We start from the raw sequence: 61,142 nt of genomic DNA, 5'->3' as shown, positions 1-61,142 counted from the left end.
ATAAACCGGAGGGTTGTAGTCCGTAGGCAATCAACTCCATATACAACAATCATACCATAGGCTAGCTTCTAGGGTTTAGCCTCCTTGATCTCGTGGTAGATCTACTCTTGTACTACCTATATCATCAATATTAATCAAGCAGGACGTAGGGTTTTACCTCCATCAAGAGGGCCCGAACCTGGGTAAAACATCGTGTTCCCTGCCTCTTGTTACCATCCGGCCTAGACGCATAGTTCGGGACCCACTACCCGAGATCCGCCGGTTTTGACACCGACACCTACCCTTACGGATCAGATCATAGAGGCTCAAAAGCATGATACGGGAATCTCCTGGATCAAGAAAAATATTTCCAAGGGATTTGCTGGTTGTTTCTCTATGGATGAACGAGGTGTTGTTTAGTTTGGAAACCGTTTGGTGGTTCCCAAATGTCAACAGATGCAGCAACTAATCCTTAAGGAGGCACATGAATCTCCTCTCACGATTCATCCCGGTAGTACAAAGATGTATCAGGACCTACGCCAGAGGTTCTGGTGGACTAGGATGAAGAGAGAAATCGCTCAATATATTGCCAACTGTGACGTTTGTCGTCGCGTTAAGGCAGAGCATCAAAGACCAAGTGGAAATGGGACAAAGTTGGTATGGACTTCATCACCGGCTTTCCCAGGACCAAGAAAGGAAATAATGCTATCTTCGTAGTCATTGATCATCTTTCCAAAGTGGCTCACTTCCTACCTGTTCGAGAGAGTATCACTGCTAGTCAGCTCGCTGACTTATATATCTCCCGAATAGTGTCACTCCATGGTGTTCCACTAGAGATCAATTAAGACCGTGGCAGTTTTTTCACCTCTCATTTCTGGGAAAGTTTCCAGAATGCCATGGGAACCCATCTTTCTTTCAGTACCGCTTTCCACCCTCAGTCAAGTGGTCAGGTGGAAAGGGTCAACCAAATTCTCGAAGACATGCTTAGAGCTTGTGTTATCTCATTCGGTATGGATTGGGAGAAGTGTCTTACTTTCGCCAAGTTTGCTTATAACAATAGCTATCAATCCAGTCTTAAGAAAGCTCCTTTTGAGAGTCTCTATGGACGAAGATGTCGAACACCTTTGAACTGGTCAGAAACCGGTGAAAGACAATTCTTTGGACCGGATATGATTCAGGAAGCAGAAGAGCAAGTTCACATCATTCGTGAGAATTTGAAAACAGCCCAATCTCGTCAAAAGAGCCAGTATGACCGTCATCATAAGGAAGTGGCTTATGAAGTTGACGACAAGGCTTACCTTCGGGTTACTCATTTAAAGGGTACCCATCGTTTCGGTATCAAGGGCAAGTTGGCTCCTCGTTACATTGGCCTTTTTCACATTCTCGCTAAACGAGGAGAGGTTGCCTACCAGTTGGAACTACCCCCACATCTTTCTCGAGTTCATGATGTCTTTCACGTCTCCCAACTCAGGCGTTGCTTCTCGGATCCCATCCGCGGAGTGGACCACGAAACGCTTGACCTCCAAGATAACCTCACATATCGAGAGCACCCTGTTCGCATTCTTGATCAAGCAAAGCGTGTCACTCGACGTCATAACATCAAGTTTCTCAAGGTTCAGTGGTCTCATCATTCCGAGAGAGAAGCTACCTGGGAGCGAGAAGATCGTCTTTGACTTGAGTACCCCGCTTTCTTTCCGCCGACTCCTGAATCTCGGGACGAGATCCTTCCGAGTGGGGGCGAGTTGTCACATCCCTAGTTCTGGTATGATCTAGGCTTGCTTTGTGCATCATGTTTAAGTTTCAAATGAAATTGAAATGGGGAATGTTTCAAACCCTAGCACCAAAGCAAATTCAAATAGATTCAAATTAAAAATGGAATTTCAATGAACCCAAAATGCTTTTCAAAAATGTTCATGATCTTTGGAAAATGTTGGAAACAAATACCAGAGGTGATGCACATTTTTGCTAAACATTTTGGATTTTTGAATGAACCCATATGTATCTGAATTGGAGCTGTTTAAAATAATATAAATATTTTAAAGGCTCCAAAAATGTTGGAAATTGGTGAGGGCCTCTGGTATATTATAACTAGTGGTCACAAGGAATCCCAACATTTTTAGATTTGTGCTAGTATTATTTTAAGTCAAAAACAAATGTCGGAAATAGAAAAGAAAACAAAAAAAGGGAAAACCCCTTACCTGGTTCTTACCTGGCCCAGACTGTAGCAGCCCACTCCACCGGGCTCGTGCCAGTCATCTCCCTCCTCTCGCCAGGAGGACGAGAGGCGTGTGCCCAGCGCCTGCGGCCACGCGTGCGCCGTGGCCACCTCCTCTCTCCCTGCCTGCTTGTCCCCTTCCCGACGCCGCTGTGGACGCCACAACCCCCTGCACCTCTCCCTATCTCTCCCTCGAGCGCCCTCCCTCCTCTCTCTCTCTCATGCGCGACCAGCCGAACGCGCCTGTCGCCGCCGTTCGCTGCCCACGTGCTCCCCGCCGTCCCCTCGACCGCCCGTCATGCCCAGAAGCTCCGCCACGTCGCCGGCTATCTCTCCGTCAAGCCACGCGCCTCGGGAGGCCCTAGAGCGCCTCCATCAACGTCGTCTTCATCCCCGGCCACCGGAGATCGTCTTCGCCGCCCCGCCGTCTCCAGTGCGTCCCCGAGCTCGCCAAGACCACCGTCGACTCCGCCGTGAGCTCCTCTTCGTTTCCCCCTTTCTCCCCGCGCGTTTTGCTCTCCCTAGCCACGTCAATCGCCAGAGCCGTGAGCTTCCAGCCGCCGTCCATGCCGCCGCCGTGGCCACCGTAACCGAGCGCGCCACCGTGCTCAGCACGTTCCCAGGAGTCGACCACGACCACCCGCGGCTCCTACTGTTCCCTGCAACGTCGTTTCGCTCGACAGCTGAACTCCGGCCTCCGCACTCGTCGTCGCCGACGCCACTCCGGCCACTCCCCGGCCGCGCCACCACCATGGTTGGATGCGGACGAGCGTTCGCACCCCATAGTTGCGCTCCGCGTGCCAAATGGCGCCCTGTAGGCAAAACCCGCAGCGCACCGCCGCGTCTGGACTCGCCGGCGGCTAAACGCCGGCAACCACTGACCGTTGACCGGCATGGGTTGACCCCACTGCCCAGTTTGACCTCGCCCTCTCTCTCTCACTAACTTGCGGGCCCCGCCCGACTAATTACTCTAGTTAGCACTAATTAACTAGTTAGGTTAGTTATTACAGTCACTGACTAGTGGGCCCTGCCCAGTTAGTTAGGACTAACTAACTCAGTTGACTGGGTCACTGACCAGTGGGACCCATTGGTCAGGTTTGACCTGGTCAGCCATGTTGACTCGCTTACGTCATGCTGACGTAGTGCTGACGCAGTTATTTATTTTCTGGTATTAAAATAAATTAGGAAAATCTAGAAAATGATATAAACTTCTAAAATTCATAGAAATTCAACCGTAGCTCAGAATGAAATAATTTATATATGAAAAATGATCAGAAAAATGCAAGGAATCCATTTATGCCAGTTTCGTGCATGAAAAATCAACTTATACATGCTGTATAAGTGAAAACATAATATGGGCATGTTAAATGCTTCATTTTGAATTGCATTTGAATCTTTGATTCAAATGGGCATCAACCAACTTGGTAGCATCTTGCATTAGCCCAAACACTAGCATTTGCACATGTCATGTTCATGCATCATATTGTTGCATTTGTTTGTGTATTGATTGCCGGCACCGTTTCTTCTTGATAGGTTCCACTCCGGAAGGTGTTCCTGAGTACCTGTCAGAGGAGCAGTGCCCCTTCGTTGATCTATCAGGCAAGCAACCCCCTTGAGCATTTCGATAAAATCCCACTCTCTCGCTCCTGCTCCTTATACTGCATTAGGACAACAATGATTCAACTGCTACTTTTCTGCTGCGGTAGTTGAACCCATTCCTCTGCATGACCTGTCATTGCCACAGTAAATAGTTGAAACCCACTAGCATGAGTAGGAGTTGTTTGAGCCTTGATGTGCCTGCTCATCCATGCTTGTTTTCTTTATGCCAGCTATGCTTAGAGTTGTGTCAGGTCTGATTCATCGGGAATGAATCGGAGTGGTGAACATGTCCTACTGATAAAGGCTAAGTGTGTGAACACGTTTTGGTAAAGGTAGCGATGAGAGGCCATGTAGGAGTACATGGTGGATTGTCTCATTGGAACTGTCCCTATGCACTGAGTTCTGTGTATGTTATCCAAGTCCAGTTACTACCACACATTGGGTTCCGGTTATCCGGCCCCTCTCGGCTTATTAATCTACTTGATCTCTGTCCAGGAGTTGCAACTAGTTTCTGGCGTTTGTAGGTAGTGCTAGTTGTCTACCAGGTGGTGTCCGACGGGACGGGCTTGGGACAGACTAGGCACCATGGCACGGTGTACCAAGTGGCACCCGGATGGTGGGTTTGGGAACCCTGCACACATCGTTTGGGGCCGTACTGGAGACTTCGGCCGAAACTCCTTGCGGATGGAACTCGAATAGGCGATAAACTTGGACGAGAGACTTGTGTGGTTAGTTAGGTCGTGGCCGACACCCTCGCCCGGCTTCCGCTTGAAGGTTGCCGAGGTACATGACGTGTACATGGCGATAAGTGGCGAGAGCGTGTGTGAAGAAGTACACCCCTGCAGGGTTATCATTATCTATTGGAATAGCCGTTTTCCTCGGATATGGAAAGTGGAGGACTTATATAGTACATAGACAACTTGAAGTTGATACTCTAAAATACGCAAGATAAGCATGAGTGCTATGGATGGCCTTCTCGTAGGGAGACGGGAACGGATCCATAGTGGAGTTTTGATATGGTGAATATGTGGACTCGTGTGCGTCTTCTCACCTCAAAGAAGTTTCTGATACTCGTAGTATAGGTTAGCCACTCAGTCAAAGCTGGCTTGCTGCTGTTAAAACTCCACCACCCCCTTTGTTGATAATGTTGCATATGTAGATAGTTCTGATGTAAGACTTGCGGAGTACCTTCGTACTCACGTTTGCTTATTTATGTTTTGCAGTTGGTTACACTAGTGACTTCGACGAGTAGCTTGTATCCCAGCTACGATCTTGTACCCTTGGGAGGGTCTTATAGATAGTCAGGCTTCTCAGCCTTTTTCTTTTGTAGTTGTCTATACTCAGACATGTAATGCTTCCGTTGTTTGTATGCTCTGAATGATGGGTCATGAGACCCCTGTTTGTATTGAATGCTATGTGGCTCTTCTAGGCCTTTATCTATATGAGTTGGAGTTATGTTGTGATGCCATGTTGTACAGCACATACTTGCATGTTATGCGTACGTGTAACGTGTATTGCTATGTGTGGGATCCGACAATCTAGTTGTTTATCCTTGGTAGCCTCTCTTATGGGAAAATGTAGTCTAGTGCTTTCACTGAGCCTTGGTAGTCCGCTACAGCCCGGTTTACCAGAGTCCTGCTAGCCCAGCACTACTGCTTCGGAACACTTAGACTCGCCGGCATGTGATTCACTTCGTTCATGTGTCTGTCCCTTCGGGGAAATGTCACGCGGAGACATCCGGAGTCCTGTTAGCCTGCTACAGCCCGGGTTCCCGGAGTCCCGTTAGCCCAGTTGCTATAGCCCGGATTCATACGTTGTTGACCGACATGCTCGAGGTTGATTCATATATGCATGTCCCTGTAAGTTAGTGCCACTTTGGGTTCACGACTAGTCATGTCGCCCTGGATTCTCTGTCATATGGATGCTAGCGACACTATCATATACGTGAGCCAAAAGGCGCAAACGGTTCCGGGCCAGGTAAGGTGGCACCCGTGGGGATACCGTGCGTGAGGCCGCAAAGTGATATGATGTGTTACATGCTAGATCGGTGTGACTTAGGATCAGGGTCCCGACAGGAGAATATCAGGTGCTACGGGAGTTGCTAAGCTCGTGTGCTGCAGGGCGAGCTCAGCCGTGGATGTGAGATTCAACGGTCAAAACACAAATAAATGAATACTAACATTTTGACTTTTGCTTTTTGTGACACCATTTATGCTGATTTTTTTCCGTTTCTTCTTTCGTGTTTCAAATCTTGATTTGAATTTTTCACAATTTGTAGAGACATGTCTTGTGAACACTCATAATTTTTTTGGAATTATTTGAAACATTTAGATGTGTTTATGGAAAAGTGATAGCATGATAGCACCTAATGTGTGGTAGCACCTGATATTCCCCCAAGGAGGCTAGACGTCCACTTTTTTGGTTATGGCAAGGGAAGTATACAAGGTTGTATACCGTGTAGTATCAATAGGATACAAAACACGATGAGCACATACCTGACCTCTGCACGACTAGAATGACCACAACTAGCATTAATGGAACATAGAAAGTACTACACCGGTAAAAATAAAGTTATACATGGCTGATGGAATGCTTTGACGTGCAAAGAAAAGAGCAATGATGATCCACATCGAGCAATTACAGCTAACGGAACTACTTGTGTGATGTGTTGCTTTGGCTCTAGGGTAGATAGAGATCATTTGTTCTTTCAATTTAATTTTAGTATTAGAGCCTGGAACTACTTGCAAGTGGATTTGCAGTCAGAAGATGATATGAGGAGTATTGCTAGTTAGGCAAGGAAGGATTTCGATAACAAAAGTGCCCTTCTGGTCCCAGGCGCAAATGCACTTGCACTTGTTCGAACAGTAAATTCTGAAAAATGGCAAAAATATCACAAAAAATTGTAGACAAACATTCTTGAGTGTTCTTCCTATGTATAAATTTTCTTGAAGAGATCACATTCACAGAATTTTCAGTAGAAAAACAAAACAAGCAGCCCAAAATGCTTAAAAAACACCTTTTCATGCTACTGTTTTTTTTTCTGTTATGTGCACATGGAATGTTATTTCTTCGCGAAAATTTGCGTGGGAGTAGAACATTCCTAGATGTGTGTTGTAAAAAGAACCAGATTTTTTAAATTTATATTAGTATTGTTTAGCAATTTACTGTTCATCCAAAACTGCATATGCTCCAGGCAGCAAATATTGCATGTCCTTAAAGAACCTTTCTTTCCTGAAGTGGTTTTCCTATCTTGCTGGAATATCTGGATCGCTAGGAATGCAAAAATCTTCAGAAAAAAGAGGCCCGCTTTCTATAAGTGGAAGAGGGGATTTGTGCATGACACAACCTTGCTGGCGCATAGAATTAAGTCTAGGTTCAGGGATAATTTGTTGAAATGGGTTTCTCACCTTCCACCTTAAAGCGTCAGTTGCACTGTAGTTCTTGCTCTTATTCCTTTTTCTGATATAAAGTTGTATACTATGTACCGTTTCATGCTCTACATTAAATAAAGTTGCAAGGCTGTGAGCCTGTGAGGTTTTTGCCCTATGGTTCATAGTCACAAAAATAAATGCTGACCAGCAAAGACGATGTAAGTGCATACAATGCAAACTGAAATCGTCCGAACACCAAGCAGACAGTCCAACCACCGAGAGTCAACTTTGGAGACAAGAGCATCCGTCGACACTTGTCCATAGTTCGCATATGAATTGTCGAGAGAGCTGACCACTAAAATCACTAATTGGGAAAGCTTACGCAATCTCGTGCCTACATCGCAAATGTACGCCGGTGGTAAATCTGGACATGACAACCTAAGTGTGCCATGTTGTATGTTCATTACTTTTCCAGCATGGAAACTTGGCTCGAGTGGGTGGTGTCTAAACCCAAACGTTCCACTGAGTTGATATTAGAGTGATACAGATAATATGATTTAGTTGAATAGGCGACGACAAGCTTCATCATTTCCTTTCACTTGTTATGCCTCAAAGTGCATTAACTCAACTGCGAGTAGATCAGGGTTAGACTTCATCGGCTCATATCTAACTTTTAGGAACCTCGTTGGCGGGCAACCATTTTTGTAATTTTCATTGGAGGAAGCGAGTCGGTCCAGTTTATGAGGAAAATAACAATCTAACCTTAAAACTTAACAAAATTTGTTTGTTTTAGTAAACTTGAGCAAAAACCACCCACACACTCTCACTAATGGGTGAGGAAGGGGGGACTGACAACACAGGACGGATGGAGCAGCAAGATCCAATGTGAATCGGTTCTAGGCCTTGTCGACCCATCAAGAAAGACAGATCGCCATGAAAATGTTCGACGTTTAGCCTAGGCATGACAAGATCGTTCTCAATCTTAAAATTGAAATTGTGATTAATTATTGCACCCAAATTGGGTAAGTTTGACTTATATTCCAAAGGAAGAAAAATCACAATGGTAGAAATTTTCGGGAAATATCCTTGAGATATAGTAAAACTGTAAGGTTCACCCATGTGGGAAGCTCAAGGTAGAAGCACCAAACCGGCCAATTCACTTACACACAATCACTTCCCCCATTCACAAATATAAGATGTTTTGAATATTTTCATATATAGGCTACACACGGAATGAAATGAGTAAACGAACAGACTAAAATTATATGGATAAAATCCCGGCCGAAATCATATTGGCATATCACTAGCAACATTAGAGACGCTATAAATCCAAAAAAGCATAACAACAATTAGAGGCAAGATAATCTGTAGGTCGATTGCCATGTTGTTTTTACAGTGACAGTGCTGTTGCACAGTGTCCCTAACATGTGGTACCCAAAACCAAACAGCATTCAATCATTAAGCGAAACAAAACAAGAGGGCGCTGAAGAGCGACCCGAATAGAAGTTAAAACAAAATGTGAATCATGTTTGATTGCTTTCTTCAGATCCATGGCCTTTTCTATTCCGGTTCGAACCAAATCAAATTCATGGGCACAGCGCAGACCGGCCGAGAACAAGTACAGATTTCCCACCATCCGCGCAGCTTAATCAGCTTGCGATGGAAAGATATGGGAGGCTACAGACACCTATGCTTGGTGCCGCCTGATGATGCTGCCTTGCCTTGCCTCCGTAGCTAGTGGCTAGGCTAGAGCACCAGCCGGAGAGACGGAGACATCGATGGTTCTTCAGAATACAGATGTTGTTTCTTCAGAATTCCGATCTTGTCGATTCAAACAACACTTTCCTCGCCCACGCGCTCCGGCCAGTTAGCTTGCGACGGACACCTTCTTCCTGGAGTGCCGCTGCCCACGGTGGGATTCCGTCTCCGCCGAGAACCTCTGCAGCCTCCGGGCGGCCTGCCTGGCGCAGACGGCGTCGAGGTGCATCTCCTCGTGGCGGCACTCCTCGCTACAGTAGGGTGTGTCCCCTCTGTACATGAAGACGTCGCTGTCGCGCGCCAGCGGCTTGGCGCAGAGCGCGCACGCGTCCATCGCCGGCATGCCGGGCTCGCCGAGCTGCTCGGCGTCGAAGAAGAAGGAGCAGGCCGCTGATGCCGCCATGGTACGTGTGTGCAGGTGGCTTTCGAGCAAAAATGCTTCTTTTGGTGCTGCGGGAGAGGGAAGAATTGAGGGGAGCGAGCGAGTTGGGTGGAGAAAAGAGTGGGAGGCTCAGGTATATATGGTGCGTCGGGCAAATATCTTATCGCGCGTCGGACGGCCGTCCCGGGAGGAAAACGACGGGCAATCATCGTGCTATTTCCGGGCGAGGTCGACCAGGAGACATCGCTCTTGAAGGTCACTGTTGACGCAAGTTGTGCTATTTTCTTCCTGCAAGACATAAAAATTGTGCTATTTTCTGAAGAGTGGAAATGTAGCTGTACTTGAAAACTCTCAAAAATGCTACAATTATCAAGCTATAGAAAAGTTAGTAAATTCTAGGAGTGTTTTGTAATGTGACAGCTTGTCATTCTATAGCCGATTTGTGAACTGTCAGCTTCTACTAGACTGGCACCTTATCATACCAAAACATGATACATGCCCCGCCTTTTAGTATTCGCGTCTATAAGCATTGCAGTAGACTCCGTCGTGCATCTAGTCGGAAACTTGGGCACCAATATATTCCGGCTGTACTTGTGTGAGTAATAAGATGAAGATTAGGAAGGTGTTTGGATACTCTCTAGTCATGTGACTAGTAGTAGTCAGACTAAAAGTTTTTAGTTAGGCCCTGTTTGAAGGTGACTATTACTAGTCAGCATTAAATGTCTCAGTATTAAATTCTTCTCTCTCCCTTTCATTTATCTCTCTTCTCTTCCTTGTGCAACAGCAACTACCACTATACTCCCACGCAAGGAAGGAAAGCAGCAAAGTCCTGTTCCTTTTCTCCCTCACGCCATGCAACAGCAGCTCTCAATACCTTTTTTTTCTCTCCTCACGCAAGCAACACAAGCACCAGACTATCCCTCACGAAATTGTCCTATAAGGAAATCAAAACTGTCCACACATAAGAAAACTAAAATTGTCCCATAACGTTACATGTTGGAAACGAAATAAATAACATCAGAAATTTCTCAACGCCTGTTGAACAAACCATCAGCAATCGTATCTCTCACTCGATTCATATCCACTGAATCTAGCTCCATTTCTTCACCCCTAGTGTTACGACGCCTCCTCCTCCTTGTTTCCTCAAGGAGAGGTTGATAACTCTCATCATTGTCACACCTATCGAATTCCTTGTCCGCCAAATGACTTTCACGAATAAAATTGTGCAAGGCCATGCATGCCACAATAATTTTTGTTTGCTTGCGTAGAGGATAACTTGGTACTTTGAAAAGAATCCTCCACTTATTTTTCAAGACTCCAAAACAACGCTCAATGACATTGCGTAGTCTAGAATGAGTATAATTGAAGTGCTCCTTTTTACCTCTCGGCATGGTGCCTTGATGGAACTCTTGAAAATGATACTTTTGGCCCCTATACGGTGCAAGATAACCCTGTTTGTTGGGGTAGCCCGAGTCAACAAGATAAAATTTCCCTGTTCATGGCAATGCATTTTAGCAAATGTCAATGTAAGGCATAAAACTATTGTACTGAGTATCAAGTTTCGTACCTGAAGGTGGATGTGGAAACTTGTGATCAAACCGGCTAAGAGCATCCTTGAATGGCCTCATATCATGGACCGATCCAGGCCACCCCGCAAGCACAAAAGTGAATCTCATGTCGAAATCACACACAGCCATAACATTCTGACTACAGTAACCATGTCTGCTTAAATACTGTGGAACCTTGTTTGGTGGCACCACAACCGGCACATGAGTCCCATCTATTGCTCCAATGCAATCATTGAACCATGGGTACCACTGAGCACCTCTTAACCTTTCATGGACAACTCTAAATTCAGGATCTCGTGGCTTAATGATGTCAATGGAAAGCTTAACCATACATTCCAAAACTTTGTTAAACTTTCTACTGACTGTCTCCATGGACCTGATAAACCGATTCTCAGCATGTCTAACAGATTGGGGAGATCCAACTATATATAAAAAGAGAGCTAAACTCTCAACTGATGACATTTTTTTGGTTGACTTCAGTCCATAAGACTCCACTAGCAGATTATGTAGTTTATCAAACACCAGTGGGTACATCCTAAACATTTTGTAGCAATTTGTTCTGTTTCCTAGAGTTCTCACTACCCATTCATATCCAGACTCTTTAGCTTTTAAAATTCTCCTTTCCCCTTTAACCATGAAACGATCCATGTAGTACATACCAAACATGTGGGCGACCATACCTAGTTTGTTGAGCCTCTGCCGCCTCAATTGAAGTAGTGCTAGCACTCTATTGGTCCTTGTATATTCTTCTTCCTCATCACTAGAGTCATCATCTTCATCAGTCCTGTCCTCATCACTAGACTCATCATCTTGGTCTATACTGTCCTCATCACTAGATTCATCCTCATTCTGCAAGAAAAGCACAAACAAATAGAAATCATGAAGTCTACAGACATAATGAACATATCATCAACACATGCAAATACACAGATCGGTAGATAATAATTTTTCCAGAAACATAATGATTAAGGCCACATTAGTCCACAAATCATGTCATCCACGACTCAAGACACAAGAGGACACACATGACTCAAGACACAAGACTAGCTGACACAGATCATTCTGCCTTCATATCTCGCCATCTGCTGCATACATGTTCTTTGCCCTGCACCATCTCTTCAACCATATCAACCTAGCTTCAGGGGTCTTCATGTTCTGGAAGACAGTTCTGTTGTGTTTCTCCTTGAATAAATCACAAGCAACAAAGTACTCAACTGACTCTTCTGATGCTCCACACTCAATGGCAAGGTTCTGACAGTTTTTTACTGACTGAGCACGTTCCTCACTTCTCCTAACCTTTTCATTGCCTTGGTTCACAAGAGCCTGCAAAATAGAGTCTGTTTTTCTCACTTTCCTTCTCCAACTTAGTTTCAGTGTCCTTCATATATTTTACAAATGGACCCCGAGTTTTGCCTTGAGTACGAGGCATGTTGTCTAAAGTTTTGCTTCTCTTTGAAGGACTACTAGCTGTACTCCTTAACTCTGAGCGGCTCCCTCTCTTTTGAGTGTTGGTACTCATAGGGCTAGACACAAAGCCTTCATTGCCATCCAGGTCATCATCATTATTTAACTCCAAACAATCTTCTGTCCCAGGAACATAAGCAGATGAACCATCCACAGCGACCTCATGAAATATCTCATGTAACAGGGGCATATACTCAGGGTTACCATTTCTAAATTTCTTGAGATTTGGTATTGTCCTGAAAAGAAATAATAGAAATAAATCAGCATATATATCTTCTGTCATTGGAACATAAGCAAAAATGAACACTTGAAGGAGAGGGAGCAAGAATATAAGCAAAAATACCTTGATTTCTTTCTCCCACTAATCTGCAGTTGCCGTCACTTCGCCATCTAAGCCGCGGCCGCAGCCGGTTTGCTGCTGCAACCATACCCAATCATTGTACAAGCCCTTCAAGTTAGTTATTTTGTTCCTAAATTCCCTGCCTGGATGCCACAGCTTTGCCCTTTCCCAATATTTCTCCCTCATATTCTTGTACGCCTGAGGGCTCCAAACTCTACCAGCGTAATTGCCAGCATCTATTTCCTTACAAGCTATTTCACATAAAGTCAATGTATCTATGTCTGTCCAGTTAGCCTTGCTTTTTGGCCTCTATTAAAAAAAATATGAGAAAACAGAACAAGTACTATTTCAGATATTGTACTATTTTTGATAAATATGACGGAACAAGTAGCATGAACAAGTATTTTCTTTCATTTGTCCAAACTGAACACCTTGCTGTAGTTTCTACTTTCTACTTTCCACTTAACAAGCTGTAGTTTCTACTTTCTACTTTCCACTTAACATACATTCATTCAAGCAAACACAACAATTGGAAAAATATTGTACCTGGATATGCTGGTTCAGCATGCTGTCGTCTTCCTCTGCCTGAACATCTTCTTCAGCTGGTTCATCTTCTTCCTCAACATCTTCTACCATGATCGGTGTTGCCTGCCGCTGCCTGCCGCTGCCTGAGCGACTTGAACCAGCACCACCTCGTCCCGACGTCGCGACGACCTGCTTGGCACGACGATCTGGGGCCCTCACTGGGGGAGACCTTGGCGACGTGGACGACCCTGCCGCTGCGCCACGCCGTCCGATCTGGTCCGCTGGAGGGGCACACCATGGCCGGCCGCACTCCCGGGATGAAAAAGGTGCATGTACATGCCCATGTTGGGGTAGGAGGCGGCGACGGCGGAGTTGCCGTTGAGGTCGATGTTCTCCAACCCGATGGGAGCGCGGAGCCCCCCGGCCACCGAGCCGCGGCCGAGCCCCCCTGCCACCGAGCCGCGCTCGAGCCCCCCTGCCACCAAGCCGCGGCCGGCGGATCCCCGGAGATGAGGGGGCGTCATCCCCCACCCGTCCTCGTCGATGTGGTGCACCGCAGCACCGGAAGATGCCGTCTGCGAGAAGAAATCGAAGGGGAGTTCGCCGTCGCCGTCCATGGTACGGACGCGGGAGCGCGGCGCGGCGGAGTGCTGCGGGCGCGGCGCGGCGGAGCGCTGCGGGCGCGGCGGGAGTATGGACGCGGGAGCGGCGCGGCGGAGTGCTGCCGCGGCGGCGGAGTGCGGCGACGGCGGTGGAAAGGGAAGCGGCGGAGTGGAAAGGGGAGCGGCTGCCCCCTGCCTACGTGCGAAGGGGATGGGGCGGCAGATGCGTCGCCCGCAACAGGATGGGCCCGCCAATTAATTAGAGGAGAGACTTTAGTCACTTTTAGTTGGGGTGGGGTGACTAGGGACTAAACTAGTTTTAGTCACCCATTAGTCAGGGGTGTTTGGAGGTTTACTGACTAAAAGTGAGTACTACTAGTCTCTAGTCTCTAGTCACTAGTGATCCAAACACCCTCCTAGTTTAGTCCCTAGTCACCCCACCCCCAACTAAAAGTGACTAAAGTCTCTCCTCTAATTAATTGGCGGGCCCATCCTGTTGCAGGCGACGCCTCTGCCGCCCCATCCCCTTCGCACGCAGGCAGGGGGCAGCCGCTCCCCTTTCCACTCTGCCGCTTCCCTTTCCACCGCCGCCGCCGCACTCCGCCGCCGCGGCAGAACTCCGCCGCGCCGCTCCCGCGTCCGTACTCCCACCGCGCCCGCAGCACTCCACCGCGCCGCGCCCGCAGCACTCCGCCGCGCCACGCTCCCGCATCCATACCATGGACGGCGACGGCGAACTCCCCTTCGATTTCTTCTCGCGGACGGCGTCTTCCGGTGCTGCGGTGCACCACATCGACGAGGACGGGTGGGGGATGACGCCCCCTCGTCTCCGGGGATCCGCCGGCCGCGGCTTGGTGGCAGGGGGGCTCGAGCGCGGCTCGGTGGCAGGGGGGCTCGGCCGCGGCTCGGTGGCCGGGGGGCTCGGCCGCGGCTCGGTGGCCGGGGGGCTCCACGCTCCCATCAGGTTGGAGAACATCGACCTCAACGGCAACTCCGCCGTCGCCGCCTCCTACCCCAACATGGGCATGTACACGCACCTTTTTCATCCTGGGAGTGCGGCCGGCCATGGTGTGCCCCTCCAGCGGACCAGATCGGACGGCGTGGCGCAGCGGCAGGGTCGTCCACCTCGCCAAGGTCTCCCCCCAGTGAGGGCCCCAGATCGTCGTGCCAAGCAGGTCGTCACGACGTCGGGACGAGGTGGTGCTGGTTCAAGTCGCTCAGGCAGCGGCAGGCAGCGGCAGGCAACACCGATCATGGTAGAAGATGTTGAGGAAGAAGATGAACCAGCTGAAGAAGATGTTCAGGCAGAGGAAGACGACGAGCATGCTGAACCAGCATATCCAGGTACAATATTTGTCCAATTGTTGTGTTTGCTTGAATAAATGTATGTTAAGTGGAAAGTAGAAAGTAGAAACTGCAGCAAGGTGTTCAGTTTGGACAAATGAAAGAAAATACTTGTTCATGCTACTTGTTCTGTCATATTTATCAAAAATAGTACAGTATCTGAAATAGTACTTGTTCTGTTTTCTCATACATTTTTTTAATAGAGGCCAAAAAGCAAGGCTAACTGGACAGACAGAAATACATTGACTTTATGTGAAATAGCTTGTGAGGAAATAGATGCTGGCAATTATGCTGGTAGAGTTTGGAGCCCTCAGGCGTACAAGAATATGAGGGAGAAATATTGGGAAAGGGCAAAGCTGTGGCATCCAGGCAGGGAATTCAGGAACAAAATAACTAACTTGAAGGGCTTGTACAATGATTGGGTATGGTTGCAGCAGCAAACCGGCTGCGGCCGCGGCTTAGATGGCGAAGTGACGGCAACTGCAGATTGGTGGGAGAAAGAAATCAAGGTATTTTTGCTTATATTCTTGCTCCCTCTCCTTCAAGTGTTCATTTTTGCTTATGTTCCAATGACAGAAGATATATATGCTGATTTCTTTCTATTATTTCTTTTCAGGACAGACCAAATCTCAAGAAATTTAGAAATGGTAACCCTGAGTATATGCCCCTGTTACATGAGATATTTCATGAGGTCGCTGTGGATGGTTCATCTGCTTATGTTCCTGGGACAGAAGATTGTTTGGAGTTAAATAATGATGATGACCTGGATGGCAATGAAGGCTTTGTGTCCAGCCCTATGAGTACCAACACTCAAAAGAGAGGGAGCCGCTCAGAGTTAAGGAGTACAGCTAGTAGTCCTTCAAAGAGAAGCAAAACTTTAGACAAGATGCCTCGTACTCAAGGAAAAACTCGGGGTCCATTTGTAAAATATATGAAGGACATTGAAACTAAGTTGGAGAAGGAAAGTGAGAAAACAAACTCTATTTTGCAGGCTCTTGTGAACCAAGGCAATGAAAAGGTTAGGAGAAGTGAGGAACGTGCTCAGTCAGTAAAAAACTGTCAGAACCTTGCCATTGAGTGTGGAGCATCAGAAGAGTCAGTTGAGTACTTTGTTGCTTGTGATTTATTCAAGGAGAAACACAACAGAACTGTCTTCCAAAACATGAAGACCCCTGAAGCTAGGTTGATATGGTTGAAGAGATGGTGCAGGGCAAAGAACATGTATGCAGCAGATGGCGAGATATGAAGGCAGAATGATCTGTGTCAGCTAGTCTTGTGTCTTGAGTCATGTGTGTCCTCTTGTGTCTTGAGTCGTGGATGACATGATTTGTGGACTAATGTGGCCTTAATCATTATGTTTCTGGAAAAATTATTATCTACCGATCTGTGTATTTGCATGTGTTGATGATATGTTCATTATGTCTGTAGACTTCATGATTTCTATTTGTTTGTGCTTTTCTTGCAGAATGAGGATGAATCTAGTGATGAGGACAGTATAGACCAAGATGATGAGTCTAGTGATGAGGACAGGACTGATGAAGATGATGACTCTAGTGATGAGGAAGAAGAATATACAAGGACCAATAGAGTGCTAGCACTACTTCAATTGAGGCGGCAGAGGCTCAACAAACTAGGTATGGTCGCCCACATGTTTGGTATGTACTACATGGATCGTTTCATGGTTAAAGGGGAAAGGAGAATTTTAAAAGCTAAAGAGTCTGGATATGAATGGGTAGTGAGAACTCTAGGAAACAGAACAAATTGCTACAAAATGTTTAGGATGTACCCACTGGTGTTTGATAAACTACATAATCTGCTAGTGGAGTCTTATGGACTGAAGTCAACCAAAAAAATGTCATCAGTTGAGAGTTTAGCTCTCTTTTTATATATAGTTGGATCTCCCCAATCTGTTAGACATGCTGAGAATCGGTTTATCAGGTCCATGGAGACAGTCAGTAGAAAGTTTAACAAAGTTTTGGAATGTATGGTTAAGCTTTCCATTGACATCATTAAGCCACGAGATCCTGAATTTAGAGTTGTCCATGAAAGGTTAAGAGGTGCTCAGTGGTACCCATGGTTCAATGATTGCATTGGAGCAATAGATGGGACTCATGTGCCGGTTGTGGTGCCACCAAACAAGGTTCCACAGTATTTAAGCAGACATGGTTACTGTAGTCAGAATGTTATGGCTGTGTGTGATTTCGACATGAGATTCACTTTTGTGCTTGCGGGGTGGCCTGGATCGGTCCATGATATGAGGCCATTCAAGGATGCTCTTAGCCGGTTTGATCACAAGTTTCCACATCCACCTTCAGGTACGAAACTTGATACTCAGTACAATAGTTTTATGCCTTACATTGACATTTGCTAAAATGCATTGCCATGAACAGGGAAATTTTATCTTGTTGACTCGGGCTACCCCAACAAACAGGGTTATCTTGCACCGTATAGGGGCCAAAAGTATCATTTTCAAGAGTTCCATCAAGGCACCATGCCGAGAGGTAAAAAGGAGCACTTCAATTATACTCATTCTAGACTACGCAATGTCATTGAGCGTTGTTTTGGAGTCTTGAAAAATAAGTGGAGGATTCTTTTCAAAGTACCAAGTTATCCTCTACGCAAGCAAACAAAAATTATTGTGGCATGCATGGCCTTGCACAATTTTATTCGTGAAAGTCATTTGGCGGACAAGGAATTCGATAGGTGTGACAATGATGAGAGTTATCAACCTCTCCTTGAGGAAACAAGGAGGAGGAGGCGTCGTAACACTAGGGGTGAAGAAATGGAGCTAGATTCAGTGGATATGAATCGAGTGAGAGATACGATTGCTGATGGTTTGTTCAACAGGCGTTGAGAAATTTCTGATGTTATTTATTTCGTTTCCAACATGTAACGTTATGGGACAATTTTAGTTTTCTTATGTGTGGACAGTTTTGATTTCCTTATGGGACAATTTCGTGAGGGATAGTCTGGTGCTTGTGTTGCTTGCGTGAGGAGAGAAAAAAAAGGTATTGAGAGCTGCTGTTGCATGGCGTGAGGGAGAAAAGGAACGGGACTTTGCTGCTTTCCTTCCTTGCGCGGGAGTATAGCGGTAGTTGCTGTTGCACAAGGGAGAGAAGAGAGATAAATGGAAGGGAGAGAGAAGAATTTAATACTGAGACATTTAATGCTGACTAGTAGTAGTCACCTTCCAAACAGGGCCTAACTAAAAACTTTTAGTCTGACTACTACTCACATGACTAGAGAGTATCCAAACAACTTCTAGTTTTAGTCACCCATTAGTCAGGGGTGTTTAGAGGTTTACTGACTAAAAGTGACTACTACTAATCTCTAGTCTCTAGCGATCCAAACATCCTCTAGGTAGTGTATACGCTTAGTGCTGATAATTAGCGCGCCAGGCTTTTTGCCAACATACGAGACAGGTGCCCCACATGGTTAGCCCGCGCCAATCTCTACTATTAAAGGGGGATCGAACGTCGTGATGGTTCGACCTCGATCGATCCCCCCTCCCTTCGTCGCCCGAACTCCCACGCGCACGCAGCAGCCCACCAACTCAGCCCACGTACGAAAAATCACCAACTCACTCAGCCCACGTACGAAAAATCACCAACTCACTCAGCCCACGTACGAGGTCCACAGTTCTACACACGAACGACAAGTCTATGGAACCCCACGATCGCGCCCAGTCAATAAAATCGTGATGGTTCGACCTCGATCGATCCCCCCTCCCTTCGTCGCCCAGAACTCCCACACGCACGCAGCAGCCCACCAACTCAGCCCCACCAACTCAGCGTACGAAAAATCACCAACTCACTCAGCCCACGTACGAGGTCCACAGTTCTACACACGAACGACAAGTCCATGGAATCCCATGATCGCGCCCAGTCAATAAAACAACAGCTTCGCAACCCACGAACGAGGACGAGGTCCATCAACCAAAAATCAAACTTCTTCGACCCGCCAACGAACGCCAGTTCTTCCTGGCCGACGTCCATCGAGACGCCACGCGAGCTGTGGAGCTGCAGACCTCTGCTGATCGCCTCTTAGCTTGCCCATCTCCCTGAGCCGCCCTACCGTCTTCTTTCCTCTCCGACGGCAAAAGGACGGATACCGCCCTAGGTTTGCCATATCCTAGACTCCTGTTCAAAACTTCATAATGTTAGTATTCAGACTTCTGTTCGCCTACGGTTCCGTAATGCAAAAGACTGCAGATTTTTTAAGTAAAGAAGAACATGTGTTGAAATTGCAGTATAAGATTAGGTAACCAAGACCATGTTTAGTTTTACATCATGGGAACAAACATGCCTCGCGACAGGAATAGTGATAGAAGGAAATACTTTCATTTAAGCTCACCTCCAGAATCCTTTATATTCCAGATTGTTTTAACGCGACATAATACAGAATCCTGTATAGTCTTTTTCGCACCACGTGGAGACAGACATCTTTCTCTCCACTCCTTCCCCTCCATCTTCATTCTTGTCGCCATGTCTGAGCCCTCTTTTTAAAAAGTTGAACTTCTACAAAATCTGGCACTTTATAAACTGAAATATACAAACTTCAGCCGTCAACACATAATAGCACAATCATTTTACTTTGGAAGAAAACCATATGCGAAGAACATGTCTATGAAAATGAACAAGTGAGACCTAAAAGCCTGTTAAATGAGTCACCAGAGGTCATATCATTTTTGTAATTCAACTGCAGGTTTATTTAAGCTTCTATAGGACAGAAAGATGTCACAGGACAGAGAGCATCTCTATGATAAAGGAAAACAAGGTATGTGTATGCCAATCACATGTCTGCACATAAGGTACTCAATAAGCTTCACAACTTAACTTACATTAATCTTATCAGTTGTCGAATATGAGAGGACACCCAGATCACAACTCACCAATACACACCGACCACCATCTGGTTTTTTCATACGCGAACAAACAGGCACTACTAACTACAGTGTTTCGTCTTCCGATGATGATGACAATGTGCCCACGCAACTGCCTATGATGATTCCTATAGCCGGCAATCTCAAGGCCTTTCAGCCAGTGCCGCATGTGGAAACATCAATCGGTATCGCCCTTACACACGACTTTTTTTCAGTTTGCATTTATACATTTGTTAAACAAAATGGTTCTTCAGGAAATCATTCTCGTGAAGGCACTTACTATGATCACCATGCATCACTTCGAGGAACAGACAGAAGCATTGATCATAATATTGGTTCAGACATAGCACTTGGACTTGACACTGAAGACACTGTCCCCGAGCACATTGCTTCAAATGATATCATTAAATCAGATAGAAAACAGAAAAGGCGAGACCAATATATGGCACGGCGAAATAGATTAACACCTGAACAGATGGAGGAAATCAATGCATGTCGCAGAGAAGCTAGGAAAAAAACAGAGGAGGAGAGGACTGCCCGTCAAAGAGAAGCCAGGCAACGAATGACACCAGAGGAGAAGCAACAGAGTAACACCCTTAGAAGAGCGGCCTACCAAAATATGTCAGTCCATGAAAACCAACAGACAAACACCCGCCGAAGAACACGTCTGCAAAACAAATCACCTAAGGAGAAGCAGAACATGCTAGCTCAGCGCAAGAAGAGACTCGCGGCTAGGCGCAACACCCCTTGCGCTGAATCCATCGCAATGCCCCGCCCTGATGCAGGTACCTTAGCTACACCCAACCTGATGTCGAGCACTCATGCGTTGGCATTCAGAGAATCCGAAGCTTCAGCTCCTGCCCCTTCCCCCCGGTTTGCGAGTAAGGCTGGGAACAACTTTGAATCAGACGGTAATCCTTCCATCTTTACTCTACTTGTTCTGTACATGTGCATTGGACCAGTATTTAACGGCTCCACAACGGTGCAGGCGAGTACCTTAGTCGTACCCTGGATGATAATGATGCCCCGAGCGAACTCATAAATCCCTCGCAGCAAACCAATGATCACCAAATAGACGACCAGCAGAATCAAGCCCGGGAGCAGAGGCAGGAGAGCAGAGCACAGCGTAGGGCTTGGGAGCGAGCTCACAAACAAAGTATTACAGCAAAGAACATTCAAGGGAGTGCCTTAAAATGAACAGCGCGCGGGAAAAGCATACCAGAAGGTGAGAAGTCAGCTTTGCTAGATCGTCGTAATGCAAGCTTTCAAAAAAAGCGGAGGCCTCCAGGCCCAGATGCAAGTACCTTAGATGTGAACAGAGCAGCAACAAGCTCAGAAGCACCGCCCACAGGAGTTGCTTCACCGGCTTCCTCCCCTTCATCAAGCATGCCATCGTACACCATCGGAACCAATGGTAACCCTCTCATGTTTACTCCCCTCCTGGTGTGCACTCACAATAAAAACCATTACTTACCGGCTCAACAATGTTACAGCTGACATGGATGCCTTCCTTAGCGGCATCATGGATGATGAGTACTACCTATTTGCCGGTGAAGGTACTCCGAGGCGCCTTTCGCTACTCACCCCTCTATATTATTGGTTTATGATGTGCATCCCATCGTGACTTGTTATATCTCCACAATGCTTGCAGCATCCGACACTGATAGCACGGACCTCGATGAGCCCGTAGAATCCTCCAACACAGGATCTATCGACCTAGATCCTTTCGACTATGTCTACTCGAACATCCCAGACAACACACACATCCTGAAGCACGCTGCAAACTGCGAGCATTGCAAGGCCAAGAAGTTCCAGTACGAGACTGACGGCTTCTGCTGTCGGAACGGGGAGATTGAGCTAGCTGAACCCGAGCCTATCCCAGAGCTGATGAGGTTATGGTCTAGCACGGATGCAGACTCTTGGCATTTCCGGGAGAGCATTCGGTTCTTCAACGGGCACTTTGCCTTCACTACCCTTGGCGTCAGCCTAGACAACAACTACACAAACATGAAGTCCGGGGTGTACACGTTTCGGGCACATGGCACTATGTACCACAGGGTGCACTCGTTCGGTCCAAGATCTCGCCCTGAACATCTGCAGTTGTACTTCTACGATGACGATCCCAGCTTAAGCCATCGAAAGGAGGCCACCAAGCAATTGGACCAGCACGTTGTCAGCAAGTTAGTGGACGTCCTCAGGGAAAACCCCTACTCCCAACAGTTTAGGAGTTTGGGTGCCCACAAGGAAAACCTCGAGGAGTACCGGATAGACCTCAACATTGACCAGAAGCTAGACCAACGAAGATATAATAGACCCATGTCATCCGAGGTGGCTGCGATTTGGGTCGAGGGAAGCGATCTAGCAAACAGGTTCAACCGCAGCATTACACTCTATGGGGACAACAACGAGAAGTATAGTATACATGCCACAGATGGCTGTTATGACCCGCTCTCGTATCCCCTCTTTTTTCCAAGGGGGGAGCTTGGTTGGCATCCAAATATCCCTAAGCACAATGTCCCTTGGGAGGTTGCACAACAACCAAGAGGAAACCGTGATAACGATTCAGGTGCACCTGGTTGGTATGCTTATATGCCAGAAAAAGTTCTCTATCCTTCCATATGGTACCTAACCTTCTTCTTTCATGTCTTTCCACAGAGGGGAACAGCCGGTTGTGTGTCTCTGTCAGGGACTACTACTGTTACCGGCTACAGACGCGCCCTACGATATTCAACCCCATACTACACGGAGCACGCCTGTTTCAGCAGTGGGGTGTCGACATGTTCATCAAGATTGAGGGATGTAGGCTGAAGTGGATCAGGGACCACCAGAGAGAGATACGTGCCGATCTATACCAAGGCCTTGTGGATAGCATCGCGGTTGGGGAGATGCGAGCGAGCGCTGTTGGGAAGAGGATCGTGCTGCCAGGGACGCATCAAGGAAGCAACCGAGACATGAAGCGGAGGCAGATGGACGCCATGGCACTGGTGCAGACATATGGGAAGCCTGACATCTTTTTGACTATGACATGCAATCCTAGCTGGGAGGAGATACTGAATGAGCTGCTTCCTGGCCAGACACCCCAGGACCGACCAGATCTTGTTGCACGCGTGTTCAGGGCCAAGCTGGAGACCATGAAAGAGATGTTGTTCAAAAAGCACATCCTTGGTGTTGTGGTAGCGCATGTGTATGTCGTCGAGTTCCAGAAGAAGGGCCTCCCCCATGCACACTTCCTGCTGATCATGAATTCAAATTATAAACTCGTGGTGCCAGAGCAGTATGACCGCATCATATCTGCAGAGCTCCCGGACAGGCATAAGTATCCAGAGCTCTATGCCATGGTCGTGAAGCATATGATGCACGGCCCATGTGGCAATCTTAATCCCAAAAATGTGTGCATGCAAGACTTGAAGTGCAAGAGCAAGTACCCACGACCGTTCAACCAGAACACCTTACAGGGGAAGGATTCATACCCGGTTTATCGACGGAGGGACGATGGTCGTCAGGCTAAGGTCCGCCGTCAAATGCTGGATAACAGATGGGTCGTGCCTTACAACCCTTATTTGTTGCGGATGTTCAACTGCCACATAAATGTCGAGGACCAGCATCAAGGCCGTCAAGTACCTTTACAAATATGTATACAAGGGTCACGATCGAGCTTCATTCAGCATTGACCAGCCTGACAGCAACGGGGTTGTAGACGAGATTAAAAGGTACGTTGATGCGAGATGGGTTACTCCACCGGAGGCGATGTGGAGGATATTCGGCTTCAACCTTTCTGAGAGTTTCCCGTCGGTCCTACAGTTGCTGCTTCATCTCCCTAATATGAATAGTGTCACGTTCAAAGCAGGAGAGGACCTGATCGATGTCGTCGCCCGTGATACTGCATCTAAGTCAATGCTGACAGAGTATTTCCTCGCTAATCAGCAGCACGTGTGGGCTCGGGATATCCTGTACAAGGACTTTCCGGGAAGTTTCACATGGCAGAGACAGAAATACTGGAAGCGGAGAGAAAAGCAGCACCAAGTAGGTCGAATCGTGTCAGCCCATCCAGCCGAGGGGGAGCGGTACTTTCTGCGAGTGCTGCTTAACCACGTACCAGGCAAGACATCCTTCGAGGACCTGCGGACCGTGGACGGAGTGCTATGTGATAGCTTCCGTGAGGCTGCCGAGAGATTGGGCCTCATTGAGGCCGACAACACACTTGACGAGTGTCTTACAGAGTCAACACAGTTTGCAATGCCAGCCTCACTCAGGAGGCTCTTTGCAACTATCTTGGTATTCTGCGAGCCAGGTGACGTGCGCGGTCTATGGGATAGGCACCTAGACGCGATGTCTGATGACTACCGTCGAACACACGCGTGCTCAAAAGCAGTGGAGCAGATGGTGTTGCTTGACATCAGGGGCATGCTACAGTCCATGGGCAAAGACATAGCGTTGTTCCCTCTTCCGGACATCGACCAGACCTATGACACTACTGGAGGTGAGGCCAGAGAAGTCACCGAGGAGTCCGCCATCGAGGTTGACGTGAACGACGCTGATTTGGCGTCCTCGCTAAACCCTGAGCAGAGGCTTGCATACAATGAGATACTGGCAGCAGTTGATGCTGGTGATGGTGGTGTATTCTTTGTCGATGGCCCGGGAGGCACCGGGAAGACCTTCCTATACAGGTCACTTCTCGCAAAGGTTCGAGGCGAGGGCAAGATCGCGCTAGCTACAGCGACGTCAGGCGTCGCGGCTTCCATCATGCCTGGAGGAAGGACAGCCCACTCGAGGTTCAAGATCCCACTCAACATTGAAGATGGGGGGTCGTGCAGCTTCACGAAGCAAAGTGGGACGGCCAAGCTCCTGCACATGGCTTCACTCATCCTATGGGACGAGGCCACCATGACGAAGCGGCAAGCGGTTGAGGCACTAGACAATAGCATGCGGGACATCATGGGACGATGGGACCGACCATTCAGGGGAAAGATAGTTGTGTTCGGTGGGGACTTCAGGCAGGTGCTTCCGGTCGTCAGGAAGGGGTCACGGGGTCAGATAATTGATGCGACCCTGCGGAGTTCGTACCTTTGGAACGGCATGCGCCAGCTAAGGCTCGTCACCAACATGAGGGCGCATAACGACCCGTGGTTCGCAGATTACTTGCTACGGGTAGGTAACGGGACCGAGGAAACTGACGAGGAAGGCAACATAAGGCTCCCCGAAGATATTTGTGTGCCGCCAACAGGAGACGGCGCTGACCTAGAGAAGCTAATCGACCATGTATTTCCTGCTCTGGACGACAACATGGCTGATCCAAATTACATGACATCTCGAGCGATCCTCTCCACCAAGAACGACAACGTTGATAAGATAAATACGCGCATGATAGAGTGCTTCCAGGGCGAAGAGAAGATCTACCACAGTTTTGATAGTGCAGAGGATGATCCACACGGCTACTATGCCCCCGAATTCCTTAATAACCTGACTCCCAACGGGCTGCCTCCGCATGCACTCAAACTAAAGATAAATTGCCCTGTTATACTGTTGAGAAACATTGATCCAGCTAATGGGTTGTGTAACGGCACAAGGCTTGTGGTCCGGGGTTTTCAGAGGAACGCCATTGATGCAGAAATCGTGCTAGGACAACATGCTGGTAGGAGGGTGTTCCTTCCTCGGATACCTCTCTGCCCATCCGATGACGATATATTCCCTTTCAAGTTCAAGAGGAAGCAGTTCCCTATTAGGCTCAGCTTTGCCATGACAATCAACAAGGTGCAAGGGCAGACCATCCCAATTGTCGGGGTGTACCTACCGGACCCGGTTTTCTCTCACGGTCAGCTCTACGTCGCATTGTCTAGAGCCACAGCGAAGAGGAACATTAAGATTCTCGCCATCAAGGACAATGGCAAGGGTAAGGAAGAAAGCAAGAATTCAAAGAAGCGAAAAAGATTTGAGCCCTTATTAACGACCATGAAGAACATAGTGTACAAGGAAGTCCTTAGCACATGAAGTCACCGGATCAAATTATAGCAAGTCAAGGTAAAGTATGTTCATTTCTGCATTACAACCACATAACTATTGTAGATTTTATTAATGCACACTAACCTGAGTTTGTTGCTGTGTAGTAATCAGGCATAGTCAGTCTTCAGAAACCATGAGTATTCCTTTCGCGACATCTACCCGTCCTGTACCTGTTTAAGCTGGAAATAACAAGAGACAGCGTGAAATTTCAAACGGATGCAGGAGGAAGATGTTTCGATAGTGACTTGCTAAAGAAGAACAAAAATACTAAGGTGTCGTATTTCTTTCTAATGCATATGTTCTTTAATATGATCAAAACCTGTGGCATCTAATCTCATATATAGCAATATAAAAACTGACTTAAACTTCAATTGCATAGAATCTCTTGTTAGAAATACATGGACAAGGAACTATGTATCTGATAATTAATGAAGAACCCAAGCTGAGTGAAGCCATCAGTGATCTCCTCATATCTCTACTATCTCAACTATTAAAGGATGAGTTTTTCTAGGCGACAGATACTTCGATATGAAGTCTAGGAACATAATCCGTTGATCTGCTTTTTTCTATACCTCTGTGATAAGATTTAGCACGCAGCTGTCCTTAATTTCTAACACGTTCTTAAACATCAATTTCAGGCCTCAAAATTCAATGAAGAAGGTGATTCCAAAGTACCATGTACAGGATTAGTAACATCAACCTTAAGCTATTTGCCAAAAGATGCAGACCAAGCTTTGCATTCGATTTTTACAAATGGTACATTAGTATGACTGTCACCATTGTAGAGTACTGACTTTTATGTCAGGTTACCTTGCATAAATCTGTATGATTCTGACATTGTGTTTGGCTTTGTTTAAATGCATTGCGGGTCTGTACAATTCGAAATTTGGTCAGGATTGGCAGATCGAATCTCCAGGAAGAGGAAGCTAGCATCCTTGACCACAGTTCTTTGCCTGTTCTACTAAAACCAAGTTTTACTAATTCTGTTCCTAAAAAAACTATAATTTTGGGTACGCTAACAAATTTCATGTGGTAGCCTAAACAAGTTTATGGAAACAGAATTGGCAAAAAGTCCGTATCCAATCCAAACAACCCCAAGAAAGGTTTAATCCTCATCTCACTAAATAAACAACCTTATCCTAACCGTATACCGATACTACACATCTAGCTAGCCTTATATATATAGGAGAGATTCAATCTACCTCCAGTTTTTTGCTTCACCGGCGGTGCCAATCCAACAGACCTACCAATGCAGAACGCGGAGGGAGAAAGGGGAGTCGACCGTGACAAGGTAAGATTCGTGAGCACCTTCATCCTGATGCACAGGGAGGGGAGCAGAGCTCGGTGGCGAAGAGAAGCCGTCGACGTCGTGGTGCACCACGGAATCCACTCCTGCTCGTACTCCGCCCATCCGGGCGAGCACGGCTTGCTCAGGGTCTCCTCGAGCTGCACGGCGCGCGCCGGTCGCCGGGCGTTGCCAGCAGAAGATTCCGACCGGCGTGTCGCCGTGGGGGGGGGCAGGGGGACGCGGGGCAGGGGGCGCTGCGCGGTGGATGCCGCCGCCCAGACTGCGCGCGCGTCCGCGAGAGCCCTGCCTGGCGGATCTCGCCGGACACCAGGGAGTGATGGGAGTGGGTGTGGGATGCTCGCGAGGGCGTAGCCAGGCCGTAAGAATGGTTCGGAGGCGGGGGCATGGGAGGTTGGGCCAGGGATTGGTGCCTCGCACCGTCGCTCGCCGTGCGGATGCGCCCCATGACGCGCCGGCGGCTGCACAGGGGAGCTGGGTAGGTGGTAGCTGAAGGGAAAAGGGATAAGCGGTGAGGAGAAAGTGAGAGCGGTGAGGAGAGAGTGAGACTGAGAGTCACAGCTGCACTTCCTTGGTTCCTAAATACGAAGTATACTTTTTTATAGAGATTTTAATAAAAGATTACATACAAATGTATAAGACATACTTTAGAGTGTAGAATTACTCATTTCGCTTCGTATGTAGTCGATGTTTGAACCGAGATATTTAAGAACGGAAGGAATAGAACTAAGGTATTTAGACAGTCTGTCACTGCTATCAAATTTCTTAGATGTCTGTCTTTTTAATCTTTTATTTTGCATGTTGCATATGAATTATTATACTATTCCTAAAAATAATATGGCAGAACTATATTTAATTCATATATTTCACTATGCAGAATGTGCCGCTGACAGATATGGATATTGTTAACCATGAAAAAGAACCTATCAACAAGATCGGTGTGCAGATAGAAATAATAGCAAATTCGCGTCATAACAAACCAAGAAGAGCAAATACAAATATTACACCACAAGGTATTTACTTTCACAGTGATTATCAGCCTTATCATTTCATTGACCTTTTTTATATGTAACTAATTTGGCTTCATGTTGTCCCATGACAGATTATATTTGCACAGCGGACGATATTTCCATTATCAAATCAATCATGTCCTTACATGAAAAAACAAAATTGGTGCACATCAGTGATGCATTATTAACGAACGCTGAGATGAGATGCCTTACGCATGATGATGTGTTTTTGCATGATGATGTAAGTCAAACCACACAAACTCTCGTAATTAAACATCAGTGTCTCAAAATTTAAATGTATTATATCTTTGAAATTATAGGTAATAAATGCATACATATACTGCATAAGTGCCCAGGAGCATCTGCAAAATAGAGCGGATGGAAAGGTACACATAGCAAGCACGTTTGTGTCTTCCCTGTTTAAGAAAGATAAGATAGACCCGGCAACACATCGCCACATTGTAAAACGAGTGAATACTTTTCTGGAGCATGACATGGTCAGTCTTAACTCACTACACTTATAATATATGAAGCACATCTTTTTACCTGAAAGTGGTTACGTGATATATAATATTTATTACTTCAGGTATTCCTTCCAGTTAACATCAGAAAATGCCACTGGTATCTATCAGTAATCAATGCGAAGAAACGAGAGATACAGGTACTGGACTCGCTTGGAGTTGGAATGGGCCGCAGTGACCTCACTATGACGGTAAATGTCTGCTTCTTGTGTTTTCCTCTATACATTACATTCTCTTTGCTCTAATATGTAGTGACAATTTTCCATTTAATAGTTACAAGGACTTGACAAGCATTTAAAAATCGCATGTGATATGCCGGAGTTTAAGAGAGGTGATAGGTGGCAGGACCTCGATATTATGAATTGGACAGTCGTAGACAAGTTCCAAAAGCCAATCCAAACAGATAGGTATGATGAACACATCTCATAATCTGAACTGAATTATAGAGAAATTTATGATAGAATAGTCTTGTGAAAACATTATTGATGCAAAAATATGGTCTTATTTGTTAGCCAAAACATTGAGGTAATAGATATACATTGGACAATAAATGGAGACATGTACAATGAACATTATTACTTGTTTAAATACTTTATTTATATTGAGATGAAAGCCTAAGGAAATATTTTGATATTGTAGCGCGTCATATGGATTGTTTATGTTAAATTGTATGGAGTATTGGACTGGAGATATTTTGTCTGATAATTTCACTCAGGTATCTCTTTTTTCATAATAGCAGATTTCATCTCAATGGTGCTTTTTAACAAATTATTTTTAATTACTATATGTAGAAGGACATGAAAGAATTTCGACGAAAATTAGCTGTCATATTGTTGGAGACAGAACTTAATAAGTTAAAAGGAAGTCCAATATATTATCGGGCTGACAATGAAGAAAATGTATCTGACAATGAAGAAAATGTATCTGATTCTGATGTTGAGTTTTTGGAGGACCGAAAGCGTAAGCGGCAAGATTCCCATGATGGAGCCGAAGACAAAAGCCCCCTTCGGAACCACATCATGGCCGCGGACCCGCAAGATTTAGTTGATGAACTATGCCACCACATCATGTCAATTAATGATGCTACTTCCTTGGAGTAAGGAGCATGTCTAAGAAGTATAAAGTTTCAATATACACTATTACAATGTTACAATTATTAACTTTTATCTACAGGAAGGAGTGGGTGCGAAGTTCTAAACCCCATCCGATAGGATTAAGTCTTAGAAGGATCCAAGGTATACTCCGCAGGGACCAGCCGTTGGACATTGATTGTTTCAACATGGCTATACGTATACTTGCAAATGACGAGGCCTTACTGACAAGAGATCCTCCTGTGCGCTTTATGGATCTACAATTTTGTGTAAGTTACTGCACATCACAAATTATTATTATCATTGTCACCATCATGTTCCTTAACCATTTTTTACCCAGACGGCCGTGATTGAAGCTGCCCTCGCTTCCGCACGAGATTTAGATTCGCGGGTACAGCCAGATATTCAGGCGCTAGCATCATTGCTTCGTAGCTCGACTGAGATAGACCACACCATCTCATCATGCAATTGGGTAAGTTTGGTCTATTTTATATGGTAGTCGTGATTAACATTTATTCTAAATGAGTGTTGCTTGTAGATATTGCTTCCTCATGCATTCCTCGGCCACTTCATCTTGTTCGCAATCAACAAACATGCCCGTCAAGTATCTATTTTGGACCCACTTATTCCGTCCTTATCTTCAGAGAGATATGCATTAAAATTTCAGAGGGTTGCATTCTACCTGAATGATGCACTCGAATTAGCACAACCGGGTTGGAAGTCTGATACATTTTTCTGGCCACGTAAATCACCAATTGATGTTCCGACGAGCATAGACCGGTAAGTTACTCTGAAAATCAATATGTACATTTTATATTTATTGTCATAACCTCCCAAGATAATGATAGTGTATTCATCTACAGGAATGAATCTGGTTATTTTGTTTTCAATTTTATGCTCTCATGGCATGGTAACAAATTTGTTCGTCCAATTTGCACGGTGGGTATTCTATATTACACGTTCATAAAAAGTTTGAAGCGAAATTGCATGCTAACATCATACATTGCACATGCAGGATGGTTATGAGTTGAGAAAGAATTTGTTGATACACTTGCTCGAGTATCATGCGAATGAAGCTGAAGACAACATCCCGTATGATGTACGAGAAATTCTCAAGTGCCTCAAGTAGGAAGTTAATAAGAGATAATAAACTGGACTTGATCTCTACGCATCGGTGGTCAGACTATAGTTTTTTTATCAGAATTTATTTGTTCATCTCCATGGATTTGTTTTCCGTATTTGCCATATGTTGTGGCTATTTATTTATAAGCTTTTGCGATGCAATATGTATTGGAGGGGGAAAAGGTTAAGCTTCGTCTGAATACAGATGCACTCATTATCTTATTTTCAATTTTATGCTCTCTGGGATGGTAACAAATATATGCAAAGGCATGTAATTTTTTTCCCTCTGTTATAAAACTCTCCGACACAATATTTACTCTTTGAAAAAAAAGTCTTGGGGAATATATGCACTTAGCCTACAAATCGCCCGCAAAATGCAAAGGAAAACCGAAACAGCTTTACGCATGATACTTGTGCCCGACCTGTGCACGACAAGCAAATCCAGTTACTACTGCTGTTCTCAGTCGTGTGCGGCTGGATTCCATCGTCGTCCAGCTATCGTGTAATTTTTGTCGTGTGTAGCACCTCTAAAAAAAGGCTCGGCCTGCGAACCGATTAAAAAAAGCCCGTCTGCCGCCGCATGGCGATACGCGTCCCGGTCTGCTTCCCCGTCCGCCGCCGCAGGCCGATCTGCTTCCCCTCCGCCGCGGCCCCTCTTTCCCCGCCCACCCCCCCTCCCCTGATTTCCTCCATGGCAACTGACGGTCAGCTCGAAACTGGCAACCGCCGGTCAGCGTTGTTATGTGATCGTGGAGATCGTCGATGGTGGAGCTATGGCAGTTATCTCCCCACCCCGCATGATAAAAAGGTGCAAACCTCCCTTGTCTTGAGTTCTCCCTCATTCTCTCTTCCTTTTTACTCATCGGGCCACCGCTGCCGTCTTCACCTCGCGCCGGCATCAGCGGCGGCAGTGGAGCGGACGACGGCTTCGTGCCTGCCCTCGGTGCGTGGTGAAGGGGCGGTGGCGGTCGACGTGATTCGGCTGGGTGCGCGCGACACCGCGTGTGGCGCTGCTCCGACTCGGCGGCGCGTGGACCAGGCCAGACTCGCCGCATTCCGGTCACGACGCGCATCCAGCTCTGCTGCAACTGCCGCTTTTTATCATCCACGGTCACCTGCGACATTCCACATACAGGCCAGGTCTGAACAGAGAAGTTACCTGCCACACAACAAGGTAACATACATTCCCGCCAATCAGTTTCTTTGGATGTAATGGAAACAAATAATGCATGAGAGAGATATGGAGCTCAACTCCTTCCTTTAGCAATCTATGCATCTCCCAGTAAATCCTTGCATCTTAGAGGCTTGAACCAACGTTGCTTCATTTCTTGATAGTAGTTTTCTTTTAAATATTATACTACCTGAATGCCCGTGGTTCAGTCGTTATATTCATACTATGCATACATAAATTCAGCCATTAAAAAAATTAATCTGAGAGCCAGCATGTGCATACCTTAACAATTATTCATTGATTCTTCCTGCTAAGCTTTATTAGCTGCAAGTGAAATGGTGGGAGAGCACTTGTCGCCATGGCCGAATCTAGCGACAAAAGAACAATTTTCACTTCTCAAAGAGCAATTTTCACTTCTCAAAGATGTTCTTTTACTTTGGCAGCTGCAGGCCACATATATATTAGTAGTCCTGTTGTACAACTTTGATGAATTTTCCTTTTCCAAGTTATTGTTGGTCCAGTTATTGGCCTCTCTAAAAACATTTGTTTTCACATGTCCTTTGCTCCCAGGAAATCTGGTTCAAGCTCTACTGTTGTTTTATAGAAGAAAGTTGGAGGCGGCATTCGAAAATCCAGCAGGTTCTTCTTCTGGGTATGAAAAAAAAATGACTATAGATTTCGTGGTCTGCCATTGCTTTTCTATTTCTTTGTGTTCTTGTTGTATCGGATGGCATGATTGGCATCTATTTCAAAAAGTCCATATACTTCAGCAATTGACAGATTTTGCTATCATACAAGTCAATAACAATAGGCATCGATTGCAAACTTTAGAGGTACTATGCATGTGTGTTAGAATTTTATTGATTTGTATCTATCCTTATTGCCACTCTGTTGCTTCCAAATTTAAATGTGACATATTTTGTTAAACTGTATTAGATGGCGCCAATTAACCTTAGACGTCAGCGGACATTTGCAAACTTCACAAAAAAACCAGTTGAGCCTAGGTAAGTTTAACATGCTTTCTCATATTTGAAAGAAAAGGAAAACCCTGTTAGCTAATTTAAGCTATTTGTTATAGATTCATAGACTTCGACGACATCGAATATTCTGATACATTCAGGACTTGTAGCATCTGCGTGAGGGTAGATGTCAAATTCCCGGTTAATCCGAGTGGTGATAAGCTTCACTTCATTCTTATGGACAAAACTGTAAGTCTCAAGCATGTTAGATTGCTAAAATAGACATTTGTTTTATCATCATCTAACATTTCCTAAAACAATTCTAAGGGTGCCAAAATCGAGGCTATAGTTGCCGGAAAAGATTTAGTGAATAGATTCAATATTACATTGCACATGGGTCGTAAGTACATCATTCATGGTGTTACTATGCGGCCTAACTTTGAAGAACTGGAGTGTAGATACATTCAACACACATATGAGTGTTCCTTCAGCGCAAGGACATTTGTTGAGTCTCTCTCACTTCAATTTCCAACATATCCCAAGCATTTGATGCCGTTCCAAGAAGTTCAGAGGTGTCCAAGAAACACTTTCGTAGGTATGCATTCAAGCATATAATACTTACTAACATAGAGATAATCTTGGTATATAATTTTGACTAATGATAATTGACACAGACATAATTGGCATAGTCGTTCATTATGATGGACATGAACGCATTGGGGGATACCCAGGTGCTGAAATATATAGAGAGGTCACCTTCATGGATATGTGGTATGTGTACTTGGTACATAATAGTTCCAACTCTTTTATACCGAATAATCGAAATTAGTTCAAAAAGTCCTTGACATGGTTACCATTTTAAAAAATTCCACATTGTAGGGGCAAACTTATAGTTGTTGGGATTTGGGGTGGCAACTTGATTCAGAACTCATATAGGTGGTCAACAACTGAAGGCAATAAATCTATTGTCCTTGCCACTATGCTTCGTAAGGATTGCAAATACGGTAATTGAAGCATCTATACCAATACATGTATTGCATATTCTAAGGAAGTGTATTGTTATGTCAACCTAAATATATTTTTTATCTTGGCAATAGGAAATCTGGAAACTTCAAATTACACCACCCTTGCATTCAACCCGGATCATACTGCAGCACGCGCACTTGATGGTGAGTAGTTATGACTTTTATTAACTAAAAATCAATTACTTACGACTGTTATTAACATATGTAGACAAATTTTAAATATTATTAAATGCAACATTTATAATATATATTTTTGCAGATATTCACCAGAAAATAATAGGTGGGTTGATTGATATGAAGTTTGTTCAGCAATTTATTGAGTGGAGGTGGGCTTTCCTAGCAAGCAAGTTGTCTACAAAGGATCCCCGACACAGGATGTATACAAAGAAAGCTCGGCGCATGTAGTAGAGATAGTAGACATTGGTTATGCCTATTACGCATAATTGTGTGTTTCAATTTGTAAGTGTAGTTATCACGTACTTGGTTTGTATGTACTATGTAGGTGACTGTTTCGTCATATTTGTTTGTGTCTATGGTGTTTTAAGGGATGTGCTAATTTCACGGATGATTTAGTTATTATCTACATTTAAATGCAAGTTTGTCCATGTTCATAGATTTTGAATTACCTATGACATTGTTTTTTTGTCAAAATATATTCTATAAAAAGCACTCATTTAAAATATCCAAGTCCATGCTATCACTTTGTCGAGTAATCTTTTCACATCATATACTTCATATTTTGTGTGTCCGTGGCAACGCACGGGCATTCAACTAGTAATAGACATAAATGCCTATCGTGCAGTGTACTGTGTGTTATTTTGTTTATACTATCAGACAGGAGATGAAGAAAAGAAAATAAGAAAAAAAAACAAAATCTCAAGGTCCCCTCTTTAAGTTAGTGTCATCAACTCATCATACGGGAGGGAATGTTGAGGGAGGCGTGTGAGCGTGCATGCACGCCACAGCAGCAACTTGTGGAGAGTGGACTGGCGCACACACTTGCAGATACTGTATACGCTCATGCCCGTGCGCCGCTGAAGCGCGTGCACCAGCTTGCGGCAGCTGCAAGCGATGCGTGCAGCCATTTGCAGTCTTAAAAACTTCAGGCTGGAGGATGCTGCCAGCCAGTTGCAGTTGCGGTTGAGCGTTGAAAGGATCAACTCAAGGATTCCGTTGGCACTCACCTCGCAGTCCACCGTTGTTTTCTGCCGGCGAGGCAGGCAGGCAGGCTTCGTCCCGGGGTGCAGCTTTTCTCCAGATCTGCGCGCAGTTTGTTTTTACAGCTTCCTTCCTCGAGTAGTAATCATCGGAGTACGCGAACATCGGGAGACGGTCGACATCTTTCTCTTTCTCCGGGAGAAGAGTGAAAATATTGGAGTACAAATCACTGGCACGCACGGCGATCTCTTGGAAGTATTCGCGGTCGACTGCTGATGGAGAGCCGGACACAGCCAACCTCGGCTGCGGAGTGTGGAGTACGAGCAACGTATTGGAGGCTTCCGAAGAAAAGAGAGGACGTGCACGATATCTCTTGCTGCAGAGTACTCAGTGAGTCACGCACGGGCTACTTGATGGTGAGTGGTGACGCGGCACATCATTGCTCGTCGTATGCCGACACCAACGAGTGCGCCAAGCAGCCATGGTGCATCATCTCCTGGTGGCTCTGACTCAGCGATGGGTGGCGAGAGAGACGTACACAAAAGAAAAAGAACATACGGACGCACGCGCTCAGCCAATCTGACGTGTGAATTTGTGATATATTTCTCCCCTCGGCCGTTCAGGGCCTGTTTGGTTCCAATAAATCACCTAACTTATAAGTCAGGTGATTTAAAACCAGTGATTTATAAGTCACGCCTGTTTGGTTGTCAACTGACTTATAAGTCACCTGACCACATCTTTTCATTTTGTTTTTTTATATAAAGATGATGTGACCCACGTAAAAAGGGGTGACTTATAAGTTTTAAGTTGGGGTGGAGCAACTTATGACTTATAAGTTTGGATGATTTATAAGTTCGGTCTGTTTGGCAAAATAAATCATTTTTTTTCACTTTTCGACTTATAAGTTGATGACTTATTTGAAATCAAACAGACCCTCAGCTTGCTCGACCCACGCATTGCAAGACTTGCTTCGATTAGCTTTCCACAAGTGATTGGTAGTGACGTACGAACTTGCTTTTACCAAAGGTATAGTTGTTGTTAACTCGTGAGTAATATGAAAACATGAAGGACAGGGTCAGAATGCTTTCCTTTAGAGCATGAGCACAATCAAATTCAAGCACAAACATGGAACAGTAAATTTCATTTTGTTAGCGAAAAGTTGAGTTGTTCTTACTGACGGTGCCAGGACTCACTTGTTGCGATGTCAATTCTCCACTGTGATTCAAACATGCGACAATTAATCGCCAAAATTTAAAAGGAATCAAGATTCTTCTGCAACGCGTCACAGCTTTGTGCGTAGCACCGCCACTCACAACAAAGTTTACAAGATTTAAATTCAATAGTATGAAGGGACACCAATGAGGCTAGACCTCCATTTATGTAGACTGGCTAAATGCCAGTGCGTTGCCAGGGTATATAAAAAGTATACAGACACACAAACGTTTATTATACTCCTCCCGTTTCTAAATATTTGTCTCATTAGAGATGTCAAATGGACTACCACATATGTATTGTATATAGACATATTTTTTAGAGTAGATTCATTCATTTTGTTCCGTCTGTAGTTACTTGTTGAAATCTCTAGAAATATAAATATTTAAGGACGGAGGGAGTAGTTCAGGAATATGTCTTGAACATGACAATATGATTTCAGTTCCGAAGATTTACCTTCACTCTAGCATCTTGTTTCCCTTGTTGGACTGTATGACACTTCCAAAAACAACAAGGTTAGCTACAGATTTTTCTGATACGATGGTTGCAACGTCCTAGTGCAAAATACTTAAACTATAGGCACGGAGCATCTAAGGTCATCTCCAACGGCAACCCGTAAATTTTCTCCCGCATCCGTCCGCGGATATAGATGCAGGAGACCGCCATCCAACCTTAGTCGCATACATTTTGACAACTACTTGAACCAATTGGACGAAATTGATCAAACCAGGTGAATTTTCATATAAGCGCGGCCGGTTTCATTGAAACTGAAATAATTTGTACATAAAACCAAACGATATTTCGTCCGGTGAAACTTATGACCTTAAAACAAAACCCTGGAGTACAAAAAAGATGATTTCCTTAACAAAAAATCAACATGGACAGGGGGCATATGCCCCCCCCCCTTTTCTAGGTCTATTTGTACCTCAATCGCACTAGGGCCTCCATAATGCTAGGGCCGGCCCTATCAACATTGTAACCCAGTCATTTCATATTCATAGGTATGATTAAACACCTGACCGGCCTGACGTATGCATGCATTGCAGCGGTGGTTGGTCCGGGGTTCATCACGCGAGACTTGACGTTCGAGAACACGGCGGGGCCGGAGAGACACGAGGCGGTGGCGCCACGGAGCGACTCGGACCTCTCCGTCTTCTGCCGCTGTGCCTTCGAGGGCCACCATGACACGTTATACCAGCACACGCTCCGCCAGTTCTACTACGACTGTCGCGTCACCGGCACCGCCCACTTCATCTTCGAAGATGTCATGGCCGTTTTCCAGATCTGCCTCCTCCTGGTCCTCGACCCGCTCCCGGGCCAGAAGAACACCGTCAAGGCCCAGAGATGCGTCAACGGCTCTTTCAACAACGGCTTCTCCTTTCAGTTTTGCAACGTCTTCGTGCAGGACGACCTCCTACGTGCGCAGGCCAACCAGACCGACAAGGCCACCGCCACGCATACTTTCCTGGGCCGGCCATGGAAGACGTACTCGTAGGTGGTGTTCATGTAGATGGAGTCCTACATCGCCGCCGTGGTGCAGCCCGAGGGGCGGCTCGCGTGGGACAAAAACCAAACCACGCTCAGCACGCTCTGCTTCAAGGAGTACATGAACACGGGCAACAGCGCCGACGTCTACGGCAGGATGAGGTGGACGGGCTACCACGTGAATATGAGACAGGCCGAGGCCAACAACTTCACCGTGGTACAGCTCATCGGCATGAATGCGGGCAGGTGACGAAGGGCGAGAGCGCGCACGGGAAGGGGGAGGGCTTTTTTCGGGGGTCAGAAGCGGGCTTGGGAGCGGTCCGGATTCCCGCAAACCTCCCTCATTTTTGTCTCCGATTTCCGGGAGAAATCGCGTCCGGACCGCTCAGCGGACAGATATAAGTCGGCGTTGGATGGTTTTTCCAATCCAGACTGTTGCGAGAGGTTTGCGGGTCCGTGTGGAGATGCCCTAATAACATTAGACAGCTTTGCTTAAACTAGTGTATACACGTAATGCTGATAATCAGCGCTCCAGGCTTTTTGCCAATACACGAGACAGGTGCCCCACATGGCTAATAATAGACAGAAATGCCCATCAAACACGAGACGAAGAAAAGGAAAGAAAAGAATAACAAAACGTAAAAAACTAGAGGTCACCTTATAAGTTAGTGTCATAAGAGCATCTACAACTGGATATGTCAAATATGACTCTCAAACGCCTCCGAATGCACCTGGGCGCTTGCGGGCAATGACCAGACATGTCTCAAATTTTAGTAGTTGCACCCGGACATCTCATAACAAATTCTTAAATCCATACAAGGACATGCAAATGAACTAAACCTACATACTACATCGATCACCTAACTACTCATCGTCGGAGATATTGACGATCTCTGTGTCCGGCACCGGCAGTATGGGCGGCAGCTGCAGCTCCGGCTCCTCCCGTGCCTCCGACTGCTCCGCTCCAGCCTCCTCCGCCTCTATCTCTGCGTCGAGTTTGGCGAAGAGCGCGTCGGACGCCATTTGCTCCTGCCGGAGGAACGCCCGGTTGGCCTCCACATAGGCGTCATCTTGGATGGACTCCAGGATGGCCTGCTGCTCCGCCATCTCCCCTGACTAGGCGACGGCGAACTCCGCCTCCACCTGCTCCATGTTGAAGCCTGGTAGCTCCTGCTCCAGCTGCTTCGCCTCCTCCACCTCCATCTGAGCCAGCTCCTCTTCCTCCTCTTCCCCCGGCTGCTCCTCCTCCTCCTTCGGCTCCAGCGAGTCCGGAGGCAGCCCGGTAGCGATGACGGTGGCGCGTGCAGCTTGTCTCGCTCGGATCTCCTCCTGGATCTCGTACCGACGCTCTGGCGTGAGCATTGCGTAGTAGGTGATCTTGCTCTGACCATGGTGGAGCGCCGGAGCATGGACAGAGCACCGGAGCGGGAGAGGAAGGAGGTGGCTGATTTCAGACTAGCAACGCTGAGAGGGGGGTGGATGTGCTTCGGTTGCGGGACGCCAGTCGGGTTAAATAGGCGGACTCGGTCTCAGGCGGTGAGCCGGAGCGGCGCCACACGACGACGAAGGAGGCGTCCATCAGACCATCGGGTTTCCGAGCGAGTCCACATGAGACCCCTTCGTCTGTCCTACATGCCTTATATTTAGACTAGATATGAGGGGTACTGGTCAATCCGGGCGTTTGCGGCCCGTTTAAGGGGTCATCTGAATCGAAAAATCATGTGACTGGTGAGTGACTGGCGGCCCGCCCAGCTATAGGTGCTCTCACATGGGAGGCAATCTTTTTTTTAACAGCCACACGAGAGGCAATCTTAGGGTGTGTTTGGTAGCATGTATGAACCTAGCCTAGTTGTTCTCATTTCATACATGCTGAGTGTAGACATGCTGAGTCCATGTAGTTGCTGTTGTTTGACCATGATGTATGCGCTGAGACATGCTGAACTGAGATTTTGTTTGGCAGCCTGCATGTGTTTAGACATACTGAACAATTTCGAATTCTGAATATTTTTTTTGAATGATGAACAAAATCGAAAAAATGTCAACACAAATTTAAACATATTTTGAAAATTTAAATAAAATTTGATATTCTAAACTTTTTTGTAAAATTAAAATAAATTTCGAAATTCTGTTTTTTTATTTGACCATATCTGAAATTACGAGCTTTTTTGAAAATTTAAACAAATTTTGAAAAAAATTAAAATTCTATTTTTTTCAAAATTCAAACAAATTTTGATTTCCTTTTGAAATTCCGAACATTTATGATTTTTTAGAAAAATTGAATTTCAAATATTTATTGAAAATTCAAACAAATTTTGAAATTGTGTTTTTTTAATTTAAAAATTTTTGAAATTCAATTTTTTTTCATTTTTCTGAAATTCTAAAGTTTCCCGAAAATTTAAACAAATTTTGAAATTCTGATTCTTTTTGAAAAAATAAACATATTTGGATGTGGTCTGGTCGGTGGGAACGAGTGTCAGGGCCAGCATAGCTGCCTCCATGCACCCTGTGTGGGGTGCATGAGATGAGCATGGCTGAGGGCACTTTTATGCATCAGATGAGCATAGCTCAGGTGAGCCCATGCACCCTACCAAACAAGCAAAAATGGGTCGGATTGAGAACTTTTGCCCTCATGCATCCTTCATGCATCCTAAAACACACCCTTAGATATGGTGCCGATCCGTGCGAGTGTGCATGCAGCCATATACGCACAGCAGCGACTTGTAAAGAGTGGACTCGCGCACACACTTGCAGATCTTGTCCAGGCTCTCGGCCCGTGCCCCACTCAAGCGCGTGCACCAGCTTGCGGCCGCTGGAAGCAATGCGTGCAGCCATTTGCAGTCTTAAAAACTTCAGGCTGGAGGATGCTGGTAGTCTGGTAGATAAAAAACAAGAGATGCTGCCAGCCAGTTGCAGTTGCGGTTGCCGTTGAGCGTTGAAGGGATCAACTCAAGATTTCATTGGCACTCACCTCGTAGTCCACCGGTCTTTCTTGCCGGTGAGCTTTTCTCAAGATCTGCGTGCAATTTGTTTTTACAGCTTCCTCGAGTAGTAACACTGACGCATCGGACGTAATCATCGGAGCATCGGGACAAGGTCGACGACATCTTTCTGTTCCTCCAGGAGAAGAGTGAAAATTGCGGGCACGCACGCACGGCGATCTCTTGGAATTATTCGCGGTCGACCGCTGATCGAGTACGAGCAACGTATTGGAGGCTTCCGAAGAAAAAGAGAGGACGTGCACGATATCTCTTGCTGCATAGTACTCAGTGAGTCACGGGCTACTTGGTGGTGACGGGGCACATCATTGCTCGTACTACTAGTATGTCGACACCAACGAGTGCGCCAGGCTTTTTTTTTCAAAAGAAGGTTATTCCCGGTCTCTGCATTATAATAATGTATGCGGTTATTTTATTAATAAACAAACAGTTTAACAAAGTCTTTAAATCTCAAAAAGTAAAAGGGCTCATAAAGAGCTAAAAATATGAGGACGGGATAGCCACAACCGGCGGAATAAATATAGATAGAAAACTAAACATATATCCTATTACATGACCGTCATCTAAACCGGTTGAAGATAGCCCGCGCTACTGTCTTTCAACGGATAGACCGAGTAACCATACGCTCCCTGAAATCCGCCAGAGTGAGTAGCGATCACATATGGATCAATGTACTGGCCCGAAAAATAACATGTAAGAAATGAATATGTGTTATTCTGTTAAAAATCAAATCGTTCTTGCAGTTTCATATAGCCCATAATAAAGCACATACTCCTACGCGATATGTTTCGTTATTTCGATCTTAACTCTATTTAGCCACGTCCCAAATAATGTGTGCGCCGGGCCTTGCTCTACTCAGCGATGAGTGTGGACAGAGAAGTACAGAAAAAAGAGCGTACGGCCAGCCAGTCTAACGTGTGAATGTGTGATATTTTTCTCCGATCTGGCGTCTAGCTTGCTCGGCTCACGCATTGAACACCTTGCTTCGATCACCCTCTCCAGTGATTGCTGGCGACGTACGAATTTGTTTTTAGCATATGTATATAGTTGTTGTTAACTTGCGAGTAATATGAAACCAGGAAGGACAGGGTAAGAGTGCTTTCCTTTAGAGCATGAGCACAGTCAAATTCAAGCCTAAACATGAAGGGGCAAATTTCATTTTGTTGCCGTAAAGTTGAGTCATTGTTATGACGGTTCGAGGACTCACTTGTTGCGATGTCAATTCTCCACCGTGATTCAAACATGCAGCAATTAATCTCCAAAAACAAAAAAAGAATCAAGATTCTTCTGCAATGTGTCACAGCTTTGTGCGTAGCACCGCCACTCGCAACAAAGTTTACAAGATTTATATTTAGTAGTATGAAGGGACACCAATGAGGCTAGACCTCCATTTATGTAGATGTGTAAAGGGGAATATAGGTGTTGTGCACCATGTTGGCTGTACATTACTTTTTGGACATGGTGAACTTGGCTCGACTAGGTGCTGTTTAATCCCAAACTTTGCCTTCCTCATCAGCTGAGTTGACATTACAGTGACAACGAAAAAGCATGATGGTTTTCAGTTGGGGAAGTCATCAGTGGAAAGAGAGTGATGTATGGTTTAGCATAAAAGGCTTCGTCATGCCCTCCCACTCCGGCTCGAAAGTGCACTAATTCAACTATGAGTAAGTAAGGATTGGATTCCATCCGCTCAATCATCCTTTTACGAAACTTGTCATGAGGCAACTGCGGTTTTTATTAAAAGAAGAAAGATGATCTACTTTAGATGGAATACTAAACCTTATATTAATTTCATGAAACTCGAGCTAAAACCACCAGTGTCCCACACTACCTCGCCAAACTATATCTAGGGCGCCAACTGACAACATAAACACACTAAAAAAGAGCGCAATAATTGTTAAACGGTGAAGCCAAAGCCAATGGGAAGTGGTTCTGCGCACTGTCGATACATAAGAAAGACAAATCGTCACACCCTCTAGCGATGCAACGAAGTTAAGATTGTACCGTGCTTACCGTGTAGACTATGCATGAAGATCAGCATCATCCTTAATTTTATAATATAAAGAATGTGAAAAGGCCAAAGGCCTTATATTAAGTAGCACACGACTTTACAAAAACACCTTTAAAGAAATTGAAAAACACATTCAAGTTATTGGTGCCTCTATGCTTGTCCAACATGTTCCTTGTGTTTGTTTGTTATAGTGTTGGAACCCTAATTATCGGCACTAAGACGTCCCGTTACTTTAGTAGCCAAAGTCTTTTTCCTCTCGCATACATCAGCGGCACGCCATGGGCAAAGCTTGTTGCCAAATCTAGGCCCCCGTCTGAGCGGGGCAAACTTTTGAAATCAAGGAGCCTATAGAAGCAACGATCGGGAATCATCAATGTAGACTAGAAAATGCCATTGGCCACAATTCGCAAAGGCAAATCGCCGCCCTGGGAAAGAAAACGTCAAACATGGACTATAGAGCGCCCTTGATCCGGCAAGAGGGAGTTGCACGCCTCGACCCGGGCGAGGCTGGCGAACTATCATCAGTTGGAACTAGAGACGGAGGGCCAAAATACACGATGACATTCTTTTTTTTGGAACAAAGGCTCCAGAGGAGCCCGACTTTGAATTAACAAAGCGATAAACCGGCCAGGAGTACAAGAGCAGACCACGAACAAAGCAACGGCTAAAGGATACAAGGGAGAAAGAAGAACAGCGTACTAAGCTACACCTACAACTAGCAAACAGAAAAGAACAACTAATTGAGGTTAAGCCCTCTACACAAAGGCCCTGAAACGACTATGAAGAAGCCACGAGGATCTGGAGCCGCCAAAATCGGTCGGGCACATGGCTGAAACCCGAAACTGGAGATGACACAACACATGCCTTCTCTAACACCGAAGGGGATCCCTTTCCCTCGTCTAGGCTCGAAGGCGCCGCACCGTCAAAGTGTAGAGACGCTCACCCGAGAGCTAGAGCATAGGTTGGTCTCAAGACCGGGCCAGCAATGGGGCCAACCACATCATGCCGGAGCACACACACGCAAGCTGCAACGCAGGCGCCGAAGGAGACCGATGGAAGAGGGTAAGCCGCCGGGAGAGTCGCCGAAAGGAAGAAGCTGTCGAGCCACATGGCAAAGATTAGGAACAAGGAACTCAAGAACCAGCCGAATCGGCACCTGCGGCGTTGCTGCTGCCGAGAAGGGGAACCCGATCCCATTCCGCCCATACTCGAGGGCGCCGACCCGCCGGGACATCGCAAACACCACCGCAGAGCACTTGTGGCTGGATCTGAGACCTGCACAGAAGGGACGCCACGGAATCCACAGACGCCAGGCACCCACCTACAACTGCTACACGCCCCCAAAGCACCAAACCTCCCCAGACGGCGCCTCCAAGGAGGGCACGACGCACCAAGCGTCGCCGCTGCCCATCCCAGGCCGGGATTTGAGCTTTCGCCCGGGAGGCATGGCCGGGGTGTGGAGGAGAGCCCACGGCTACGACTCCAACGAGTAGAACGACGCAAAAGGGCGCTGCCGCCGCCGCGTTGAAAATACCAACAAGGGTTTCCCCCGGGCTCGTCCAGCACTACCTGCTCGGGGTTCACCCTACCGGCACCAGATCCGGCGACCAGAGGCTCGGAATCAGGCGAATCCAGCGAGGAGAGCAGAGAGGGGGGAAAACCTGACCTTTAGATCTGGAGCAGAGGAGGAGGAACCTCGCCGCGCCGCGACCACTACCCGTCGGGACCTCGCTGCCCGAGCAGCCAAGGGGGCCGGCCGTCACCTCCCGCGCGCGCCGCCAGCGAAAGGACAGCGCCGCCTCACCGACCGGGCCGCCGCCCAGGTTTCTAAGGTCCAATGCCACAACGGGCGAAGCAACGAAGCCCCGCCGCCACCGTCATCGGCAGTCGCCCAGGCGACGCCCGACGACTCCCTTGGGTGACGGCAGGGGGGGGGGGGGGGGCGGCGCCTAGGGAAACCCTAGGAGCCCTCGGGTCGCCCCGGGGAGGACGATGCGAGGGGGGGAGGCTCAGATACGGTGGCATTCTTCACTCCGCGCGATAGCGTCAGTGATACAAACAAATCTGCAGAAAAAAGACGAGACTCGAAGAATCAGAGCTAGGGACTCATAATCCACCACACATTTCGACGAGGACGAGGAGGAAGACGTTATTCCACGTCGAGAACGACACTATCGTATCGCCATTGCCGATCAAAGACAAACTTAAATTTATTCCTAACCCCAGCAAAGCCTTGAAGTCGCAGCCCCCTCCCATCGTGGGAACGACTGAGGTGGAACGACAGAGGAAGAAGAGGGGGCACGTGCCTAGTGTGGGAGTCACTGAAGATGGGTCGTCGTGTGCTCCTTTGATACTTTGAGCAACTATTGCACCTTATTGGGGTAAGTTGGCATCTCTCTCGATAGAAAAAGAAACATCACAATGGTACAATTTGTTGGGAATGGTCAGTAATATCGTAAGATTCCTCAATCACCCATGTGGGAAGCCAAAGGCAGAAGCATCAAACTGGTCATCACGCTTACACATAATAAAAAATCTCAAAAGATTTAGAGCGAAATCATAAAATTCAGGGCTCATTCAGGGAAACATGATAATTTATATCCTAGTTTTGTATCAATTCCATTTTAACAGTGCAGTGCTGTTGCAGAGTGTCCCTAGCATGTCGTACCAAAAACCAAACAGGATCCAATCATTCAGGGAAACGAAATAAGAGACGGCGCACACGGGTGGCCCACACTGAAGTTGAACAAATTGTGAATCATGTTTGATTGCCTCCTTCAGATCCATGGCCTTTTCTATTTTCTTTCCAACAAAATCAAATCAACGGCACAGCACAGATCAACCAAGAATCTTCAGGCACCCGGCCAGCTTAATTAGCTTGCCATGGACACATACGGGAAGCTGCAGGCACCTGCCACCTGATGCTGCCGTGCCCTGCACTGCCTTCCAAAACAACAACGATGGTTCTTCAGAATACAGATGTTGTTTTCTTCAGAATACAGATATTGTAGGTCCAAACAAAACTTTCCGCGGCTAGCTGGCGATGGACACCTTCCTGGACTGCCGCTGCCCACGGTGGGACTGGGACTCCGTCTCCGGCGAGAAGCGCTGCAGCCTCCGCGCGGCCTGCCTGGCGGAGACGGCGTCGAGGTGCATCTGCTCGTGGCGGCACTCCTCGCTGCAGAAGGGCGTGTCCCCTCGGTACATGAAGACGTCGCTGTCGCGCGCCAGCCGCTTGGCGCAGAGCGCGCACGCGTCCAGCGCGTGCTTGCCGGGCTCGCCGGCCGGCTCGGCGTCGAAGAAGAAGGCGCAGGCCACCGATGCCGCCATGGTATTGCTACGTGGCTCTGCTAGCAAGCTCGAGCTTGAGCTTCAGAGCTAGAGCTCACAGGTTGCGTTCGCTGCTGCTCTTGGCGGGAGGAAGGAAAGTGGGTGAGTTTGGTGCAGCGGTGCGATGCGGGAGGGTGGGTATATATGGGGGAAATGGAGGAAGGGGAGGCCATTATTGGTGCACTGGAGCTGGCGGCCTGGGAAACCATGGTCCGGTGCGCGGTCTGGGTCTGTCTAACCATGGACGATGGGAGTAGTTCATTCCAGCATGCTTGGGTGTACTGCGGTGGTTGGCTCGATGGCTAAGGTGGGCCACGCAGTCGGCTCCACCGCGACGAGAACGACAACGGGAGGAGTTATGAGGGACGTGGATGTGTTCTTTATCTATAAAACGAAGAGGACATATGAGTCTCTGCAAAATATCCATGTCGACGTATAGAAAACCAGACGATTGATCAGGACTGAAAATACTGTGAAAGCCTACATATGGATGTATACATATTTTAAAGTGAGAATTCACTCATTTTGCTTCGTATGGAGTAGTGTGCATGAAACCTCCGAGAAGACTAATTATTTTGGAACGAAGGGAATAGCAAAAGAAGGAGCAGGGGTAAGTATGGGCGTCAATAATTTACGCACAAGCATCCGCTGTGCCACTTGTCGGGAACGAGGGCATCAAATCTACCGATGGATTTCTTAAAAAATAAAATCCACCTTTGGATTAAACTAATGCAAACGTCTTAGTGCTGGTAACTAGGGTTCCAGCACTGCATAATGGAGGCGCACATGGTCAGGATGCTATAATGACGAGAGATGTCACAAAACAAGCTTGGCGGTGTACTATCATTCGTGTCCTTTTTCAGAAGAAGAAAAATAAGCACAGAAGAAAACCAGAAAATATGTGGGTGCACTTTTTCACCGGTCGGTGCTCCGTACACAGGAGGGACGTGCCGTGCATGCGCGCCACGGCGCCAGGCCGCACCACCAGCCGAGACGCCGGGAGCTTGGCACGCGTACACGTCTTGTCTGCGCAATCAAACGAATCATCATCAGCCTGTCACGCAGCAGCGCCCACATGCAATAGTACAAGCCGTGCATCCGGCCGCTGGAGATTTGGCACGCTCAAAACTTTGGGGAGAGGGGTGCGGCTCCGCTCACGGGATGCGCGTTGTTTAACCGGGACCGGGAGGCTGCCAGATGGTCTCACAATCGGGGCTGCCGTGCACGCTTCGGTCCAAGGGGGATGCACCTTGCAGGCTGCAATTACAGTCGCACGCGCCTCAAGATTGCACTGGTGGTAGGAGTGTGCGAATATACTAGGGGAAAATGGCATCAGGCGGGCAGGCTTCGCTCGAGGGAGCAGCTTTGTCGAGATCTGGAGATACTTTGTTTAGCAGTGAAGCATTTGCAGGTAACCTTAGAGTCTGCAAGTAATCTGGTTTCAGACTTAGCCACAATGAGTAGTAACATAGAGTAGTAACATGCGTACGTTATTAGTCTATGTTGCTACCTCTACAATGGGAAGTAACATATGTGTAATAACATGCAATACTTCATTTATTACACTATAGACTCATCTTGCCTTGATATATGTGATGTTACTCATACTAGTAGTAACTAGTTATGTTACTGCTTTTATCTTTTTCTTCATTCATTGCTTGTCACATTATCTATTTTATCTAAAAATGTGTGATGTTATTACATACTGCACGTTACTCACAGACGGTGGCTGGTTTACTAGAATGGTCCTACGCCTGCCCGCAGAATTTGTAAGAATTGTTTTTTTCTGTAATGACTTCAGAAGCAGCAAGGAGACGCTCTCTTCCCGCTGCCTTTTGTTCTCACCACTAACACGCTCCATCACATCCTCCCCAAGGCCACAACGCAAGAAAGTTGCGCCTGATTGGTGGTAGAACCCCTGCTACTCGTGCCTCCTTTTTATGTGGATGATGTGACGATCTTTGTACTCCCAATCAATAATGACAATCAGTTTCTGGCTTCCACCATGCAATCCTTTGGCGAGGTCATCGATTCGATTACCAATTGTCAAAAAACCAGTGTCGTGCCAATCCGGTGTGGCGGAGTGGACCTTGATGAGATCCTTCACGTCTTTCCTACATGTAGAGTTACTTTCTTGAAGAAATACATTGGTTTGCCTCTTTCGGTCACCCGCCTTAAAAGCGGTCTATTTGTAGCACCTCAAAGACAAAGCTATTGGCAGGTTCACTCTGTGGTTCAGCAAGCATGTCTCTATTGCTGGTTGTGGCGTTCTGGCCAAAGCGGTCTTCACTGCAATCTCCATCTACCATAGGACACTGCTTGAGCTTCCGGTGGAGGTCCTGAAATATATTGACAAGCTTCGTTGTGCATATCTTTGGGCTGGATGTGACAAGGTACACTACTAGGAAAAGGCTTATTGATGGGCTCAATTTAGTGGTGGGCGTACAGATACCCACCACTGCAATTCTAGAAAAGTAGCAGTGAAGCGTAAGAACGGGTGTCGGCCACCGCCCTGTGGATAGCAGTGGCAGGTACCGCTCGTAAATTTTAACAAATTTAGCCGTGGGATAAAAGCAGCAGCGGCAGATGAAAAATCAGTGACCGCCACTGATTTGTCATGCACCGGTGACGGGTAAAAAGATTAGCCGCCACAGCAAAGTTTCACTAACCTGCACACATATTTCCTAACTTTTCAAAAGTTAGAAGTTGACAGTGTCCACCGCCCGCCACATATATAGGAAGTTTACGAAGTGCATCAAGTTTTGTCGTGACGCTTTTAAATTTTTCAGCACACCCTACAGGGGTCCTTTGAAGATACCATGCCAAGTTTATCCTCTTTTGCACGCTATGTTGAACTAAAGGGCATTTTGCCCTTTTGATTGGCCAGAATATCCGTCCTTGCTTCGAAAATAGCAACCAAACTAAAAAATGTGACCAAATTTAAGCGTGATACTTGGAATGGTGTTCACTACCATATAAAAAGTTTGAAGTGGAAATGATGTGGAATAATTCAGTTGTGTGTGGCGGTAAGTTGTTTCCTTTCGAAACCTTGACACTTCACTAGAGAGTATCCAGTTTGTACATGAAGTGCATGAATTTTTATGATGTAACACTCTCATTTTTTTATAAATACCCTACAAGGGTCCTATATAGATATCATGCCAAGTTTCATCCATTTCGAAGCTTGTTTGCACTCTATGTTGAACCAAAGAGCGTCTTGCCCTTTTTGATGACCGAAATAACCAGTCAATTCTTTGAAAATGGCAGACCAACTCAAAATGTGGTCAAATTTGTGCATGGGACTTGTAATGGGATGTGTTAGAGACAAAAAAAAGCTTGAAGTGTAAATGATGTAGAAAAATTATGTTGTGTGTGGTAGTAGGTGGTTTTCGTTCGAAACTCTCATACTTCGCAGAAAACAGTTTAGTTTGTACACGAAATGAATCAAGTTTTTGATATAACAGTCTCAAAATTTTAACACACCATACTTCGCAGAAGACAGTTTAGTTTGTACACGAAATGAAGACACCACGTTAAGTTTAATGTATTTTGTAGCCCGTTGCACGTTATGTTGAACCGAATTTAAGCAAATCAACTCAAAAAGTGGCGAATTTAAGCATGAAACTTGCAATGGTGTGTACTTAAAAGCTAGTAAAAGATTGAACCTACTTCGTCCTCGTTTGGATGTTATTTTGAACCAAAAATGTGGAAACAAAAGTGGCGGACCCTCAATGTCGCTTGCCACAGCTAAACATTGCAGCGGGCAGCACCCGCCACTTCAACAACACGCATAGTTCATTTGGCGGTTTCTCAATTTTAATTCGTCCCCTTTCTCCTCGCGCCCCAACCGCCGGCTACACCGCTCTCGCGGCCATCGCCAAGGTGTTCCTTGGCCTCTTCGCCGTTGCGACCATCACGCACCATCCTCTCCAACACCTTTGCACGTCGTCGTCGTCCATCGTCGTTGCCCTCGTTGGCATCCCCGTGCGCCGACCGCTCTCCATCGCCTCATCTGCTCCGCCACCGTCGCGATACTCAAATCCAAAGGGTGAAAACCGACAAACCATGTACTCCCTCCGTTCCTAAATACTACATCCGTTCCAAAACTCTTATCTTAGATTTGTCTAGATACGAATATATATAAAACTAAAACTTAATTAGATACATTTGTATTTAGACAAATATAAGAAACAAAATTTTGGGACGGAAGAAGTATTTGTTTTTCTAGAGATTTCAATAATTGACAACTTACGTAGCAAAATGAGTAATCCGCACTCTAAAATATGTCTATATATATCCGTACATGGTAGTCATTTGAAAACAGTAAAAAGTCAAATTTTTAGGACCGGAGGGAGTATACGTTTAGGTTTGCCGGTTGGAGTTAGTCCTTACCGATTGCCATGAAGTGTTTACAGTGACAGTGCTCTATAGCACAGTGTGCACGCAAAAGTACAAAACCAAACTGGATCCAATCATTTAGGGGTAAGAAATAAGAGAGTGGGCAGACATGCGACCCAAATTGAAGATAAACAAATTGGGAATCAAGTCTGATTGCTCTCTTCAGATCCATGGTGTTTACTTTTCTGTTTTCATTTCTAATCAAATAACACTTCATCGGCACAGCACAGATCGATCAAGAACAAGTAGAATTTCCTCCTATCCGGGCAGCTTAATTAGCTTGCCATGGACACATGGGGGAAAGCTACAGTCTCCTATGATGCTTGGTGCCGCCTGATGCTGCCCTGCCTGGCTGCCTTGCCTCTCGTAGGCGGCGCCAGGCTGCATCTGGTACCCGGAGAGACGGAAACATCAGACGCCTCCCAAGAGACATCGATGGTTCTTCAGAATACAGAGGTTGTTTTCTTCAGAATTCATTCAGATCTTGTCGATCCAAACAAAGACTTTCCGCGGCTAGCTGGCGATGGACACCTTCCTGGACTGCCGCTGCCCACGGTGGCACTCCGCCTCCGCCGAGAACCGCTGCACCCTCCGGGCGGCCTGCCTGGCGGAGACGGCGTCGAGGTGCATCTGCTCGTGGCGGCACTCCTCGCTGCAGAAGGGCGTGTCCCCTCTGTACATGAAGACGTCGCTGTCACGCGCCAGCGGCTTGGCGCAGAGCGCGCACGCGTCCAGCGCCGGCATGCCGGGCTCGCCCACCGGCTCGGCGTCGAAGAAGAAGGCGCAGGCCACCGATGCCGCCATGGTACTGCTATATGGCAGACTGGGGAGAGATGCTTCTTCTAGCAAGCTCGCGCTTGAGCTTCAGAGCTAGCAAGAACACACAGCTCGTTGCTGCTCTTGGCGGGGGAAAGAGATGGGTGAGTTTGGTGCAGCGGTGCGAAGCTGGAGAGCCGGTATATATGGGGGAGGGAGCACCGGATGACCGGAAGGCCATTATTGGTGCCTGGGAAACCATGGTCCGGTGCGCGGTATGGGTCGATCTAACCATGGACGAAGGGAAACCATGGTTGGACTTGTATATTCCGGCACGCTCGGGTGTACTGCGGTGGTTGGTTCGATGCTTACCGTGGGCCACCGCGACGAGAACGACAACGGCGGAGTTATGCTTGACGTCGACGGCGTGGTCCCGACGAACGGAGAGGGCTCGAGGAGTCTCTGTGGAGTGTCCATGTCGACCTAGAGAAAAACAGGCGATCGATCGGGACAGGAAATACTACGAGCAATTGCTCCGCTTTTCCCTGCAGAAGAACGCTGTGGATAAGAGCAAGCATTGGCGTCAATAGTTACCGCACAAGCGTCCGCCGTGCCACTTGTCGGGAACGAGGGCGTCAAATCTACTCTAGCTTTGGATTAAAGTAACTTCAACGTCTTGGTGTCGATAATTAGGGTTCCAGCGCTAGAACAAACAAATGCAAATGACAGGCACGGAGACACCGCACATGGTTTAGCCATGCTAAGGCTGGTCACAATGTGGAGAAACTTAAGAGTAATATCACACACTCCAATACAACTTTGCTTATGTGTCACATATTTAATGAAGAGAGAGGTGCTTGTGGTAACTAGCTAAGTTACCGGAACATCACACACTTCAAGAAACAATGAGTCTATAGCCTAATAAATACATTGTTGCATGACACTACATAGATGTTCCTACCCAATGTGAAGATAGTAATATAGTCTAGGAAAGTGTGTAAGTTACTAGACTATGCCCTTGCCCATTGTGACCAGCCTAATGACAAGGGACAGCGAATGCTCACGATTAAAAAAAGAAAAGAAATAAAACCAGAAAAGAGTTGGATGCCACTTCTTTTTCAACAGTCGGGTGCTCCATCGGGGAATCTGTGGGGCTGTGCAGGTGCATGCTCGCCAGGTCGGACCTTGTGCACAGTAGCCGAGACACTGGGAGCTCGGCACGCGTAAAGTTCTTGTCTGCTCAATCAATCAAACGAACCACCTTGTCACACACGACACTTTTTCAACACTTGAGATCCACTCCTAGTAGTACGCTGAACACTTTGGGGAGAAGGATGCACCGAGAGAAGCTGCAGGCCAGCTGGTCTCATCGCCGGGGCCGCCGTGCACGTTCCGGAGCAAGGGGTGCACCTTGCAGTTGCAGGCCGTAATTAACAGTCGCACGCCTCAAGATTCCTCCATACCACGGGGTAGATGCATCTCGCATCGCCGATCTCGGGCAGGCGGGCAGGCTTCGTCCTAGGGGGCAGCTCCGTCGAGATCTGCGCGCACAATTTGTTTAGTGCCTGGCTTAGCAGTGAACCAGTTGCACGTAATCCCGTTCGGCAGACTGTGACGACGCATGACAATGGTGGCACGCTCGCCTCTGGAATTTTCTGAAGAAGTCTTTTCCCTGTGATGACGACGACTCCAGAGTCTGATTGGTGTTGGTTGCAGGGTGGGGGCTACAACTAGTCTGCTAAAAGCGGTTGGGTTTTGGTTGAAGCGGCGAGTGTCGACACTCGACACAATGATACGACGTGCTCCGTATGCAACCGGGTCACGGCACATCTCTTCCGTTGCACGTCTACGTCTACCAGCCTCAGCCCATCATTGCTCGCTCACCCAATTTCCAATGACTCGGCGATGACTAGAGGACACCTGATACACCGCCAAAGAAAACAAATGATTCAAATAATCTGGAAATTGCAGTGTCATCATTTTTCACTTGGACATTCGGCCTTCTTGGGGTCTCTTGACTCAAAGGATTTCCATACAATTTTTTTGGAGAATTGCAATCCTTTGATTTTTTTTCTATGCTGGTCATTCGATCCATAGGAGTAAATCATACAGTATTGGAGTTATTTTTTAAGGATTCCATTATAATACATTTCATTGAATTTTTTTATCGACTCGAACATCTTGTAAAGAATCCTTTGCTTTTCTATGAAGCAATGGGAAAAACTGTAAAGGATTAATTCAATCCTAATCATCGATGCTTAAGTCGGTTGTATAGTTTGGCAACCGTGACTTACCACCTATGTAATTACCGCCTTTGTACATAGGGTATAATTTTCGATCAATAAATCAGTAGTTCATTCCCATCAATTACTTTTCGCTTTCACATGCTGTGAGCACGCCTCTACCGAGAGCACATGCCACAAAGAGAAGAAGAGAACACCAGCGGCAGTGACACATTGCGTTGGCGCACGAGGCGCCCTCCGTTGAGGCGGCATCCCAGGTCACGACCCTCAGTCGGTCCTCAACGGCGGCGGTCACAGAATGGAAATTTTGGATCTTTCTGAGGAATGACTATTTATCCGTCAAACATAAATATATTGACCCCCTAACATGGGAGTTATTATCAGCAATAAGGACATTTTACGGCGTAGGGGGGAAAAGTACCACAAAGAATGATGAGAAAATAAATTATAAATGCCATTGACATTCGGTCCTTGTGTCCGCGTACTTAAGTATCTGAACTAGAAGTTCAGTGAATCGTCTATTTGCAACACACTGCAAATCGGCCACATAAATTTACTGATAACAAAGGTGTCACTACATGTTAAATTCATGCAGTGAAATGTTAGAGAGAGTGAAGGTACCTAATAAACCACTCTTCTCCCCAAATGAGAGCATAAGGGGAAGAAGATTGACTACATGAGATATAATTTATCACAAGCTTCCGTGGAACAAGAGGGAATTAGATCCTCAACTAGTAAATGGAATTCAACATCAAATTTAAAGACACCTCATAGGATGCTTATCATCCAAAGCCCGACATAAATATGAACAATATTTTTCTTGTTGGGGCTCTGAAACACCTTGACTCCATTCTCGCAGAAATCACAAGATGTTAAAACGGAATACATACATTTTGGCAAATTCCACCGATTCCACCGGAATCATGCAACATAAATACTACTTTTTTCTACATATATTTCTTCTCAAATTTGCTAAAACCTTTTGGGCCCTGAACCAAAATCCATGGTAGAGTACCTCTTGCACTCATATGGTTCACATAAAAGGAAGCATGTAAGGAAGTATAACACTCGCTTAACAAAAGAATGGTACTTACCACAGTAATGCCTACTCCTCATAAGTATTTTCCATATAAATACAAATGACTTCTCATTTATAAATAAAACAAATGAGGTGGTGAGATGGAGAGGCTTGTAGCAAAAAGGCTTTCATGCAGAGACCTGACATCAATCATGTTGGTGCATACACTCTTGGTATGAGTGGAATTACGTTTTTTATAATAAATATCTTTGGCGATGCAAATAATATTATTCATGCAGTTAATGGAAGTAGTGACTACATACTCTTATGAGCCATTCATTTCCTAAATCTATATTGAAGTACCTGAAGAGCTTACAATTCTGAATCCAATAATAAATCGTAACTTCTACTGTGTAAAATTACAGAAGTCACTTTATGACTCAATATGGTTGGAAAATTATCGGTACTAGGACTAAATGGGTTACTTCTTCAAAGAATTACTAAAAAAGATTATTGTTTATGTGTACTTATAAAGAAACCCCAAACTTTGGTTTTCTTACATCACCTCAGTGCATATTGATGACCTCATTATCCATGTGTTTACAAGACCTAAACATACACAAAATGATCTTAACATGAAAGTTTGGGTTCAAGCAAATTTTACATAAGTTCAGAACTAGAGCATTCCCCTAAGAATGCATATATATACGAGTCTACATATATCCAAATCATACATGAGAAGTTCAATATGGATATATTATATCAGTCAAAGACAACTATGGTCAAATTATCCCTCATAGGGATACAAATCCATTCAAACCTTGGGTGATAATTAAGTGATATTAGGACCTAAAGTTCCATATCTTACTAGCACCAAAGCACTTGTATAATTGCAAACTATGTCAGGCCTAAAACTATATTTGCAATAAATTCATTCAGAGTGTAAACTCTTAACAAAGGTATATGGTTGATGTAAGGGTTGTCCTCGCACATATCTGTTGGGTTTCGTAGTAATTTCAAAAAAATTCCTACGCACACGCAAGATCATGGTGATGCATAGCAACGAGAGGGGGAGAGTGTGATCTACGTACCCTTGTAGATCGACAACGGAAGCGTTTGGTTGATGTAGTCGTACGTCTCCACGGCCCGACCGATCAAGCACTGAAACTACGGCACCTCTGAGTTCTAGCACACGTTCAGCTCGATGACGATCCCCGGACTCCGATCCAGCAAAGTGTCGGGGAAGAGTTCCGTCAGCACGACGGCGTGGTGACGATCTTGATGCACTACTATCGCAGGGCTTCGCCTAAGCACCGCTACAATATTATCGAGGACTATGGTGGAAGGGGGCACCGCACACGGCTAACAATATGATCACGTGGATCAACTTGTGTCTCTAGGGGGTGCCCCTGCCTCCGTATATAAAGGTTCAAGGGAGGGGGGCCGGCAGGCCAGGAGAGGCGCGCCAGGAGGAGTCCTACTCCATCTGGGAGTAGGACTCCCCCCTTTCCTAGTTGGAATAGGATTCGTGAGGTGGGAAAAGAGAGAGAGAGAAGGAGGGGGCGCCGGCCCCCTCTCTCCTTGTCCTATTCGGACTAGGGGTTGAGGGGCGCGCGGCCCAGCACTGGCTGCCTCTTCTCTTCTTCCACTAAGGCCCACTAAGGCCCATATACCTCCCGGGGGGTTCCGGTAACCTCCCGGTACTCCGGTAAAATCCCGATTTCACCCGGAACACTTCCGTTATCCAAACATAGGCTTCCAATATATCAATCTTTATGTCTCGACCATTTCGAGACTCCTCGTCATGTCCGTGATCACATCCGGGACTCCGAACAACCTTCGGTACATCAAAATGCATAAACTCATAATATAACTGTCATCGTAACCTTAAGCGTGCCGACCCTACGGGTTCGAGAACAATGTAGACATGACCGAGACACGTCTCCGGTCAATAACCAATAGCGGAACCTGGATGCTCATATTGGCTCCTACATATTCTACGAAGATCTTTATCGGTCAGATCGCATAACAACATACGTTGTTCCCTTTGTCATCAGTATGTTACTTGCCCGGGATTCGATCGTCGGTATCCCATACCTAGTTCAATCTCGTTACCGGCAAGTCTCTTTACTCGTTCTGTAATACATCATCCCGCAACTAACTCATTAGTTGCAATGCTTGCAAGGCTTAAGTGATGTGCATTACCGAGAGGGCCCAGAGATACCTCTCCGACAATCGGAGTGACAAATCCTAATCTCGAAATACGCCAACCCAACATGTTCCTTTGGAGACACCTGTAGAGCTCCTTTATAATCACCCAGTTGCGTTGTGACGTTTGGTAGCACACAAAGTGTTCCTCTGGCAAACGGGAGTTGCATAATCTCATAGTCATAGGAACATGTATAAGTCATGAAGAAAGCAATAGCAACATACTAAACGATCGGGTGCTAAGCTAATGGAATGGGTCATGTCAATCAGATCATTCAACTAATGATGTGATCCTATTAATCAAATGACAACTCTTTGTCCATGGTTAGGAAACATAACCATCTTTGATTAACAAGCTAGTCTAGTAGAGGTATACTAGTGACACTCTGTTTGTCTATGTATTCACACATGTATCATGTTTCCGGTTTAATACAATTCTAGCATGAATAATAAACTTTTATCATGATATATAAGGAAATAAATAATAACTTTATTATTGCCTCTAGGGCATATTTCCTTCAATATCAAATTCACAAAGTGTCTTAATTAATACTATCATGAAAATCATGATATGACTGTGATATGATATAATGATATTGGCTACTTATTTGATCTCAACAATGCCATATCAATGGCTGAATTTGCTGGAATATCCTTCTTATGAAAGTCATCTAAATAGACTTTAAAAACTACTTTCACTTATCATTCTAACATAATTGTTTTATCCGTAGCATTGCAAAATATGCATGTCTTAGCAAAATGATTGACCACACTCAATATCATGTGGTTAAGATTCATTTGAAGCCTATATTGTTATCTGTTAAGATAATATCACTTGTATCATTAAAATACATTTGGGATGTATGAAGAGTAATATCATAGACAAATTGCACATAAGTTATTTTATCCACAATAATTATTGGAAAGAGTGGAAACGGTTTTGCAAACAAAATACTTTGAAAATCCAATGAATTATTCACAATGTCAATACCAACTTTTACATTACATAATCATATCCGTGGAATTGGTATGAGACAATCTTAAAATTTGCAAAGTTTAAGGGGAGTAAACTCCTACTGTATAACCTATTAACTATCATCAAGTTGCATATATTATACTCTTTTTTCGTTCATGAGTGTTTACATAATGATTTCTCATAAAAGGTTAATTATGAGACAATATAGATACAAGTGTTCACATATTTCATATCAATTTCTCCTTATATTTCCCCCCATTGAGTTTTAAAGGAGTTTTCAATGGCATATCAGATATCAGTCTTTTCCCTTATGAGTTTTCTGTCAAAATTTCTCATAATAGTTTTTAATAAGGCAAATATATTTTCAAGAACATATGCGACACTTTCAAGATTTCTCCATCGGGTTTTCTAAAGGAATATATAAAAATCATATTTATTATTCTCCAAACTCACCAATGACTTTTCTCCATGCTCAAAGGTTTTTTTCATTTGAGTTACCAAGAAGACAATAATCATTATATTTTGCATCGTTTTCTTCTCATTATTTTTCCTACTGGGTTTAAATGAGTTTTATCAACATATGTGTCAAATTTTCGTCATATTTTTCCCACAGGGTTTATAGAGGAGACTCTCAAGATGATGCAAATAAGTCCTAATGATGAAGAGATGAACATTCCCAAGAGTAAACATATATTAGGAGGATTCTACCACGATGATGCATATTCATAGTCAAGCATAGAGTAGGGGGAGTGTTAAGGATTAATTCGATCCTAATAATGTAATCAATACTTAATTTAATTGTGTAGTTTAGCAACCGTCACCGCCCGCCTAAATTATTGCCTTTGTACAGAGGGGTTTGATACCCTAATCTTCAATTAGTGGAATCATTAGTTCATTTTCGTCAATTATATTATGCTTTCACAAAAACTAAATTTCTGTAAGATTAGGATTGACATGACATTTCAATCTAATATATGTTTTCCCTTTTCCTACATTTTGAAAGTCATGTGGATCAAAGTGACATTTAAAGGTCTTGGCTAGTTTAATAAAGTTCTGCTTCTACTACAAGGAAAGCTATGATTATTCATATGAATCTATCTGAAATGTTTTGTCCCATATGAACAGGAAAAAATCTCATCTCTCTTTCACTTTTGAGAAAAAATGTCTCCTCTCTTCATTATCAATTGTTTTTGTATTTTATAAGTAAAGCTATAATCCACCTGTTCTAGAACATAAAGTGTGTTTCAGCTCTTTTCAGTGTAGATAATGTATGATTATCGTATATAATATGTTACAAAATCGTTTAGCTTGACACAAATACGGTATTCCCGAAAATAACCAAATAAGAAAATGGCTATATCTGTTTGGGGGTGAGTTAGACCTGGCTCACACTTGACCTGTTTATGTTGGTTTAAAATGACTCGGCTACACGCGGACCCTTTTCTTAAGAAAAAAATTAGGTGGCGCTATTAAAGCCTAGGGGTGCCTCATCTTACCAGAAGCCGGCCCGAGTAGGTCGGCCAAGGGCTCGGTGACGCTATTACGGCCCAGGGGTGCCTCATCTTACCAGAAGACGACCCGAGTAGGCCGGTCTGGGGGGCCTAGGTACGTTATGACATGGGCTGGCTAACCCGGTCCATGGCCTTACAGCAAGGCGGATCCGGAAGATTTGGAGTACAAGTCAAGATGTCCGGCATCCTAGATGATACCTCCAACCCGACCAGGATCGTGTAACCCTAGACCTCGGTACCCATATAAGTCGGGGTAGGCTAGATGCCAACATACATAACCATACAGTTATTGCTCAATTTCTTGGTCGTTGCAACCCTTATACACAGGAAAAACGCACGAGCATGAGTATGGTTTTACCTCTTCCACGAGGCCCTGAAGCTTGGTAAACTCTCCCTTGTTTCCTGTCCGATCAACTTGTGTGTCTAGAGTTCCCTATCTAGGGATCTTCCAGAAAATACTCCGACATAAAGATCAAGTCAAATGCGGATGTGTCGAATGTCTGGGTCTATCAAGAAACATGGGATTTTCTCAAAAATAAACAAGAAACATCGGGTGAGCCAGAAGAGCGTGTATTTTTCTCTTCCAACTCCACTGAGCCTGGAATTTGCAAAATAGTAAAAAAAAAACGACCTTTCAAGTTTCAGAAACATCTCAAAAAATACACACGCAATTGGTGATGTAGTGCAAGTATGTAAAAACTTATTATGAAATACATCGTGATGTGAGCTACATAAAAAATCATGCAGTTTTACAATGGATACTCTTCACTAAAGAAATACATATTTTTCATGTGTAGCTCATATCGAAACATACCTCGTCATGAAATTCCACAAACAAGTAGCGCACACATATGTGTGTGTTTGTTAGATCCTTTTGAAAATTACAAAAAAACCAATTTTTTGAATTTCCAAAAACATGTGCCATAAAGCCTCAGGGACCAAAAACAATTTCCGTAGCCCCACCCTACATGTACGCAAAACCACATAATTCCAGCCATCCAGGGAGATGGAATTCCCAGCTAGAGCCAATAGTGGACCGTAGGCGTTGTCTTCTTGATGCTCAGTTGTTCAAGACAGTTTTACTTTTGTCCAATACTAGCATCAGTTGACTGATCTTTTGAAAAGATTTGTTGGGTTGTGTGCCATTGGATTCACCTTGAGACAATCGTTCGATCTAGCTGACGAGATTTGCAACATGGGTCATGTTGTGCTCGGAGGTTCACACATGGTTCATGTTGTACTCAGTCCGATCCCGTTGATAAGATTTTCAACATGGATCATGTTGACCTCGAAGCTCTGGTCAGTTGACAAGGTTTGCAATATGGATCATGTTAGACCTCGAAGCTTTCCAACATGAGCCATGTTACGTCTGGGAGCTTTGCAACATAGCCGACGTGTTGCCCGCTTAGTCTCGTCGTGTCTCCTTGGATACAAATGGCTTGTTGTGACGGAGGAACCATGGTGGCTTGCTGAAGGGAGGACATGGGCGGAGTCGAGAAGCTAGACGGTGGCTTAAAGTAAAGTCAACATGTGGATATAATCGGTCAGGTGGAGATAAAGAGAGAACGGTGTGTGAGGCCCATGGCACCACGTGGCTCGTTGTCGA

At 45.7% G+C, this 61,142-nt stretch overlaps 5 protein-coding genes and 2 pseudogenes across 5 annotated transcripts; 3 read left to right on the top strand and 4 right to left on the bottom strand.

The window, feature by feature from the left end:
• Positions 1 to 8,670: 8,670 nt before the first annotated feature.
• LOC125534055 (FCS-Like Zinc finger 2-like) lies at positions 8,671 to 9,410 on the bottom strand. The gene has a single exon (XM_048697356.1). The coding sequence runs from the start codon at positions 9,323 to 9,325 to the stop codon at positions 9,032 to 9,034; it is 294 nt and encodes a 97-aa protein (XP_048553313.1). The 5' UTR covers positions 9,326 to 9,410; the 3' UTR covers positions 8,671 to 9,031.
• Positions 9,411 to 11,940: 2,530 nt separating this feature from the next.
• Positions 11,941 to 13,818, bottom strand: LOC125534053 (annotated as a pseudogene).
• Positions 13,819 to 14,522: 704 nt separating this feature from the next.
• LOC125534052 lies at positions 14,523 to 16,393 on the top strand (annotated as a pseudogene).
• Positions 16,394 to 31,906: 15,513 nt separating this feature from the next.
• LOC125537832 lies at positions 31,907 to 34,740 on the top strand. The gene is made up of 10 exons (XM_048701146.1): positions 31,907 to 32,253; positions 32,821 to 33,083; positions 33,187 to 33,254; positions 33,329 to 33,458; positions 33,537 to 33,804; positions 33,884 to 33,980; positions 34,089 to 34,213; positions 34,307 to 34,378; positions 34,494 to 34,635; positions 34,737 to 34,740. The coding sequence occupies exons 2-10, from the start codon at positions 32,916 to 32,918 to the stop codon at positions 34,738 to 34,740; spliced, it is 1,074 nt and encodes a 357-aa protein (XP_048557103.1). The 5' UTR covers positions 31,907 to 32,253; positions 32,821 to 32,915.
• Positions 34,741 to 37,607: 2,867 nt separating this feature from the next.
• LOC125537831 (pectinesterase/pectinesterase inhibitor PPE8B-like) lies at positions 37,608 to 38,339 on the top strand. The gene is given in 1 exon segment (XM_048701145.1): positions 37,608 to 38,339. A coding segment is annotated over 1 exon segment (732 nt).
• Positions 38,340 to 45,672: 7,333 nt separating this feature from the next.
• LOC125539669 (FCS-Like Zinc finger 2-like) lies at positions 45,673 to 46,643 on the bottom strand. Its single transcript, XM_048703174.1, has one exon. It carries the CDS (start codon positions 46,424 to 46,426, stop codon positions 46,130 to 46,132), a length of 297 nt encoding a protein of 98 aa, XP_048559131.1. The 5' UTR covers positions 46,427 to 46,643; the 3' UTR covers positions 45,673 to 46,129.
• Positions 46,644 to 50,995: 4,352 nt separating this feature from the next.
• On the bottom strand, positions 50,996 to 51,806 carry LOC125539667 (FCS-Like Zinc finger 2-like). Its single transcript, XM_048703173.1, has one exon. It carries the CDS (start codon positions 51,626 to 51,628, stop codon positions 51,338 to 51,340), a length of 291 nt encoding a protein of 96 aa, XP_048559130.1. The 5' UTR covers positions 51,629 to 51,806; the 3' UTR covers positions 50,996 to 51,337.
• Positions 51,807 to 61,142: the final 9,336 nt, after the last annotated feature.

This window comes from Triticum urartu, chromosome 2 (genome assembly GCF_003073215.2).
Source record: "Triticum urartu cultivar G1812 chromosome 2, Tu2.1, whole genome shotgun sequence".
Lineage (NCBI taxonomy): Eukaryota > Viridiplantae > Streptophyta > Magnoliopsida > Poales > Poaceae > Triticum > Triticum urartu.
Note: the sequence above shows the minus strand (reverse complement) of the source record. Positions and strands in the feature narration are given on the sequence as shown.

Bases quoted from the DNA above. Each gene is read 5' to 3' on its own strand.
- LOC125534055 (XM_048697356.1), bottom strand. From the start codon at position 9,325: ATGGCGGCATCAGCGGCCTGCTCCTTCTTCTTCGACGCCGAGCAGCTC.
- LOC125539669 (XM_048703174.1), bottom strand. From the start codon at position 46,426: ATGGCGGCATCGGTGGCCTGCGCCTTCTTCTTCGACGCCGAGCCGGCC.
- LOC125537832 (XM_048701146.1), top strand. From the start codon at position 32,916: ATGACTATAGATTTCGTGGTCTGCCATTGCTTTTCTATTTCTTTGTGT. The intron at 33,805-33,883 runs GTATGCATTCAA...TAATTGACACAG, and splicing joins TCCAAGAAACACTTTCGTAG to ACATAATTGGCATAGTCGTT. The intron at 34,379-34,493 runs GTGAGTAGTTAT...ATATTTTTGCAG, and splicing joins TGCAGCACGCGCACTTGATG to ATATTCACCAGAAAATAATA.
- LOC125539667 (XM_048703173.1), bottom strand. From the start codon at position 51,628: ATGGCGGCATCGGTGGCCTGCGCCTTCTTCTTCGACGCCGAGCCGGTG.